A 72,089-nucleotide genomic window follows, 5' to 3' on the forward strand; every position below is an offset into this window, starting at 1 on the left:
AGTGGATATGTAATTTCCGTTAGTAAATTTTTTTCCAATTTTATTCATATCCTTTATTTGAGGAGGAAATAAGTCGAAAATACAATAATAGAATGTAAATACCACACACTGTACAGTAGACAAATAATTAAGTCAATATCATTGAAATAGTAATAGTCAAAGAAGTAGAAATAACAATAATAGTAGTAGTAGTATTGTTACTACTAACTATGATCGCACTAATAATGATTACTTATAAAAGTCACTATAATCTCGTTACTGGAGATAAATAAAAAAAAAGAAATGATATCTACATACGCACATGTATATAATAAAAACCATAATAAATAGCAAATTTATATTCCAGATAATAACATTAGAACTTATTTGTATGATCGTAAATTCCCAGTCCGTTTTATGTTATAAAAATGACAGGATATAAATAATTTATATTAGAAAGAAAATGATAGTAGTATAATACTACTGAATATTTATTTCTAAGCTAATTTATGTACAATTATTCAGTTAGAATAAAAGTACAATATAATCATTATTTCAAATAATTATGATTTTGTATTTCACACTTATACATGTATTATAAACTTCTAGAAATAAATTCACTTGGTATTGTTTACTTGAATCTTCCCATCAATGTTTAGGACTGCAATTGATCAGTCTTTTTTATTGGCATATATACATACTGTGCGTATTGACTGGATAATGCCTTGTCTCAGAGTGAACATCAACTATGAGATGCAGGTATATTTAGCTGATAAGTCCCATACAGAACGAAACGCGCGTCCTGGATTTCACTGTTACCCACTATCCGTCTTTTATATAAATAAAGTTTTATATCAGACATTCGCTTTTTATCTAAAATGAAAATCAGTAATAGGTGTAAATTCAGTCAAGAAATCTAGCGCTTTTTACGAAACTAAAAATTAATGAAGATTGATTACTTAAAATATGATTTTCAAAATTATTCAAACATGTAAAATGAATAAAGGTATTTCTAATAATTCTGAATTTTACCATTTCTGCGGTCGGTTACATTGAAAGGAAGAGTTACTTTTCAATTTGTCAATGTTTGTAGGATTGACAATTTTGCAATGTGTTCACTAAGCACACTTGTTTTAGAAAACTGACCTCCTTTTACAGATATAATTACTTATATAGAGTAAAACAATCTGTTTCAGATGGTATTAAATGTTTCAAAGTAAAAATGACTTGTTGGCTAACTTTAGATAACTGTTGACTATGTGAAATTGTGGGTAAACATAATGAGGGAAATACTCTAGATGATTGTTTCATTAATAGATCCTGGTTAATATTTGTTGTTGTGTCATTTTGTCTCCATTGTCTATGAATTTCCATTAAGTATCTGTTGTCAGTAAAATGATGATATCTGAGGAAGTTTCCTCATTTTTTGTATATTATCTACTGCAACTGCAATCAAAACAGAATCTCAGTTTGTTGATCACTATTGTTACTAGTGAGTTGAAGTAATAAAGTTGAAATAAATACTTTGCACTTAAATAAATCACTGCCACATATCCGCAATATACATTTAAATGGAAATTTATTTCACAGAAGTCACTTAAAGTGTTGATGTATTATTCTGTTACTTATTTGAATATTGGTATTAAAGTGAATTTAGTGCAATAACTAAAATATAAAAATGTTCTTTAAAATTTTTGTTTATTAGTAAAGGATCAACATTGGTAACCTACTAAACATATAGAGCAGGTAAGTTTAGCAATGACAATGAGAAACCGAAATTAAGGTTTATTTTGTCATAGTAATTTACCAAGATAAAAGTAATTATACAATCAACAGAATATAACTATTTAAATTCATTGAATGCGATTAAATATTATTATAAACAGTGTTATGGCTTAGTAATTTGAATAGGACTCTGACAAGGATTTCAAACAAAAATTTAGTGTCCATACACAAACAGGTTTGGTCAGTGTTCAAATATTCATTATTCTTTGGAACTGAAGTATACTGGTAAATACTAGAATAATCATTTCAAGATAGGTTGTTAATTGATGTATTCAAAAAGACTTTTAATACATATATATTGAGATTAGATGGTGGTCGGAGGCAGTCGACAGGAACCCTGGTTTCGTGCTACTTGGCACTCGTCAGCAAGGTGTACCTGTAATCTTGAGGGAACCGGTACTCCCTGGCTGATTCGATCCGTGTCACTCAGCTTCACAGTCAGAGACGTTACCACTGAGCTATCCGGGCCGCGACTGACCACATGTAGGACTGAGATGTAATCATAATTGATTGATCACTGGGTGGTTATCAATGTCATATGTGTCAAGTCCTTATTTAGTGCAGATCGAATGCTATTGACCATGTTACAATGTGGCCACCAGTCTAGGTGACTCGACACTGCGTGCACTATATAAATTACATAATTTCATTTCTTTATTTTGACTTATTAAATAACCTTAGCATCAGGTAGACCGAAGAGAATTGGAGATCATAGTCTTAATACTATTAAATTTATTCAGTTGTTTAAATCTCATATAAATATATGTGAAAACTTAAATACAATCACTAATTACCTACAAAAGTACATATTTATAAAGAGAAGATATAATTTTTGTTTGTTTGTTAGCTAATGTCTAAAATAGAGAAGTCATTTAAAGAATTATTTTAATATCACACATAGCTATATTACTTTTTAATGGTCAATGTACTCAATAGAATAGACTTATTTACAAGCATATACGTTCTGTTCTTTTATCTAATGAGAAAATTTTTTTAAAATTTGTAAACACGTTTTCTTTTTTTTTGGAAAAAAATAATGAAAAACAATAACAAACACCAAAGAAATAAAGGGATAGAGAAAAAAAATAATAATAAAGAGGTAAACTGTAACTAACCAATTCACTCAATAAAGTTATCATTCTATGCTTTTTTTCGAAAAAAATATTTTTTTAAATTAAATTTTCCTAATTACTTTTTTAATTTAAAGGATAAATTTGTTATTAAATCTTGAATGATACATTTTTGTTATTTGTTTATTTATTTATCATCGAGTACCTTGAAATAAGGTACAATTTGGCTTAGTAACTCACATCTATAAGCACCTAAATATAACATACATCCATTTTTTGTTTTATTTTCACCTTTTTTTGTTTGAAAAGGAATACTGATTATTAAACTCGTTAAGAATTTTTATAGTTTGATGTAATGAACAGTTTAATGATGATATTTTTTTATGTGACTGTTGTTTTGGTTGGATTATTGAGGTATACAATTGAGATTGATAAAAGAAACTTGATTTGCCTTCTATATTATTTGTTAGTGTGTGTTTACCTATGTTTACTTGTATACCTGTACACATAAACAGTCGAAAATTTTGATCTTTGAAAATGTATGTATATGAATATATATAGATGTATAATCATTTATTATAGGTTAGGTATAAAATAGTCACCTATACTTTTAACAAGGGTCTGTGTTAATTGGTTAATATGAATACCTTTTTAGTTATTTGTGTATACATGGGAGAATTTATTCACAACACAATATGTGGTTTATGTATATATGTGTGAAATCTTCCTTCTTTTTGAAGAGTTGATTATTAAAATCATCTACTTTCATTATTCCTGAGGGAAAGTGATGAGAAATTGACTACAGTCCGTATGGTTAAAAAGTAAGATAACTATATTTTAGTTGATAATCTGAAATTTTTTATTTTAATGTTGACGATATATATCATGACTATTTAAAAAAATGATTTTTGTAACATATCTACGTGGTACTTTCTATTTCTTAGTGTGGATTGTGTAAAACAAATTCAATCCTGCTTATCACCTATCAGAAAGTTATATCCGTTATTTTCGTATTAATATTTAAACATCTAAGATTTCCTTATTATAAAATTGTGTGATTAAAAATGTTATGCAACCTCTATTGATTTTTAAAACAATGAATAACGCTTTAAGAGGTCAACATCCTCACATGACTAATCTTAAAACAAATCGTTCTAAGGCTTCTACCACATTAAATTTGATAATCAGTATATTCTATCACAACTTGTAATTAACTAAAATGTACTCTGAAATTGTTACAGGATATTAACAAGACTTTAAAACTTATTTGGTTAAGAGAGATGGGTCATATCATTATGAAGTTTTCATTATTGCTCTGTATGCTTCAATAAAAGTAAGCATGTCATAATGGTTTATTTCTTTATTATTACTCGATTTAATAGTAATCATCCCCTATGGCTTTAATTTGTTCATGTGGTATTTATTACAGAAAGTAAGGAAGATGTTTGAAAATAATATCCATACAGTATTTAATATAAGAAAAACAGTTGATGATACTAATGTGCAAAAAAATGAATATTAAATGACCGACGGTTAAAAAGTTTAATTAATCTAGCTAGTTATAAATACTGACTTTAAAGAACTTTTAATTCACATCTTATTGGACTATCAGTACACACGTGAAAAAGGTGAATCATGATGCCGGTTTTCATAATTAATGTAAACACTGATCAGTGTTTACGTTAGGATGTCAAGATAAAGTCAAGAATAATCCAAGACGGGATAAAATGATGTCAAAATAGACATAATTTATACAAGGTTTATTCAGATTTTAATAAAAGGACTCATCAAAAGCTGATTTAGTAAACAAATATTTTATCTTTTTTATCTATCTAGCTTACATGTATATTAAAATGTAAACATTTACTATAAATATGTCAATATTTCTTAAGATTGAACAAACTGAAGTTATTCTTAACCAGTCAAATGATTTTAACTTAAACTTAAGAAATAACCATTTCTAATTTTAAATTAATATTATATTATCTGTTCAACATCTTGTGAATCCTATTCAACTACTTTAAGAAATCCTGGTCATTCTTATATAAAATTTGTATAGTTTTTAAGAGATCTTTTTTCTCTCCTAAATTATCGTCTATTATGATTACTATAGATAATAATCATATAAGTCAGAAAACAATTTATTTTACGGTATAAGAAATTTTGGCTACCAATGATAAAATCAACTATACAAGTGATACATTGTATCTACGGTAACATTTAGGAACACATTTCAATAACTTAAATTTAAATATTTAGATCAGAAATAGATTTATTTGTACGTTTCATTGCCTGAATATAAAGTATGTTGTAAATGTTTGTGAATGTATATACATCGACCATAAATTTCATTTATAATGTATTTGTCTTGAACTACCACATTGTAAAAGATGTACGTGAATTATTTTTATTTTTACATAATCAGTAAAAATTCTATAAGCCTGTTAAGATTTCACTAGAGCTAGAAATAGTACTTTCGGTTTTTAAAAATGAAAATTGAAAGGGTTGGTGAGAAAGAATTAAAAAAACAATTTTCACTGTACCTTTTTTCACAAGAGTTAAGTACAAATTTTAAACTGAAATCTTACAGGAAATAATAAATCACGAAAGTGAAAAATCGTCATATTTCTTATTAGTTCTATTATGTATTCATGGAAATAAATGTATACAGATATCTATGATTATAGTATTATTACTCAAGAACTGTTAGCTGTAAATCAACATTTCATAGTACCGATGAGAAATTTTTTCATTTCTATGAAACAAAATAATATGGTCAAAAAGTGTATCTTATTTTGAATGTCAATACATTATTTGAGTTTATAATTTTTGAATGTTTTACTGTGGTTCTTGTCAGAGTAAAATATTTAGACTCCGGTATCTTTATACCGTTCCATAATTATTTTAAAAAAATTAATACTTGACGGTACTTTCATCGCTAATTATATGTTTGATCATTTTGCACCACTGGATTGATCACTGAGTAGTGACTAGTAACATGCTTATCTAGTCTTTTAGTGACGACCAAGTTCTGTCAGTCATATTGCATTGTGACCAGTAGCCTAACTAACTTGACAATGCATGGTCCATGATGTGATGTTAGATGATTGAAGATAGTCGATAAGAAACAATAAGTCTAGGTTTGACGCTGGTTGACACTCTTCAGCATGGAGAACCCGAGATCTTGAGAGAGTCGATTCCCTCTGCAGAGTTTGAACTCATAATGTTATGAACGAGAACATAAGTGGGGACTTTCGAATGCATATAAACACAGAATTACAATCAATCTTCTCAGACTTCATTGTTCCTTCGTTTCCATATCAATCATTTTTGTTCTCGTTCTCTTTTCTTTGATCTTCTTAACGTTCTGCATCCAGGTATTTCACTTTCGGTTGATGATACACACTACTCATCAGTGGCACACACCACAATAACACTAAGATTCAAGATCTAAATTGTTGCCAGTGATTTACTAAAGCCATGACGGACCTCCTTCTAGCGCTAAATCCAGGGTTTTCTGTTGGTTACTTTCAATCACAACGTCTAGTCATTGTCTCCATAGAAACTACTTGAAAATTAGTAACGAACTAAACTTCGCTCAGTTGACTGATTTTCAAATAATACTGAAGTACTGGTTAATCTAAGTTGTCCAGTATATTTACTGTGCCATGTATTTATTTTAGAAGTTTACCTCTTTTAAACGTAACAACTTTATTCTTATAGATGGATGATAAATTTATTTTATTAATTTTAAAGATTTCATTTGTTTAATATATAATAACCAGTGATGACTTTCCTTTAGAAGTTTGATTTTATAATTCTTTTTAAGCATACCTGGGTAGGTAACTGAATTTTACCTCAGGTTTATAGTTCTGAATATACACAAATGAGTTATCAGAGGAGACTTCATTTTTATATTTTTTTATTGGCTAGTGTCAGAATGTTTACTTGATTTTTTGGGCTTAGATTCATTGAGTGATTTTGACGAAAGCGTGTGCACTGTATTATCAAAGTAGAGACATTAAAGAGCTGAGCCATACACTCTTTTCTCAAATAACTTAACAGTTGTCAAAATCAACGCAATCAATGTCAATTTTTCAATATATATTGATTTTCTGAAACTTTGAAATCCAAACCCTTTTTTAATGACTTGCTGGTCAAGTTTAGAACCTATTGCTATTCGATATTTTTGAGTGGTTTGCATGTTACCATAATGACTTATAAATAATGAATGGATGGTTGGGGTCAGAGAGAAGAGTTGTATGCGATGTAAATCATTGTTTCAATTTATACCAGATCTAATGATAACTACTAGACCTTATTTGATAGTTTGTCCAAGTAGTATTCTTAAATAAAACGTTATTACCTTCACCAATGTTCATACTTTTTTCTCTACCTCTGAACCTAGTAGTATTTCAACCATATCAAATCGTTCGATAAGACATTAATGGTTGGAAACGTTTGATTACGTTGGCTAAACAAGCTTGACTCTTAGTGAGAAAAGACAGACATCCAGTAAGTAAATATACCCATCTAAGTTATACAAAAGTACAAAGATTTGAGGAGTTCTAAACAGTGTATATGAAAATCTAGGCACATAAAACGATCCTAAAAGGATCAAACCTTGTTCTATATATTTTATAACACACTATTGTTTCTATAATTCCAAAGTGTTTAGAAAAGTGAATCTTCAATTATGAAAACAAAGTGAATATTTCTGATGTTAACGATAAACAGAGTATTTATCTATCCTAATTTATTTCCTTTCTACAATAAATATTATAATTACAAGTCATATAAATAGTTTAGAATATAATTGTGTAATATTTTCCTGTACTGACACGTGAAGTCCAAGTTTTAACTACATTGAATTGGGTCGAATTGACCTCATTATTGATGAAATACGTTTTTATTCACGTAAGATTAGCTGAGATGAAGACCAAAATGATTTCATGTATTACGCACAAAAATTTGAAGTTATCTATAAGTTCTGAATGTACGTGTAAACAAACTTCATATGAGGGTTGTTTTAAATTACGAATTTGAGTATACTCAATAAGTGTCAGAATTTAATATAAAAAAGTATAAGAAAGTTCTAAAGACGTTTGATGAATACGTTATTAAGCACTAAATAATAGTATAGTCTATCTTCGTAACCTAATCTGTCAAGTGAGGGATTGATAACAAGAAAATTCACAACATTTATTTGTTTGATGTAGATATCTTTTTAACGTAACGGAATTTTTTATATTAAATTATTGACTGCGAAACGGACACATAATACCATTGGTAGAACATAGTTACGAAACTTACTCCACTTTATTTAGTTCAGATAATAGTACTGTATCACTGCCCTAATAAAAAATAAAAAGTGGCTCAAAGCTGAATAAAAAAACTTGTATGTTTTAAGTTATGTTGTTCAAATACTAGGTACGTAACTTAACAATATAGTTCACCACTTGATTGCTTTTCAAACCTTTCTAAAGGTACTGTATTTAGTGAAATACTTTCTGGTTCAAATTTTTTTTAGAAACCTTTGGGCTTTAAAAAAGACGTGCAATGAAAACGGTTTGGGGAAGTTTTAGAATTCAATACTAAAAACTGTAAAGAATCATTGATAAGAAATTTTTACATGTACACATACATGTAACTTTAATACTTATAAAGAAAATTCTATATGACATATATAATGACTAACTAAAATGGCTATGTATATTCAATCATCAAACGAATTGATTCATAATAATTAAATGCATTAAAGTTTTTATAGTTTTGAAGGAAAAAATGAGTTTAGTTTAAATCTGATAAAAACAATTTCCAAACTCAACTAAATTATAATCGAAAACCTGGAAACACTGGACGGCCGTTTCGTCCTAGTATGGGACTCCTCGGCAGTGCGCATCCACGATCCCGCACCACGCGGGATTTCAATCTGTGAAATTTCTAAAATCTCCACAAAATCCATTCTGATAATAATCAACTGCTCACTAGTGACTGACTTCAGGAAAAACTCCCGAAGTTCTAGTGAGTAGCCGTTACCAGTGGAGTTCAACCAGGTCTGTTGTGAGATAGGAACTCACTGAAGACAATGGTGTACGGTGGCGCAACTTCGTGGATTGGTTGAAGTTAGACATTAACACCGTTGGATGCCGGCTCAGTGGTCTAGTGGTTAAGTGCTCGCGCGCGAAGCCAGTAGGTCCTGGGTTCGAGCCCCGCGTGGTGCGGGATCGTGGATGCGCACTGCTGAGGAGTCCCATACTAGGACGAAACGGCCGTCCAGTGCTTCCAGGTTTTCAATGGTGGTCTAGCTTCAACTGACTCATGATTTCAATCTGTGAAATTTCTAAAATCTCCACAAAACCCATTCTGATAAATTATAATCATCATGGTTATATATATATATATATATATATATATTTCTTGTCGACATTTCATTCAGCTATAAGAAATTTTTCATACAGTCGACAACAACAAAAAAAAGAATCATTTTGATCATATTTATTCAACCAGAAAATTAATTCATTCCAGGCTATTTGATACACAAACAAATAATTTCAATACTTATAGTATATTGAACAAACTAAGGAGATAATAATAATAATAACCAGATAAATTTAAACAATACGAATAGTAACACACTGAAATGCATTACATATTTACTTAACATGTTAGAATGAATAAAATCAAGTAACTTACTATAATTTATTTAACTTGAGGGCATTTTCATCTCAACTCATCATAATATATTATGTAATAGATAACATGTATCTATATTTATTATTAAATAATTCGATAAGGCAAGTGTTATTTCCATATAGTTTTAGGTTTAACAAAAATTAACTTGTAATATTTAGTTGTCTTCATAAATCATTAAGATAAGATCAAATATGACGCAAAATGTTTGTTTATTTGTTTTTTACTTTAAACTTAGGTGGGACTATAATTTATGGACGACCTTAGAGAGAGACGCTGAACTGACCCTGATAGTGTCTTTCTAATAAATAGGATTAAATGAGGGTTATAAAACTGTGTGAGGACTTCGAATTGTGATTTACAATTGATGGTTAAGTTTAGGAATTATAGTTAGGGTTTATATCACGAAGTGACAACAGTTATAATGCCAAAACTATATTTTGCCAAATGGATGAGTGAATTTCGCGCCAAAATCCGAGACCTGTTATTTTATACCTGATTAGTTCGTTCATAAATTATAGTCTCGCCTAAATTTGAATTTTAATATTCACAAGTTTCCAGGATACAGTAAGTTTGCTGAATAAAAATTGATTTGAATAAAATTAATATTCCATGAAGATTTATCAGATTACTTGAATAATTATTGTAGAGTTAGAAATATATAAAGAAATCTCCCTAAACAATTGTTTTAGTCAAATATTATGATTTTCACTTTTAGCTATCAATGATTTATCATTTGTCACATATTTTGAGTCAATGTTTACATTACTACTGAGTTTATTTATTGCGTTAAAGTATATATGTGTATATGTATATGTATATATATGCTCACTCCGGGACTCGAACCCAGTACCGTTCGCTTCAAACTCCATTGCATTCTTCACTTAGATACTGAGTCCTGATAGTCACTTGGTTGTGCAATGTGGTGAAATTAAATTCACTTTGTCTTGTTTCACTTGTATCTCTCCATTGTTATTTAGGACTGTAATCAACCAGTCTCATGCTGATATATATACACCCTGTGTGTATTGATTCGATATAGCGTTAAATCACAAGCTTTTTAAGCTGGCACATCCAGCTGACGAGACCCAAATAGGACGAAACGCGCGTCCTGGATCCTCTAGCTAGCCATTATCCATCTTTGCTTAAAAAGATTGTGACTTAAGGCTATATCGAGGCGATCCTCACAGAATGCACATATGCCAACAAGAGACTGATCAATTGCAGTCCTGAATAACAATAGGAAGATAAAAGTAAAACAACACCAAGTGAATCTTGAAAGAATTCTTTAATTGTGATATTTCATTCACCAGCATTTTTATATATCAATATAATAGGTTATATTTGATGAGTAATATATCAAACAAGGTAATCACCATATGACTATATTCAAAGAAAAACCGGTCTAAAACCCGAATTATTTGTTTTAATCCTTATTTATATTATTTTTTCCAGGATGTTTCTTTTTGAAATCAAGGTTGTTAAGTACATATTTTTGCTCTGAAAACATGAGTTTATTGTGCCCATAATTTGTTTGTTACCATTTTTCATTTGTTATAGAACAAAAATTAATTATATTTAGTAAGAAATAATATTCGTAGTAAAAGGTTTTCCATGGTAGTCTAGCTTCAACTGACTCATGATCTTAACCATTGAAATCAAGTGTATGTTAGAATTAATGAGAACAATTGGGCAACATTTCGTTTTCATATAAGGACATTAATCATTACAACGATTAACTGGTATACTATTGAAAAGAGCGAATAGTATACTTCGATTTTTTTGATACTACTACTACATAAATTTTAAATAAAGATGAATAGTGACTAGCAGTAAAATCCTATTTGAGAGTATTCAGATGTATGTATCCGCATTCTAGTGATGATGTTCACACAAGGACTCGAATTTAGTGCATTTTGCTTTAAACACCACTGAGCCATTGAGTTCAGTTAGCCATTAGGTTTAAACAATCACAAAATTGAAAAGATTACTGCGTAATGCATAATATCATAGCAGTTGATTATCAATTTAACAAAACAACTTCATAAATGATAAACGATTCACACGTATATTGTACTAACCAAGATCTGTAAGCAAGTTTTGAAGTCAAATATCCTATTTATTACTGGCTATTAAATCAAGAGTGTACCACATGTTTAGACGATATACTATATACTTGAAGTGTAACAAACGATACTTAAATTGCAAAAACTATTCTGGTTTTACATCTCAAACGTGCAGAATCAGCGAAAACCGAAAAGTATTACACAACAATTTTGTTTTGATTTTCACTGAATTAATTGTGTGCATCGACGACTTAGCATATGAAACGAGCCAGAACTCTCAGCTTTTGTGACGACCATGACAAATTGAGATTAATTTATCGTGCTTGGCGTTAGGTCTCGTTTTATATCATAAGTGTGGTAACTGATATACATAGTTGAAATATCTTAAACTGGAACGGATGTAATCTTCAAATAAAAGATATTTCAATCAATCTACTATACAAACACAACTTTATTAATTTGCTATAATTAACCTTTTTTTTAATTAATAACAAAAAGAATAGTTAGAATGGTTAACATTAATTGTGTATTGTTAGAGTACCGACAAACGGTGAACGTTTAACTATTTTCAAAGAAGGAGCGACTGAATGGCATATATATATATATATATATATATATATATATATACGTATTAGCTTCACCCACTTCTTTTGTGATATAACCTACTTTGTTTAGTTGTAACAAAGAAAGCGAAAAAGGAATAATAGTTCACTCCATACTTCATCCTCTTGCTTTTTTCTCGTATACAGTTGAGAAATATTACGTTCCGCTATTATGACCTTTATTATTCATTGTTTTTCACATATCTTCACTTATTATTATTGCTATTATTTAAGGAGTTAACTATTAATTTCGTCATTAGTCGAGTACCGCTTCAATTGTTTAAACTTCTGAATACAAAATACTTGAACTAAATATACAAGGTCAAAATTATTCATAATGATAAATGGTTAAAAATGTATTCTATAGAATTTTTAATAAATATGGATCGAAGAAACTAGAACCTGTCAAACATAGAGTATATTATTAATCTATAATTTGAATCATACACATGATGTGATATTACTTGTTAGTAAAACTGACGTATAAAATAGTTTACATCAAATATGGCATTTGATAATCTGTAAAAATTGACAAAACACGATAGTTATTTAAAAATGAGGGCCGGATACCATCAGCAACAGCCTATTGTGAGAGAGGAAAAACCAACTTCCAGCTGAGAAGGAAATTAGGAAAAGACGTTGGAAGTGGATAGGATATACATTACGGAAATCACCAACTTCATCACGAGGCAAGCCCTAACTTGGACTGCTGAAGGGAAACCGAAGGCCAAAGAACACACTACGCCGAGGATTGAATGCAGACATGAAGAGCATGATTAGGAACTGGAAAAGATTGCCCACAACAGAGTTGAATAAAAAATGTTGGTGGGTGGCCTATGCTCCACCATGAGAGGTAACAAGCGTAAGTAAGTAAGTTAGAAAGATCATCAAATCTCAGTAATAATCGATATCAATAAATCTAATCAAGTAATCAGACATAAAAATCCAGTGTTAACACGTTGTTTTGATTTTTAATATTCAATAAACTCTGCTTTAAATTCCATTATAATTGTTCAGGATTTTTATCTAAAGATTGGGTATAAAACAAAATGTTGTATTTTAACTCATTGATAAAAACTCAGTAAAATATATATTTATCCTTTCAACACTATAAACCAGTCACACAAATTGTAAACGTTTAGGGAACTTATTATATAGAAAACAATTTTGATGCAATTCAGTGAGCAAAAAAATTTTCAACACAGGTTTCATTTTACTTATGTGAACTGAATTCTAACAAAATTATTGTACATATAGTTTTTTCAAGCACATTGGGATCATGACTGTTCTAACTACTGAATTCTTGGTTCAATAAATGATTTCCTTCATTTTTTTAAAGAGTTAGTTAAAACAATTTCACAATGATCTCTAGAGTTTATTAAACAATGGTGAATGAAGAACTAACAATCATAATTCTTGTTTAATTAAATCTTTATTTTTCTTGATACATGGAACATACAACACTTGAAATTGCTCATAAGTTATTAATTAATCACAAACCATATAATCATTATTCTATTACAAATTTAATTGTTACCAATGTTAATAATTAATTTCACACCATTATACAGTGTTTCTGAGAAATGTGAACGTCGATCTAATCAATACAAAAAGGTTATTAAAGAGGGACCGTTTCTTTTCACCATTAATGTATTTAATTAACTGTTATAACTTGTGCGCTGTGTCCTATTAATGTATAACATAATGATACCGCCACTTAGAGAACAGTGATTTATCGACCGGACTAATGACGCATAAAACCCATACTTATCGGTCCTGCTTCCCACTTAGCCTTGCCTGTTAAGTCCAAAACACCAATCTCAGCCTATGCGGAATGAATCATTTATTTCAAACATACTGGGTTTATATACCAATCAAACAGTTCACATCATACCATAAAATAGAAAATAACATTTGTATAAGATTTAGCCAAAAGTGGCTGTGAATGTGAGCGATAATAATTGATAGACTGGGTATAACCCAAGAATGGTAAGTCGTATAATAATAGTTCATAGATCAAAATAAAACTTATGATGAAAGGAACACGAATATGAATAGTTTAGTTTTTTCACAATTATACGATAAAAACATACGTATAGTATTTGTCCAGAAATATATTCCGACAGTTACCATTCATCATTCTCATCGGGATATAACATTAATATGGTCAAATGATAATTTTTTTTCACTATGATTTGTAAATTTCAGATGTAATAAAAGTTTATATGTATGACTCTTTCACAATATCATAGAATTAAAACTGAACCCAATCACAATTAAATTAAGTGTACTAGTTTAATATTACTATTGCCAAATTCAGTACCTAGTAATTGAAGAGTTAGTAAATACATTCTAACTTTATTTATTATGTATTAGTAAGATTATTAATTCATTGATGTCTGTAAGCCAGAAACAACAATAAATGACCATTCTGACTCACTGAAACTGTACACAGTATTTGTTAACTGGATTTCCTAAAACAATTACAAATATTCCTTTAATGTGACTGGATTGATTTGAATTTACTGTTTTTTTGTTGGAATTCAGACAACAATCTTATATAATTAAATAGTCTGAAAATCCTGTTTACTATAAGCAATTTACTCAAAATTACTCATCTTTTATAAACAATTACTACCTACCATAAATGTAGAACATCTTAACATACACTTTAAATTTAAATACTTTTATTAGATCCTAATTCTGAATGATTATTCTCTTTCTCTGATCTCATATTCTTTGTTGTTAAATATTTTACTTTGGTTATGTTCTTTTTTTTTCTCCCTAAACAAAGTAAATATAAGAAAGTAGAAAACATTAATCAAATTACAGTTTATACTTATTATATTAAGTTTCTTCTCTTCCTTTTTTTTCATCTCAGTATCATTTATTATATAATAATTTGTACAAAGATATAAAGTGTGCAATTAATTTAAAAGTAATATGCTTTTATAAGTTAATTGTTTTTGGTTTATGTTTTATTGTATCTGATTATGTAAAATTATTATTCAATAGACTTTTTTTAAAATGACATGTACAATAAGACTACGATTGAATTACAGTTTGATAAAGAATATGATCTACTGTCATAAATCAACTTACTGGAAGATGTAGAATTTTTTTTTCAATTTCCATCATAATAACAATAATTGGAACTCAATTCACTAAACTGTTTCAATTCTTTAAAATAGACAAATACCTTTTAGAATAATAAAGTTATATTCAGTTAATTTGTATTAAGAAATGAAATCAGTTGTGGAACTACGAAAAGCTATGAAGAACTGAATATCTATTTTTGTTCAGGTTCGTCTATTTTTTAGATAATTAATTTAAAATTCACTTATTCACATTTCCTATTACAATCACTTAGGAATATAATGTAACAATTATTCTATATTATAAATTGTCTGTCTCATAACCAACATGGTCAATGTTAATTGATGAAGGCAATTAACTTAAAACTGAATAATCAGCACAAGGATCTAACTTTAAATTGATTAGTGTTTGATAATTTTTGGGAATAAGTATTCTAATTACTATCTGTTTTCACGGGTTCATGATTAAATAACTTTTTTTAGTTCTTTAATCTTACGAAAAGGAAAATTATTTCGAATCTAATACAACTAAATATGTGTATCACCTTATAGGACTTCATTTGGCTTTTATAGTCAATGTGATATAGAGGTATGATAATTTTGGAGGTTAAAACTAATGAATTTCTTTCTTACATAAACAGTTGAGAAAAAAAGTTTTATGTCAAATTATACCGGATTCTTTTATCATGTTTTTAGGTGTGTTATATACTTTGAGCGCTTATAACATGTTAATAAAGTTAAAATTTATCTGTTATAACGAAAATAATCTCCACTATGTATTTACATTCTGCTTACTTATAATAAGAAACCATGATATCATTATAAATGATGATGATTACAGCATTCATTTTATATTTGAAAAACAATCATAGTTGTAAGTATCAATTAAGTTCTATCTATAATGATTATTTCAATTTACAATGAAAGTATTAATCGTAAGTTACGATTAAATATTTCGATCCTAAAGACTGAAACATTAAGATAATTAATAGGATTACTTTGTTTTTGTTTTAATTGTTAAGAGATCAACAATTGTGTTTAGATTTATAAAAAAAGAATTTCGGTTAAACGATAACAGTGGATTGTACTCAATGTAATGTTTATTTTTAATAGTTGAAATCACCAGTCAACTGAAGCTAGATCACCATGGAAAACGTGGAAGCACTGGAGGGCCGTTTCGTCCTAGTATGGGAATGTATCATTGGTGCAGATGATTTGTAATGATTACTGAATTTGATAATTTGCATCATGAACTGATCTTAGGTAACCGTTGCAAACCAGAGAGTACTAGAGAACGTTTTCGTCCTAATATGAAATTAAATCATAGTTTCACTGCCTGTTATTCGAAATTCCACGATTTTTATTAAAATTATCTTACGAATATACAGATTATTCTTTTACAAACTTCAGATATCAGTAGTTCAGTAAAAACACAAACACTAAGACAAAGGATGACGAATCTACCCTACATTCTGATTTCTCTTTTTGTCCATATAAAACCCGCATACTTGTTACTAACTGCTCAATTTACCATACTAGAAGAACTACCAATAAAGACTATCATCGGTAATTTAGCATCGAAACTGCCAGCTACACTTCAATTGGATAAGCAACAACTTCGTTTCCGTATTATCACCAGTGAATATTCAAGATATTTTTCTGTTAATGTAACAACTGGTCTAATACAAATTAATCAACGATTAGATCATGAGAATATTTGCCCAAAAACATTATTTCATACCAATTCTAATATTCATGATGCTGTCACAAATTTCGATTCTCTATGTCAAATCACATTGAATGTCAATATTTTACGAGTTATGAATTCCGGTGTCGATATAGTTGAAGTAATACATTTGATTATTACAATTAAAGATATAGATGATAATGTTTGTGAATTTCTACCAGCGAATAAACAAGAAATTTATGTGATGGAGGGTTTATTAGACCAAAGAAACATGATAAAAGTACCTATTAATCAATTGGTAGATTTAGATTTAGGACCTGGAAATGGAATCCATCGATCTAGTATTAAATTGAAACTTGATGAGAAGTCTAATGTATCTTTAAATGAAATTTTTGATTTGATGATAACAAATACTAGTTCGAAGGTTTCTCCGTACGCCCTCTCTCTACTGATTAAACAATCGCTAGATTACGAAAGCATTCAAGAATTCAGTATGACTATTGTCGCCAGTAGTTCAACTGAGAAGCCAAAATCAACAATTACGAATGGTGACTTTATCGATTATCCTGAAGATTTAAACGCAGAAAAAAATAAATGTTTCTTAAATGTTATTGTACACGTTATCGATGTGAATGATCACCCACCGACATTTCTTCAAAAAAATGTACATCTGTCTATTTTGGAGAATACTGAAACAAATAAGCCAATATATACACCAGAAGCACGCGATTTAGATGCAGGTCCAATACACAGTCAACTAATATTTGAATTAAGCTTTAGAAATTCACCTTATATCACTTCACACTTTGATATAAATCCTCAAAACGGTTCGTTATTTTTAAAACAACCATTAGATTATAAAGAAAGGCCAAAATTGAATGTTTTAATCACGGTGAGAAATCCAAAAACTGAAGAGATTGATAATAAAACTGTGAATAATAATTTAACTCATGAAGTATTTGACAGACACTACTATTATAAGTCACTAGTAAGTAATATGGACACCAGTATGATAGACAATCTACTGTATGATACAATGGAATTGTTCATACAAGTTATTGATGTAAATAATCATAAACCTGTCATTTCTGCATATACGCCGAATGGTAGTCATGAATTGATAATACAAGAACATTTACCAGCTTCAATATTCCCAGTCGATTTTGCTTTGGTCAGTGTTACTGATGATGATAGTGGACGTAATGGCCAGGCTAAATGTGAACTAGACAGAAATTCATCCGATTTTTTTAAATTAACATTAATTGGCTATGAGTCCAGTGGTGATAAACTGGTGGCTGATAACTATGAAAGGGATCAGTTATCTGACTTACAAACTAACGATTTAATTATATATAAGATGTCAGCAGTTGTCTCATTTGATCGTGAAAAAAATGCTACAGTGTATGCAACGATCAGATGTACGGATCTAGGAAGCAATCCATTGACTACAGAATATGTAGCACAAATACATATAGCAGATATTAATGATAATGAACCGAGATTTCCACAAACTAATGAATACATAAAAGTAATGGAAGACAGTGATCCTTTAAGGGCTGAGATCAATTATTACGTCATGCAAGTGAGTGCAACTGATGCGGACAGTGGTAAAAATGCAGAAATCACTTATTATATTGCAGAAGAGTCTGTTCAAAATGTTATACAAATCAATGAAACTAATGGTATAATACAAACAACTGGTCAATTAGACAGAGAAATCAATGCTTCATTAAGTTTTACTGTTATTGCTAAAGATTTAGGTGAAATGAGTAAATCAAGTTCAGTATACATTCATATTACTGTACAAGATTATAATGATGAATATCCTGAATTTGACAAGAAAATATATGAATTTTCTATCAATGAAAATCCTGTACAAGGTTATTATATTGATACTATTATTGTGACAGATAAAGATATTGATATGAATAGTCAATTAACATTTTATCTTACTTATGAGAAAGATGACAATATAAATTATTTAAACAATGATTATTCCTATTATTCTAATTACAATGAATTACGATTTTCATCATTGAAAAAAATTATACCATTTAAAATTACATCAAAACGTTTAAATAATCAACATAAATATGAATTAAATTTATTTACTAATGGTAAAATAGATCGTGAAGAATTGATAAGATTAAATCAACGTAAATTAAAAACAATAGACAATGAATATATGAATATTGAAAATAATGATAGAAACTATAATAATAATAATAATAATAATAATAACACATATAATGAATTATCACGTTATAAACTGATGTTAACAGCAGAAGACTCTGGAATACCTAAACGAATCTCTACTGTACTTATTTATATTGATGTGATAGATGTAAATGACGAGGCACCGATTTTCATCAATCCAATTCAAGATGATATAATTTACACAATTTCAGTTACTGAAATGCCAGGTTATCAAATTCTAAAGGTAATTGTCTTTTTTTCTGGTAATTAAATTAATGATGGATATAAACGGAAGTTACTTACTGCTACTTTTACGTGTAGAACTTGTGACTGATAACTTTTCTGGATCAAAACTTATCTGACATATGTTTTAATCAATTTTTGAAAAAAAACATTCTGATTTTAAGTATATATAATAACATTGGAAAACTTAATTTATAGTTCTATTAACTTAGTTGAAACTTAATAAAAACATGTGTTCGTGAGACTTAGTATCTGGAGTGAGAGTCTCAAGAAAATTAAACATTAAGATTAAAATGTGTAAACTGAGACGGAATACAGTGATATATATATACGATATCACTCTTACATTCAAGGGTGGGATCCGTAAATACCTACATTAAGTTCATATACTTGTACAGGTTATTTGAACAATTTAAGTTTCTCATCAAAATCGATCCAGTTACACGTTAACGTGAATAACCCCTAATACTGTCTAGATCATTTCTATCAAACCACTAGACATTACCGAATTTTTCCAATTTATCTTCTGATGTAACTTGCAAAATTGTATATCTAAATAGATTGATAATTATTTCTCCTAAAAAATAATGTGCATAATGCTGAAGTGTATTACATTTACAGATAGTTCCTCTCTTAATTTGCACTGTTTACGATATCAAGTATTGTTACTGAAAAAAACGTTTTGGAACATTTTGAAATGTGTTAATTTCATAAATATGAAGTTTGAAATTTTAACCTTTCATCATTTCTGTTTAATCTGATAAAAAGAATTATGATGGATAAAACTTTAACTGATATAAGGAATTTTATAGAAAAAGAATTCAAAAACATAATGAAAAATTACCTTATTCAATCAAACAGGGATTGACATTATATTAAAAGAAACCTTGTTCACAATGATACAGTTTTCCGCTATATTTTTTCTACAAAATTCTTATTTTTATTTTAAACATCCCACTCTTTAATAGTTTGTGCTGTTCGTTAGTGTAACAATAGACATATAGATATCTTGTTTGTTTAAATGTACCTGAATGTACTTATTCGTATATTATCTGAACATAAACTGACTGCAACAAGAACACCAAAAGATGGATCGGAGTAGTGTGAAAACATAGGACAGATATATGTAAAAACAACAGAAATATGATCACAAAAAGTGTAAAACATCCACCCAGAACATGTTTAGGAATACTTTATAATTTTAATTTCCGATGTTTATTTTGAATAATTTGTTATCTTCGACTTTCGATCACTTATGAGAATACATCAAACTATTCAGTTTTGCAATCTCTGTAATTCTATCTAGTAAACAAGGTTTGAATTGCAGATAACAATCCTATACAACTTTTCCGACCTGTCCAAAAATGTTACGAACTGGCTAATTAATCCCTTGTTACAGTTATGATTCGAGTACAAATCTTTAGAATCAATGCATAAGTTCAAATCATTTATTGTAAAAACATCTTTAACTTACCTAAATATACAAAACCCAACATCTGGATTCCACGTATTGTCTTCATAGTCACAAAAGAGGTATAGTCGAACATCTACAATGGTTTGAGATTCCTAAATCCGAGAGCCCATGTTTCGCAAGTATCTAACAAACATTCGTATCAAAATGTTTCTCAATTAAACTAACATTCACATTAATTTAGAAGGAAAGTCATGATGATCTACATCTGTATTTGAACCTCTGATTTTTCTAAAGAAAGTTAAGTCAGATTCATGGTACCTGTACAAGGACAGATATGAACGCTATGATATAATATTTATACTATTCCTAGTAGATTAGCATCAGGAGTAGTGGCAAATTCGAACTGCAATACCTGATTGTAACCTGGTATTTTAAAACATCGGTCATACTCACAGACGCCCATTATCAATTAGTATCAGAAGGGGTTTTGTGGATATTATAGTAATTTTAATAGTTGAGATCATGAGCCAATTAAAGCTAGACCACCATTGAAAACCTGGAAGCACTGGACGACCGTTTCGACCTATTGTGGAACTCCCAAGAAGTGCGCATCCACGATCCCCCCAAAAGGAATAAGAACCCAGGACTTCTAGAACACTGAGCCGGCCAGCATCCAACGGTTTTATTATCTAACTCCAACTAATCCACGAAATTAGCGACACATCCACCATTGTCTTCAGTGAGATACTATCTTACGACAGACCTGGTTGAACTCCACTGGTCACTGTTACTTAATATTCACTGTCCTATCTGCGATTATAGACCAACTTTTTTTATAACTATTTTGTTATCTAGTATAACATAACTACGAAATTTTGATTGAACTCATGATAACGTTTGATTGATAGAATTAAAGGATTCTCAATATGGTTGTAAATGTTAGAGTTTAATATATCTGAAAAGTACTAAAACCAAAGAACACATTGCACCAGGAATCTGAAAAATAAATCAAAAGAATGAGTAGGACTTGCAAACAACTGGGAAGGCAGGCCTAAGACAGAGTTGATTGAAAAGAATCCTATTCGGTGGTTTATGTTCCGGGAGGGATAACAGGCAACATTAGTAAGCAATTTAGTAAGTAGGTAAGAACAAAACAACAAGGACCGAAAAACTTAAATTTTTAATCAGTCAATTAGTCATATATAGTGTATATAAAATCCAGGATATTTTGTAATTACAAAACTACATTGTAAATTGTTTCCTTCTTCTGTCTTTTTTAGTTTAAAGCCAATGATCCAGATGAAGGCTTAAATTCTGAAATCAAATATTCTTTAATTGAATCAATTCAAGAGAATCCAGACACTGGAAATGGAAGTTCGTCAACTTGTAAAAATTTAAATCGTAAATCAATGATGGACCAAAATCAATCATGTAATCTATTAGAATATCTTTATTTAAATCAAACTACTGGTAGTTTATTTCTATCAAAGCAATTACCAAATCATTTGTCAAATGTAACATGTCGTCTGTGTGTTGTAGCTTCAGATATGGGCATTTCGTCATTACATTCAACACGTTACTTTTGTTTACATTTAATGGATAACATTGAATCATCACAGTTGGAATGGATATCATCACAGACAAATAATAATAAATATTCACTGATTTACATATATACTATCACAGGAGCAATTGGTATAAGTTTAATCCTATCCATTGTATTTTTGTGTATAGCATGTACTGTATGGAAGTATCCCAAGTTGAAATTGAAATCGAATATTATAAAAGAAACAATGTCCTCTAATGATAATCAAATATCGAAAATTCACTGTGTAGCTGAAAAATTAACTAATAAAGGTAAGTTACTGAACTGATATCGAAATTATTTCATGCTCTATTGTGAATAATCTATTTTGAATAACAATATAAACTCCAGTCCAAAATATATGATATTAAGCTGGTGGTAAAGTAACTAATTTTTGATATAAGTAGTCTTCACGTTATTGCTTTTCTAAAAAAATAGTTTGTTAGAAAACAAATTTTAACAAATGAAATTATTCAGTCGTTATATGCTATAGCAAACCGGATTCTGACTAATCTTGAAAAACTTAGTGTTCAACTCAAGGAATTATAGTTCTGGTTTTATCTGAAACGGATTTCATAACTGCTATGGATGAAAATAAACCTGCTTGGTGCTCTCTAAGGTAAAGCAGGGAGTTGTGCATGAAGTCAACAACCGCATCCCGTAAAAAGTAAATTTGCTGAAGAAGGCATTAATCAGAAGTAATTACTTAAATAATTTATACTCTACCCTGGGAGTTGAAGGGTCTTCATATAGAAGAGATATGATGACTCATGGTGAAATCCAAGAGTCTTCAGAATTCATTAGGCCGATGCCTAATCTCACAACCAGAGCAAAAATTAATATAGGTACATGAAATGTTCTCACAATGTTAGAGACCAAGCGGATCACTCAAGTAGCTTTGTAAATTGAAAGATACAACCTATCGTTGCTCGAGATAAGTGAAACTAATTGGACATAAGCTGGACAGAAAGGACTAGATTCGGAAGAAGTGCCGTTGTAATTTGATCTTGAAGAGGAAATCGCCTTGCACACACAAGGAGTTCCGCAGATGCTGCGCAATGGAGCACGAAAACCACTTACAAAATGGAGATCTCATGGATTCAGAATGACCAAAGCATCCTTCAAAACGACGAAGGACGTGATTACAACGGACGTCACTCAGTGCTATGCGCTGTAGTGAACAGAACAAGGGTGGGGACAGCGGAACGTATGCAGCACAAAATTACAGCTACTTGGTAAAATAGAAAAACCATATAGTGAATCGTTAATTTGCAAAATATTAATCCATCATATTAAACCGTACTGTTCCCGATGCAATCACCAATCCATTGTCTCACATTTCATTGTTCATGCGTTTTCTTACAAATTGCATTGTGTTCCCACTCTTCCTTTCTTGATCTTCCCCCATCTTCTGCTGCCAGACATTACGTTTTTAACACGCGTCATATACTACTTATATCAATATAAGTAGCACACACCACAATAGCAGTGGGAACGATAAAGTTCTGTTTTATGTGAGTTCACAGTTCATCCTAAAGCAATACCTAAGGAAGGACCTTATCATCCTGATGAAGACCTGAACCCCAAAGTCGAGACGAACAATATAAAGTATGAACGCATTATGGAGAGATATGGACCGAGAAAAACGAGAATGGTGAGAGACCTGCAAATCTGTACTCTTGTAACAATACAATTAAAGACCTAATCATTTTCCCTTACAAATTTATACACAAGGGCTAAGTGGGCTTAAACGGACAACAATATAGAGAACCGGACCGGTCATATATACATCAATAAAAACTTTCGAAAGTTCATGGTAGACGTAAGTACAAAGAGAGGTGATATAGATTCACAACCCCACCTGGTAGTGACCACGCTGAGATTGAAGTTATACAAGCATTGAAAAATTAAACATGTAGTATTATAAAGGCTTAATATGGCCTCCCTTCGGGAGTTAAACAAGCTTAGTAAGTTCAAGATATGTCTCAGCAACAAGTTAGAAGCCCTACAACATTTACTAAAGGAATAGAAAAACAACTTGGAAAGCAAGTGGAAAGTGATAACTTCAGCATTCCAGGTGCTGGACATCAGGAAGCACCATCACAAGCGATGGGTCCCTGCAGACATTTTGAACAAGACTCAAGGAAGGAAAAATAACAAGAAAGCAGCGAACAACAGCAGAACAAAGTCGTAGTAAGCTAGGACACTGAAAAGATACATTCTAAGTGGGAATTCGTATCAGAAAAATCTGCCTACTTTTGCCTTTTGTCTCTCTGCCAACTGGATTGTGATCTTCATGTGTCAAAAAAAAGCACGGAATGCAGTGAAAACCCTGAACATAGCTGCTTGATCTGGACTTTGTGGATGAATTAGCCCTTGTTGTCAAACACACAGCAACAAATGCAGATGAAAACAACCAGGGTAGAGACGGCTGCTTTAAAAGTAGGCCTCAGCGACCAAATCCTACTTATTGGAGCAGACATGAAATAAGTGAAAGCCTTTTCGAACATGGGCAGCATCACTGATAAACAAGCAGGATCTGATACAGTTCTGAAGGCGTGAATCGGCAAAGCTAAGGCAGCATTCCTACAATTGAAGAATATCTGTAGTTCAAAACAACTGTCACTTATGAGTAAAGTCAGAATCCTCTGCACAAACGTGAAAACGGTGATATTGTAAGGAGTTGAAGTTTAAGAAACTGTTACCACCATTGCTAAAAGTGTTCACGTATTTGCGAACAGCTGTTTATTTATATTTATTTGAACACATAAGTATTGGTACAAAGGGGCACCGAATACATACGCGTCACACAACTCACTTGATTTGTGCTTGGGCCGTGATACTGTCCGGCTGCCCAGACCGAAGCAAATAGTTTCTTTAGGGGACCACACTCAGAGCCTTCGAACTAAAAGTCTGATTCACAAGGCAGTGGAGCAATGTCAGGAGGCGCAGTCCCATGGTAGCCGGTGACCGTCGATTGGCTCATACGCCTTTTTTACCTCAGGATCCTGGAGCCCATGAACACCACTGTTTGGAATCAGGGTTTTCCAACTCTCCTAGGTGGACCCTCCGTGTGCCGGACATCCGCTCTTCGTCCTCTTTATTTCGTAAACAGCACCCCTGCCACGAGAAAACAGAGAGTAGGACTTCTCAGACAGTGACTGTATACGTGTGGCCATGTGAGGGCATTTTGTGAGGGAGAACTGACTCTTCCCACCCTCAGCCGTACCAGAGCACAGCTGCCTGTGTAAGATACACCAGATCCATTAGCCATAGACCACTATTATCAACCTACTTGGAGATAGAACAAATCAGATGCCGGTTGAGGAGTTTAGAAAAGAACACAAACTGAATGGAACGCATACTGTGTAAACTATTAGACGAAAGGAAAAGACGAGGACCAAAGAACAAATAGTACCGCGAACTTGACTCACAGATCAAGATCATGAATAGCACTAGGCATAAAGTGCAAACGAGAGCTCTGAACACAGTTGGCTGGAAACACTAGGTCGGTGCCCTATACCCTCGAGACGGGTAATGGGTTTAAGTTAGTGTGGTTGAAAATTACCGAGTAAGAATGACACAACTTTTAATCGCTAACCAGGTTTTAACGAGTCTCCAACTTTCAATCATGAGAACTAAACTCCGGATGAAGCCGTCCGTATATCATATTGACGTTTCCCTGAATAATGAACAAAATTGAGAAAATGCCTGGTTATAAACTAAAAACTCACCCTCGTTCATTCAATAGTTTTGTTGCCCGTTTAATGTCGATAGCGTTTTGACTAAATCAGTGTTGTGAGGCAAATCAGAACTACTGTAACTGTCAGTATCCGATGACCATAAACAAATTAGGATTCAGTCAGCGTTGACATCAAGTCGTTTATTCAATAGATCTGTGAGTTAACAATAGGGTTATTACTAGATTCAAGTTTGAAACAAAAACCGTTCTCTCCTAAAAAGCGTGTCTTCTACATGGACGATAACACTAAGGATTTGAAAGACAATAATTATTGAAAGTATTTGGTTGACAAAAGCAAAAGTGACCTGATGGCTTAAACCTTCGATTTACAAAAATTTAGTCACAGGCTAAAAACTTCACTTTGCCAGAGTGTATTCAAAGAAAAGGAGCCTGGATATGGTTACTGTGTTGTAGAAACAATTAGTATTGACATAATTCCAACAGTAAAGTAGGTATAGACTTTTTCTCATGAAATTAAAAGGACCAGTACGGAGGCATAACTTTAGCACTTGTGATTGACTACTCGCTAATTAAGACACTCGATTGAATGGTTGTGAAAAATTACAACAAAATTTGATGGCGATCAATCAGTGTACTATTTTTTCGAAATTTGTAAATGGCTTATCTAACGGTAAAAATTCATAGCACTTTGAAACTAACCAACCACAAGGTTTTTAACGACATCGATAACAATAAGAAATAAACTTCTACTTATAAGAAGTTATTTGAGTTTCAGAAACAAGAACTTCAACCTAGACAAAGGATTTTCAGTAGCATAATTTTCCTGAACCAGAGAGTTCTTGTTGCAGGAAGCAATGATAAATAATCACAGATTGTTTAGTGGCTTTTAATTTTTTGACACGCCGACTCAGTACGCTAGTGTTTCATCATTTGAAAATGAATCCGTTGAGATTGATGAATGTTTCATAAAGTACTTATATGTTCAGTGGCCTTACTCATTTTATGTATCGTATGAGGGGATAGATGAGTAGATAAATCTCTGCTGATTACATCATTCAGTATTCACCATTTACTTGATTATCATACTTACTAAAGGTTATCGTACTCTCTGAGGGACCTAAAGGTTTTCAGCCAAACACCTTCAAATTTGGACAAACTAGCTTATGCCAGTTCGTGAAAATTCTAGTGAGATATGAAGATGGTACTAATTACGAAAAACTAATAAAAAAGTATGGAAAACAAATCTTTCGACCAGTTGTTTTAATAGTGTAGAATAACATTTGGCTTTGAAGCACAAACTAATGTTCCGACTTAACAAAGAGTAAAACATTGAGATCAAGAACCGATGTAAGTTAGACAATCTTTAAAAAGTTGTAGGGCACTAAATCATCGTTTTGTTCTAGTATGGGACACCTCAGAAGTGCTTCTCTGAGACTGCAGAACTGGGAATCGAATTCAATTAACCTACGAATAAATGGACTGAATTTCAGCGACTAAATTCTCCCCTTTCAATAAACTGCTGATTGAAAAAAGACATGTTAGCCACTTAACTCACTTATTTTCACTAAGCACTGAAATACCCATCCTCTCATTAGGTATCACTGTATTTTGATAATTAATTGTAGGTTAGTGGATTAGATATAGTTGCTCTATTGTTATTATTAATATATTAAACTCCTGCTATGTATTTTACCATTATTTATCCAGAGAAATACAATACCATCATATGTACAGAAAATGAATGGGCTAACATGGGCTTCAATCATATAACAACTAACCAATCATTGTATTTCGACAGAAATGACTATAATCAATATCCAGTTGAAAACCAATACCCGCGCAATTCCTTGCACGAAATAGTCTTTGAATCACTTCAAACTAATGATAATTATTATAATAACAATCCATCGAAAAAACTACCTAATGAACAGAATATTTATTTAAATCCTAATTACACCTTAACTTATTCATCATTACCTCAAGAATAAAAAGTTTATTACGTGATTCAGCATAGTTAAAGAAATAGCAATAAACATTGCATAACCATACAGGAGAAAAGACAATATTTCTCTTATCTTTGAATGTATTTGAAGCAATAAACACATGTATATTTATTTACACAATATCAGAAAAAGAATTACTCACTTGTTTTACATCATCATAAAATCCGTTTCACTAAATTGGTTAAACGGTAGACTAATTTAAAATTGAATTGTGAACTTAACTAAAGGACTATATATAATCAGTTATTTGACTCTAGTTCATTATATGATAAACAAAAGAATCATGTTTAAAATCTGTTATTTACAGCATAATACATATATGACATTATTGTACAGTTTTCAAAATGAACTTCATTGCTGAATTAACTACTCTTGAAAATAGCTACATATAAAAGAAATATTGAGAAAATTATATTTTTATTACAATTTTGAATAAAAAGTTGAACAAGAAAATGGAATATACTGTATGTAGTCTATCTTTTACGGCTTAAAATGAGAATATGATCAAGTCGAAGTCTACAACTTTATGATGCTAAGCAATCTTTCAAAATGCTGACGAATAGCCAAAGCAAACAAATACTTTAGATGTATGATACTACAATTGTTTGTACCGAACTAGTATTATTGAATGACGCTTCTCTGTAGATGTAAGATTTTCAGAGTAATAAAACTTTCGATGCTATGTTGGATGTTAACTGGTAGTGAACGGTCTGTTAATATAATCAGTTTCTACGACGATCAATGCAATGAAGTGGTGGCTTGTTAGTTAGTGCTCGCTTTACAGATACTAGATAGGTTGGAACTCCGTTCTACTCAGTACAGTTCGCGTGACCAGATAATATCATTTTTCTATTTAAACTTGACCAGTATCCGGATTGTAATCTTTAAAAGCGATAAACCAGTGGTTTAATAATAAACTAATTGTTTCCAGTTGACTTTTGCAACTAAGTAACGACAATTACGTGAAATAAGAAGTTTCAAATATAACTGATTTACACTACATCTAACTACTTTACTCACTGTTGTGCTCAGTGATGATTTAGATAATATCTAATGAGAAAATTTGAGAAACATACTAATTGTCACCTTCATAAAAGATATAGAAATGCCTCTGACTTGCACATAGGAAAGGTTTCCTTTGACATGATCCAAATAATCACTGAATATGGGTAATGGTAGATGGGATGGTCCAACACTAATACAGAAGGATTGGGACACTAATCAATACTTTCTTTAAGTCTAATATGTTTTATGAAACTGAAATTCATAACACAATGAAATACCAGACCGTGTGGTAGGTTTTGAAGACTACAAATACTACACGGTTACCTAAATCTCAAATGTAGATAAAAAGGAATTCAAATGTGCTAATAAACAGTAAAACATCGAGTACATAAATCATCTATCTACATATACATTGTCAAATCTGTGGATTCAGTAAACACTCAAGAGAAAAGCAATGTCTCAACAGCAATAAACGACAAGTTCGTTGCTGAAAGCTTTTACTGGCCATATATACAGTTGATAAATTTAATTCCTTTAAAGTATTCTTCATTAATAGTTCATAAACAAGAGACAACAATTCACATATTTACGTATCAAGTATGCATGATTGACTCATCATAAAAATATTCAATCACTTCAAAATATTGGAAGTATATTTATTTACAAGTTATATAAATGAATTGTTGATTAAAGAATCGATTACAATATGATAATAACAAAAGCGTATAGCCATTACTGACTGAATCCATATATTTCTTGACGAACACGATTGGCCGTAAGACCAGTTGGACTGTCTAACATTTCTCGTTGAATTTTCTTACGACTATACCACAATGGTAAATTAGTTCGGGCTTGATAATCAAAATCGAATACATCAGGTTCAATCTGACAAATACGATGATATACAGAGCATAAATCTCGAAATTCTGACATTGTCAACTGTAAATTAGTTGTTTGGAGGAAATAAAAATAGAATATTTATTTAGGATATGATTCATGTGTAACACCATATTGTATAAACTCAGTTAGGATTTTTGTGTCTTTATGATAAATTACTGTAGAGATGGAATATGTTTTCAAATCGAAACCTCAGAGTTGAAAGTCATTCCACCAAAACAATGACCCATAGCTCCAAGTTGCTAGAAACACTAAAAACCTTTAACCCATAGGTAATTTAGTGAATAATGTGCTATATGCATTGGAATCAAAACTTCTCCGTAACCCTCTAACTCTGACTAGTACGATAACGTGATATAGTTGTTAAATCCGTACTATCAAATCATAGATAAGAACATGATGGTACAATAATATTATTTTATATTCTGAAAACTAAATACACATTAGACCCTCAAGTAACTTACTCAAGGAATGCACAAGACTACATTTCTATAGACTATACATAATCGAAATTGTGGTGTATATTGAAATGACCGATTATTCATCACCAGAAAAATCATTATAGCTTGAGGAGTTATCACTAAGAGGACCAATTGTGAAAGTTCAGAGGAACTAGGCATAACATAAGAAATTAAGCTAAAACTGCTCATTACTGATGTTGATTTCAGGAAAACTCACTACAAGGCTCCATAACTTGACATACTATCATCAAAGTAACACAGAACTTTCATTAATCGTTTCTGTGGTAAGTGATATCGAATATATATAATTCGTGAAAGTTGAATGTCAGTAAAGTCCACAAAAAGAAATCGACTGGTCGCCTAGAGGTTTGAGCAAAAATAAGAGGATTGATTGCTGAATATATTATTATAATTATGACCATCGCTGGCAACTTCATGAACAAAAGGTATTGAAAATAAACCGGTAATAATTGGTAGATCATTCAGGAAGCAGAGGTTAGAGAGCATCCTTCTTGCCGTAATCGAGATAGGCTTTGATAGTGTGGGATGACAAATATAAGCCACTTAAGACCCAAGGACATGTATACACAAACTACATGAAATAAAAGAACTACCAAACTAACCTGTATACACTGTTTGGATGGTTGCACACCGGCTTCTTTGAATAACTGAATAACCAGTTTAGGTCTATTAGAAGGGAACAATGTTTCAAGACATCGAACTATTTGCTTTTGTCTACATGGAAAATAAGTGTTTTGAAATTGAAATTACTACCTAATCTATAATAATAATATTATATTATAAGCTTAACTAGTATTCATCCTCATGCTGACTATTAGAGTGAAGTTGGTTAGAAAATACATATTTCACTCTATTAAGTAGTGATATACATAATGTAATTGACAACAATTTTCGAAGTATTCATCCTATGAACCTTTCTCAACAACAAGAATTATACGTTAAACTTGATGTTCTAATTACTTTTATTTTTCTTAAAAAACTAAGCATGCATTTAATAAATATATATTACGAAGTAATTAAGATGGACAGTGTACGTATTACGATCAGACAAGAAAACGAGTAGTTATTTTATGGTGTAACTATAAACAGAACAACAGGAACAATAACTTTTGCTCACAGTACTCTATACGTCATTTCCACTATATTGTGCATTAGTGACGCTATGACTGGATGGAAAAGGTAGAGAAATGATCACTCTATGAAATGGTGCGCTGGAGTTAAAGATAAATGTAATCGAAAAAATTGTTAGTTTAGTGTTTATTTGAAGATGATGATTCGCAGCTGTGTATAGTTATACTTCGTAAATGGGTTACAATAGATCAATCAAATAAGAAACCGTGAGAAGTTCGGAAAAAACTACAATTTATTGCTTCTGATCAAAGAAATTATAGTGGCTGAAAGTAGTGAAAATCAATGCTGATAAATACCGGCACCGCAGGGAATAGACATAACGATCATTTATCTCTGAGTTTTAATTTCTTTCGGTAAACACTTTAACAACAGATTATATTACATTGTAGTTAGTAAACGTGTACAGAAAAGTTGGATTACTATACATGCACCATTACTCCGGAAGACCAAATTTCAATAAACTGTAACATAACAAGGAAATATGTGATCCTTACCTAAAGTGAAATGCTTGACGTACCAATTTTTCAACATACGGGTACGGTACAGGAATAAGCGGTTGTTTTAAAGGAATTAGACGAACAACACCAACATCTACTTTTGGTGGAGGAACAAAAGCAGTACCTGGAATATCCTTCATGTATTTAACCTATTACATTTCGAAGATTAAAAATGAACATATTATAATACATGAAAACAATGCAAATTTGAACCATCAAACAAAAAAGGCCAGTCTTACTCTGGGGATAATTAATAAAACTGTCCTGAAAATAAGAAACTACGAACGGTAAATCAAATAATTATAACTATAGAACTGCACAAAAACAATGAAGTATATGACTAAACAACGTTCTATATGTTTTTATTTCAGACTATTGAGTCCTACTGAGTTATAAGTAGTGACATCACTTGATTGTTCAAAATCTCAGTATGAAGGAATAAGGTTAAAACTTGTTACCAAACCAATTGAAAGTCAAGTGTCCAGATAAATCACTATATACACACTAGGCAGCACTTACGCAATCTAGTCGTTAACCGAACACAATTCCACAACACATCAAAAAAAATTACAGGCGAAAAATGAATTCATACTGACACTCAATAATCATCAAACACTTATCTGTCAGCTTTAGGATTATTACGCATTAGATATCTTTAATTTATTTGGATATAACTAATGACGGAACAAGATTAGGACAAAAACAGTAGATGAAAACCTTTATATAAATAAAATCCTTACGTCGCAGTATGCTTGTGACATGACAGATAAGCGGGAACGCTGTTCATCCCATACATCCGCAGCAAGTCGTTCAGCAACTTCTTTTTGAAAAGTCAATGTCAAAGGGACTCGTCCATATCGCCAAATTCCTCGTCGCTCAGCAATATCATGAAGCCATTGAGAAATCAAAGGAGTAGAAATATTGAATGGTAAGTTTCCAATCACACACAAGCGTGGTGAACTTATTTTTTCTAATGCAGTTTCATTTCGATTTATTGATGTAGATTCTAATAAATTTGAGTTTGCCACCTCAGGTGACTCCTCCCATGCTCCTGCACCAGTCATAGAACTGATGGGAAAAATACCTTCACAATTAAATTTTAGAATATCCTGCAAATCATATATACAAGGCAAAGTTCGAAAATAATTACATTATCAAACGGTAGAGATAAAATGTTGAACAAAAAATTATGATATTTTTTTGCTAAGCAGTCCAAAACAAGCATTATCCTAGCATTAACTGGTTCATCGAGAACTAAAAACACTAACCCTAGTTAGACAGTAATGTAAAACACATGTACCTCCATTGACCTTAATTATTTAGTTAACTGGCAGGAAGAAGTAAACATCGCCTATATATATATATATATATATATATATATATATATATATATATATATATATATATATATATATATATATATATATATATATATATATATATATATATCAATTTACGGCTAAGAAAGCTGTACACATCAGAAAAGGTAAAATTATCATATTCCAATCCTAGAGCTTTCGGTAGAATAATTTCGAAGACTAGATTTCCATACGAATTCTAAAAAAACTAGTTATTTTACGAGCGAATGCTAAATAGGGGTAAATAACAGACAAGTAACTGTAAAACGCCCACCTATGAATTGTAATATTTTCAGGAGATAGAATCCTCGAACATTACTGTTAATAAATATTTCAAGAAGAGTTCGGTATGGTAATAAAATATTCTAATACCGATAAACTAATTTTTCACACAAACTGAAAGGCTATTTATTTTGTGAAGTATAAAAATTAAGTTTGGAAATCAACTCAATTCGTTAAAAGAACCACAATCAATGGGGTGCGTGAATACTTCTAAGATGCTTCAAAATTTTGGTTATAAAGAAAATTGCAAAGAAATACGCGATTATACAGTGATAAATGAATTCAACTATACCGATAAAATTCACTTTATAAAAGTATTTTGTCGCATGAGTTCGGACAAGAAATATTGGTGTAAATGATTGGTTTCACGGCATAAATTTCATTAACTGGTAATTCTAGATAAAATAATAACAAGCATTTAATTCTACGATTTGAAAGAACATGAAGTTATGATCACAATAGACTTTCTACATTTGAAGATATAAACTATTATTTTACTTTATATATTCTAGAAAATAGAGAATCCCATAAAGGTGTGTAAATTTACGTAGTTGCACTTTATAAGGGAAAAAGAAAGTAAACGAAAATGGAAAGATATTGAAAACAAACATGAAGTAAGATCTAGAAGCAAATGAATTGATAAAACTTTTAAAACCAACAACAAGAAGACGAATGCATGTGTGGTATTGCGACTGATTATGAACTGTATCATCTAAGACTATTATGACAGTTTGCTCCTATAAGGGTAGGAGTAAAAAGGCACATATCAATAAGGGCGAGTTAAAAATACAGCAAATCAATGCCATTTATACAAAAACTGACTAAGTACAGAAGATCAAGAAAGATAATCAAAAGATTCATAAACACTATGTAGATGTTACATTTTCTTGTTTTTATAATGACACAGTTTAACGTCCAGATATACGAAAACAGATTATGTGCTATTTCGTGTTAATAGTCTAGGATTGATCTGTTTACATGATCTCTTAGGACCTGTTTAATACGCATTGATATGTCCCTGTACTTCCTTCATACATGTTATTACCGGGTCCCGACAACGAGTTGTTCGATTTTCTATTCACTAAACTTGTGTTCCTCATTTTACAGCATTAATGAATTCCCGTTTGTTTCGATGAGCAGTGTCAATGAGTTTATTAAATCCTCTATGCTAACCTTCGACAGTCCTGTTCGTTTCATGACCTATAACGGAACTGTAAACGATTCGCCGTATAATTCAAAACACTGGGTCGTTGCGGCATACGCATCTTGTTAATCTCCCGATCCAAATGTCTTCAAAATAATTTTTCAAAACTTCGACTTCTTCATTTTTTGCATAAAATAGTGACTCCGTTAGACTGTCAAGTGCCATTATGACATCTGCTAGCAGTACGAAAGCTAATGTGCCCACATAACGAGCCCGCAAATTAAAATTTCTATCTGCCGCATAACATTGTTGGTCGCTGTAGTCTTCCCCATGTACAGTGGACTTAGATGGAAAAAGCAACCTTGCTGTACTGTACTTGGATATCCCGATAGAAATGTTGGTAAAGCTGTGTTTGTAATCAGTAATGAATGTTGATGAATTTAACGACGAGTTCAAACTGTCCAATATGTTGAAGGTGCGCATATACGAATTCGTACTTGTCGTTCACTAGAATATTAACCAAAGGAACAATTATGTTGAACTTGATAGCATGAATCGTCTAGATCTGATTAAACACAGGGGGTAAGGTTTTGAATATTCCTTCGGCATACCAACTTAACGCAAACAATTTACCCCGCATACTTGAGATTCTACAGAAATATTTATATATTGAGCACATCTAAATGCAACATCATAATTTCAAGCAATGAATGCACTTTAAAGTGTGTTCCAATCGACACTCGCTTGTGTGGTATCCGACTGAATGGTATTGTGATAGCCCATGGTAAACGAGTGGGTTACTCACTTTACCTATAATGGACAATCAGGGTGTTGGATTCAGAGAAACAACTAAAAATAGTGGACCACTCGAAAAAATTTGTCAATCCGAGCATGAGGTGCGTGCGAAAATTGGGATCAGCCCGTCAATCACAGCGCAGAACGTGGTACGTACGTACGTCAATTCAAGTTACGATACCCCACTAGCACAGACAGATGAAATCGTCAGACCGAATCCCAGAATAGTAGTAGTAACAGAATCAGTTGTAGTAGAAAAGATTAGGTATCGAATATGCCAATCGATAGGAATATATATATTAGTGAAATAAAGACAAAAAAGAGTTACGAGAGACTTTAGAATTTCAGAACATGGAGGAAGACAAGGAACGGATATACCTGCGCCATTGCAAACGATCTCGAGCAATGTCATTCAAAGTCTCTAACCAATGGTTATGACAGACACGCAGACCCTAACCAGGTAGTTTATACCTAATAACAAGGCCAAGTCAGATTGTCAGCGACTTCATGAACTGACGCTATGTTTTGGTTTGGCCACCCGTAGCTTTCTTCCAGCTTACTCCTGCAACAGAAAACATAGCACGTTAAGATACGTAGCAGATGTCCAAATACCTCAGTTGATGAAGATTTACTACCTCATCAGTCGATTTCCTATCCTTACCTAGTACTCTGTTCCTAACCCAATCATTGCTGACTTCGTGATCCCAAAATACACGAGCAATGCTTCCAAGATACCTATGACCGAATACCAGTAACTTATGGATGTCCTCTGTTCTTAGTGGCCGTATTTCACATTCACAAAGTGAAACGGAGCGAACTGGTGTGCAGTAAACTCGTCCTTTGGTTGGGACGGAGATTTCGCCAGTGGTGTTCCAGCAGAGAGCCTATACAACGTTAACGTATTCCTTTGGTAGACCTTTCATTGACAAATACTGCCACAGAACCTCGCAGTAAACGGAGTTAGACACCGCCTTCAGGTTAAAGAATACAATTGTAGTCGGATGTCGTAAAGTATGTCTATGTTCCAGAACCCACAGGGGTGTGGTTTTTAGTCTATACATCCACATCCAGGTCTAAAACTAGCATGATCTTCTCGAACTTGGTCCTCATGAGCTGAAGTTGGACGTCTAAGTATTATTAAGGCTAATATTTCAAACACACTTGGTGAAACTAACTCCTTTGTGAATTTTTCTCCTTTCTTATAGACTGTGACGATCGGTGATTGAGACCAGTCAGATGGGATTACATCTCGTTTTGAAATTTTAGCCAAGATTTCAGCTAATCTAACTGACAAAGCTGAACCACCATACTTAAAATTTTCAGGGGTTAGTCCATCAGGCCCTGGTGCTCTGCCTCGTTCTAGATTGCTTATAGCCTTTCCAGCCCCACCAAGATTCGCAAGATTCACATCAGTTTGGCATTCAAGTTGCTTGGAAATAATGGGTAATTGAAGTGTGGTTGAAAGCTAGTTGAACTGCTCCCTGATGTGAACATTTATCAGTTTTATAGACGCCGTTGAAATCCACCTATTTCCCTTGACCTTTTGATTTAAGTTACTGGTAGATATCACTGCTGTTTCCACAGCTTCTTGGATACCATGACAAGCTACCTTAGGATGGATATCGCTTTCACCGCTGATTAACTCCAATAGTTGTTCCTGAAATATATTTTTAACTTTTTCATTATTAAGTTGAACTCTAAAGGGTTTACTTGGTGTGGATTTTTTACGTCCAGTAAGATTCAAACAAATACGTCCTTGAACTAGAGAATGATCCGAGTCTAAACATGTGCTCCACAATGAGTGATAGTCATCTATCGAACCCTTTCAACGATCACTAATGGCAATGTGATCTATTTGAGTCCATCGACGAGTCGATTTTGGGGGTCACCACAACAAACGATGTTTCTCCTTATGTCAAAAGTTAGTGTTTACCAGAAATAGATTATCTGAGCATGGTTGTGACAGACGATCGTCATTATCTGTTCTCTGAGCCGCAACACTGTAAGATCTGCCTAGGTCCATTTAAATTTGGTTTAGTTTGCCTACATGAGCATTAAAATTGCCTTTCATTATTACTACATCAGAGCGTTCGGCTTTTAGGAGGTTCGATAACTTCCTATGAAACTCATCTCTAACTTCGTCCGAGTTGCAATCAATGGGAGCGTAGACAGAGACAACGAAAAGGCAACAGCATGTGTCCCTATATTTTCGAGTTTCTACTGTTCTGTTGAATCGAACAGCGCAAAAGCGAGTCTATTGGAATCCAGTCTAACAAACCCTATTCTACTTCAAAACTTAGTGATATACATGTACCAAAGAGGCCACGGGAAGTATCAGTGGAGTCTCCATGTACTCCAAGAGTAAATCGTGCCGGCTCTTTATATTAACAAGGTCAGGTCAAGTGAATGACTACTTGGATCCTGTATGCGCGTTTAAGAGATGTAGTAAATATCGATAGCGCGAGATTCTAAAGTCCTGGCTAAATAAGCCTATTTTCCTATTTAAAACAATGTTCGAAGCATGGTCTCGGAGACCAGGGATAATATATCGTGGACTCAAATTATCAGCATTGGTGAAGCGTCGTGATAAAGATATGCGAGACAGGTTAGCCAAAGGAATGGAAGAACTATTAAGAGGTAAGGGAGGGATTTGATCGTCAGAAAGATGATGTCGGGTGCTGACAGTGTTGTATTGAATTGGTATATTTGGGTCTCTCATGATCTTATTAATGGTCACAGGGATTATGAATCTTAGTGCCTTAAGACATTATCAAACGTGATTCACAACCAAAACCTCAAAGGCAAACCCAATGGTTTTTTCCCTAATGTAGGCATTAGGATGTACTTTAAAATCTTCATTATCTTGATTTATACGTCAACCAATTAGTTTACTTCCTAATAATGCGTCTTCATTGGATTTTCGTTCCGTTTTGCCTAATGCATTATTTAGTGAAAACATCTATGTATTGAAGTGGTACATATACGTTGGTGTAGGAGGTATCAGTTGGATATCTATTGTTAAACATGTAGAACGAAGTAAGAATAAGTGAAGAAAGTTTGGAAGCATAATAACTAAAAACAAGAATAATGACAATCACCTGCATATATCGAGCAATAAAAATACCTGTCTGTATATATCCATTTGGATCCCCATTTCGAAAGCAGCAAGCCGTAATTCCTGAAGACCAGGAATAAATCTTCTATCTAGTTCCACGACGGCAACATAACGTGGAGCTTTCTGAAGAATCGCCCGAGTAATCCCGCCAGGACCTGGACCAACTTCAAGAACATATGCACCACGAAGGTTCCCTGCACATTTGACTAGTCCATTTATAGATGATGATTGTAAAAGAAAGTTTTGAGATAACTGTTTCTGAGCTCGAATACCATAAACATGGATGATTTCACGGAGAGATGGAAGAGGGGGGAGGTGAATGGACTGAAGCAAAAAATTGATCAAAGGATACAAAAACAAGTGGCAATTATTGTAACAAATATAAATGTAACAAAGATAGATTAATAGCTACATATGACATTGACTTTTAGTCGATGTGTAAGGAAAAATAACACTATCCAAACAGTGAAGCCTTACAAAGATAGATCATTTACGGAAATTGTCGGCTTTAATATTAAACCTAATCATGGAATGACAGCTTTATAGAAACTAAGTGATCTTGTACATGTTTTTGGTTCTAAACCCTGAGTCACATTAAATACATAGCACCCTCTCCTCCAGTACAACTTGGACGAAGAAACTGATTGTACGCTTTTATTTGATTCTCGTGATGCTTTTACTATCTCGTATGCACTACAGTTACTATGGAACGACGAGGTGGGAAAACATATATACAACTTTCCAATTACCTCAGTCCTATTCAATTAACCGGAACAGTTACCTTATTTATAACTATATGCCTAACATTAATAAACAATGTCCGATTAGGTTCGGCTTCCCTACTTACGAGTGATAAAAGTGATCGGGGACCTGCTGTGTTAAATCAAGCAACCGAAGTTGAAGTCCTGAGAATATATGTACACTACTTCCCTTCAATTAAGAAATACATCTGGATATAACTGAAACTTGAAATAATAAAGTTACACATTAAAATTTAAATACGACGAAGCCCCTTATAATCAGTTTTCTTAATAATACGCTGATTAGAGCTTAAAAAGATTGATATTAGTTCCCTCCTACTATCCACCGAGTCAAATCTTACAAAACATAATAGGTGTACATAAGTATTTCATAAAAACAATATTCTGAGTACGCATTACTAACTCCAGTTACTTCTAAGTCCTCCTACTTCAAGTTCTCAATTTCAGACACCACAATGTCGAGTTAGTAAAGATATTTAAATCGCATTTGAACCCCAACACAAACTCCGGATGCCTTTAATTTAATCATATGACAAAATCACAGTCCCAACAACCCACTGCTATTTAAATAAGTCAATAAGTTCCTTGAACCGTAAGAATTCATTATGAAACCAACGAACGACTTCTCAGTAAAATTATTGACTTCATTATTTCACTTAGACGGCTTGTCTTACAAAATCTAATAAAGCAAGAGCGACATAAGTTACAGAATATGATAGATTCACTGGATCTTGCTGTTTTCCCTTTACCCCATACGAGTTAATAAATTTGGATACTTCGAACTATGAGCATTATTTGAGATTCAGATAAATTAATTGTCCAACAGTAGAGAATAAGCTGTACAAGATGGAGATGTAAATGTAGTTAAGAATCACATTTTAAAAGGCTATTATAAGTTCATGTACAGATAATTTTAGGACATTTCGAGGTATTCTTCACCATGTAATGACAATAACTTCTCTTAGTTCAATACCATGAAAACAAATTAGAACAGATATTAGGTGAGTGCAGTGAATCCACTCCAAAAAAATCAACAAACAGCCCTCATCTACGGTATTGAGGTTCAGTGAAGCCAAACCAACTGCGAAGCTTAAAATTGAACATTAGAAGTCAGTGGTTCGCTTTCACCTGTCTTGACAACCAATGTTTTTCTACCAATCTACTTAATTTTACGATTAATCGTAATCATGATCTAATGAGTTCAGCCAACACATCTTCTCTTCCTGAATATAATAGAATTTCGTTAGACAACATGGTGGAGATTACGTCGAAATATTCTAGAATTATCTGTACATGAACTTATAAAAGCCTTTTAAAATGTAATTCTAAACTACATTTACATCTCCATCTTGTACAGCTTATTCTCTACTGTTGGACAATTAATTTATCTGAATCTCAAATAATGCTCATAGTTCCAAGTAACCAAACTTATTAACTCGCATGATGTAAAGGAGAAAACAGCCAGACCCAAGTTCTGCTCGCTATTTTGATATGTGCGCCACGACCTTGTACTAGTTACTTCTCAGACTTAAAGATGCTGGTGTTAAACCATATGCACGAAAAACCGTTATATATCTCACGAATTTTTATCGTCTCTTTATGGAGTAGAACCCGTACTCTTGTTGATGTTCTTATATTTTTTGATAGCTCCGAAATTCGTCTAATACCTGATATCTCCAGTTACGGTTTTGAAAGGACAGAAGGTTTGTTGGCCTGTGTTAGTCTTGAAAATGATGGTCTCCCAGTTGATTCAACTTTCTTTTGAAAGAGTCGACAGATGGAGCTTCAACCAAGTAATTTGTTCTACTATATCGGTAAATAAATCCCCAAAGTAAATAGCTCTCTATGTTTTCGACATTGGATGCTGGACACATTAGTCTTAATGGACTCACCTAGCTGAAGGCGCTCCGTCATCTATCCGCACCAGATCAAAAGTGGGAACGCCATGCTAAACAATCCCTGCAATCGTTACTCAGATTAGATCAGACGATCCTCGATGTATTGATAGCCTATCAAATATACTGTAGGGCCAGTGAAATGTCACTGAGCCCCAGCCAAATCATCCGGCGGTTGGATCACTGAATGTCGAACAGATCGTCGCTCCCTGCCAAGGTCATGTACAACCGACGCGCATTAGTTAATTGTATGTCATGGACTGGCCCATGCGGCAGTGGTCTTACTTTGGCTTGTATCTACTTTAACTAATATATTTCTGTAGTAACGTCCTTTGTGTTGTACAGTCTTCAAAGCATCTATAGTACCTTGTTACGTCAATGGGGGTAGTCCACGTAAGGTGCTGACCACGAGGTGTGACTTCGACGTTAGTTGGTTCGTCACACTATTCACGTCTAACTCGAGTAGGCCTCCAATCATTTCGACATAGATCATCTACGTTGGTGATCAACACTGGTGAGCAAGACTTCGAGTAACGCAACCTATCACTATAATCTTTATCATTGTATTCTATACTTATTCTTTTTCATTTTTATCATCGCCTATGTTAATCTATCACTGTGAACTTTCGTTGCTTCATGTCAATGTTGATTAGTATTTAAACTTAAATACTTAGTTCAATCGACAGAACTAACCAATCAACTACGATTATAATCGGCTATCGTGGTTCTTCAACAAGCATTAGCAGCATGTAAATGCTCCTGTGTAATATGTCTGTTAAAATATCAACCACTCGTGAGTATAGCCACAAGGCAACACGAACGCATATCTCTTTGTACCTTATCCACCGGTACAAATAAGACAAGATTAACTATCGACTATAAATTCATCTTTCTGCTTAACCACTATCCACTAGAATGTTTTGCTTTTTTTTACCACTGCCTGCCTAATTTCCAATTGCTGAGTTCCATGGCCAAACAGAGGATACGAATGCTAGAAATTCACGTCTACAACGCTGTGTTAATCGAAAAATTTAATCAACAGTACCTCGTACATAATCCAGATTCAAACTACTGCCTACTTCATTACTTAAAGGCAAGAGTAACCCAGGCGAGTTTCATAATTTCATTAGATTATTTCGTACTATATTTATGATGCGTGATAACATTTCGTAGTTGCTTTCACGTAAACTAGTCATATATTCTGTCACTGCCGTCAAGTTTTAGTCGAAATCATGTACATTTATGACTCGTTAGTCGACATACTGTGGTAAAACATATTGCATGTACACGAGCACGCTTAGTCCATGTCCCAAGTGCACACGTTGTCGTACTTAATATGTCACTTAACGCTAGGTAATAAGCTCTTTGTATCAGCCTTTTACGAAATGGCCACGTTACCTGGACCCTCTAAACCTTAGTTACATTGGTGGTTACCATTTTAATTAATGTTTATTATACCCCTTGTATTTGCTAATAATTCACACGGTAAATCATGGCTCGATTTCCTTATTACACGGCAGTCATTTTAATTCTATTTTCGGTTTATTTACATGCGATACGGGTTTGGAAAATATCTAAACGTCCTCGAAAATTCTCCACGAACCCAACCATAGTTTTCGTATATGTTTTTATTCACACATCCAACTGTTACGCTAATCATACCTAAGCGAACGTTCAGTGCAACTGTCAATATACGTAAGAACGATGTTATTTAGACTTGACATTGTAACACATCTGAACTATTGTAGTTGTTCTACTTCGATGTCGTACTTCATTTTATGAAGTATTGTTTCCTCGTGGCTGTTATTTAACAGATGATTCCGGTACATCAATCGGCTGTTCAACTACTCGACGATTTACAACCTGTCCAGTTCAATTGGTGGTCTGACGACAATATCATTCGCGCGAATCATCAGTTTATGCAGTCGAGCGAATCTCCTGCAAACTGAAAACGATATTGTCGCCTCTATCCCAACACTGACAGCGTTTTTCACGGGTATCATTGACATGAGTCCAGAGTGACACTCTTGGTTTCTTATGTTCTTTTCGATATTTTTCTGTTCACTAACCGAACAAACACGCAGCATTCACCGTTTATCATCTTTTAGAGACTTCATCGTGCCACCTTTGCTGTGGATTTGTAGCCTTCAACCCTTACTGACTGTAACAGCAGTCATCGACTTTTCAAACTGTGACTACAAGTTGGTCAATAGCTTCGCACAACGAAATCACGACCACTCTTCACTGTTATACTTCTGTACTTACGGTTAGTCTGTTAGATATAGATATAACTAGAATTCGACACTAATTAATAGCTGTCAACGACACTGCCCGACTTACAACTTTAAACTAATGACAGTACAAATATGGATATCGATTGATAATACACTTATCCTACTATCGCTATAGCATCATTACTCTTGCGGCAGACTTAACGTTTGTCATCGGAGGAACTGAATTGCTTGTCAAAGCTATATATTTCAGCGCGGCTTGATAGAACAATTAAACGCTTTGTTCTTTTCATTATTTCTATGGTTAATCGCTTTACGTTTAACCAACGTCCTACTAACATATTATGACTCGCTGTTTCCCGACCAGTTTCTGCCGCCTCCTTTCCATTTCTTTTACAGATAAGCAATACCTGGAGGATTTATAATATTCGTTTGGCACTCTCCGGCGCGCGACTGCTCCCAACATGTTTGGTACCGATTCAAACGGCCGCTGAATCTGGTGGGGGAGTATTGTAGGGCCAGTGAAATGTCACTGAGCCCCAGCCAAATCATCCGGCAGTTGGATCACTGAATGTCGAACAGATCGTCGCTCCCTGCCAAGGTCATGTACAACCGACGCGCATTAGTTAATTGTATGTCATGGACTGGCCCATGCGGCAGTGGTCTTACTTTGGCTTGTATCTACTTTAACTAATATATTTCTGTAGTAACGTCCTTTGTGTTGTACAGTCTTCAAAGCAATATCTTCGAACCCCCTCGCTTCTGTCTTTTGATTTCACTTGACGGGTACGATTCCTATTGGATGTTACTGCTTAAAGCGTTGTCAAACTTTGATTACCTGTGGCATCTTCACTACGATTGTGAACTTTTTAGGAGTGTCTTCGAAGTTTTTCTGTTTTGGAAGACAATAAATAGGGGCGTACCGGGTGCAAATTCATCACTAGGTTGTTTTTAAACTGTAACCAAGTCACCTCTATTTATTCTCTGTGACAACGTGAATAAGTTTAGTTTGGCCAATCGAGCTTCGCTATTTTGGGAATTAGTTTAGTTGCTGTTCTCTGAACGTTTTCCAAAAAGTCAGTCTTTTTTGGCAGAGACTAGCCACTTGTATTCAGTACTGAAGTTCAAGATGAACGAAAGCTGTGCACAATGTCAAAAAGGTTTTAGCATCGACATGGCCATAGGCTCTACGTATTGACCATAGGGTTCTAAAACCTTTGATGGCTGTTGCACGACAATGTGCAGTAGTTTTTAAGTATTGGCTAACGACAGTTATTGCGTCACTGTGTATCTGGACAACAGATAGCTCAATGTTATCACCGTGTATGTATCTATACTTTCGTAACTAATATATGCCACGATACACTTGAAAGTATTAATCGGCAACCGCTAAGTTTGAGAACATTCGGATAACTTCTCCGGGTCATTTTGAAGTTCTAAGCTACCATCTTCACATTCTATCGCTCTCAATATCTTGGTATCGTCAGCATATGGCGAGACCAATGGTGATAGGAGAAGCGGAAGGTCATTTACATATAACAGGGATAACACTGGCCCCAAAGCTTTACCCTGAGGCAGCCCGCTAAGCACAGTTTCCAAGCTAGACAACCTGAAGTTCACCCGTACTTTTTGTTGGAGCCCGACTATGAATTCTTGTATCCACATTAATAGATTGCCGCCACCTCTGACATTTCTTATTTTATATAACAGCTGGTTGTTATGAACTTCGTAAAAAGCTTTGCTGGAGTCAACATGGTCTTCGTCTATTGGTAACTCTAAGTCCTTAAGAGCGCACCAGCTTCCACGAGCCACTAACAAGTTACTGAGACAGGAACAACATACTCTTAAATCTTTCTACTTTTCCGAAAGGATCTGGTTCTCATCGAGATACCTAAAAAGCTCCTTCTGAATAAAAGTTTCTATAATTTTGACAACCACCCTAGATAGACTAACGAGTCGGTAGCCCTTAGGTTTGTGTTTCGTATCTGTTTTGAAGACAGAACTTGCCATGGCGTTCTTCCAGTCTTTTGATAAACGACCCTGAGTTACGGAAAGATTAAAGCAACGAAGTAAGCTAATTCCTTTAGTAGCCTAAGATGCAGTTCACCAGGCCCCGTGGATTCGCCTATCACAATAGAGAATATGAGTAGAAATTCCCAGTTGTGTAAAAATAAACAAATCTAAAAACTTAACTACAACACAAACAACCTCAAGGGGTTGGCACCAAAGTTAAGCAACTCCACTGTCATTGTGATTAGGAATTTTCGTCAACTGAATCCTGAATTACAGTAACGTTCAAAGGTTTTTGCAGGATCTGTTTAACACGTTTGTTATGTTATAGGAGGTAAGACTTGCGTTCAATTAGCCAATAAAAAGGAAATAAAAGCGAACAAAGGAAAAATAACGGGGAAACGCGACAAAATGTATTCTTTTTCGCCTGTCCGGGGGAAATAATGCGGATTTTCGCCTTTTAAATCGTTCTTTTTCAGACATTGCTGAATTATATACTTTTCGCCTAAACACATCGATTTATCTTATTTTGCTTTCACTTTTAAAACACATTTGATATAAGCCAGAACGTCTCCTGTGTTCTCCTTCATTTACGTAACACAACTCACGAAAGCTGCAATCGACGTAATATTGTACGGCGTTATGACTTGTTGGCAGATACAAGAGCATCAATCGTTACGTATTTTACTTGTAATTGTTAAATATATGGCAAGACTAATGTATGGACGATGCAATCAGAAGTGTCTGTGAGATTTCAAGGTCGCGGCGCCAATGTCAGTACATGACGCTGTAACGGTACCGTCGGTTCACAAGGTATTTTGTACGTAACGTGATAATTGAGCGGCTATAAAAAATAAAATAGCGAGAATATAATTTGTGGACGAATCAATCAGGTATAAGCTAACAGATCTCGGATTTTGGCGCGAAAGCTCTTCGTTCATTCGGCTAAATAGGTTTTTGGCATCATAGCAGATGTCAGTTCATGATGAAAACCTCATATATAATCCCTAGGGCAAATCATGACAATTATTGCGAACTGTATAGTAAAAGCACCAGTAACACTAGCTGCAACCAGGTACTACAATTTATACGAATGTCTGGAGAGCGTACAGATCCCTACATAGGCTTGGTTATGTGCATCGTGTCGTTATCCACAAGTGGCATTTTCTGTACTCAACAACCGGAGTGCACACAAACAATATTGGAGCTATGTGGTCGAGGCTGAAGGAGTTTTTGAGACTTTGTCATGGCTCCAGAGGCCGACTATTCTGTAGCTGTATAGATATCCATACGTAGAGAAAGTCCTATGATTTCCTCGACTACATGCATTACGACTTTATAACCTCTGAACCCCTTCCTAACCTTGACAAGTTTTTGAACCATGTATAAGGAGTGTGTCTACTTTATTTCTTTGTTTTTGTATAATATATTTTTATTCTGTACCTACTGTTAGCTGACCTGCTAATATTTATCAAGGCCACATAAGATTCGTTCATCGTCGTCCATAAATTCGAGTCTCACCTGCAAGTGCATTTAAAATCAAACAGGCTTTCTCAACACTTAGTCAAAGAGTTTCCCATGCAAGTTAGGAAGTAAGCGCATGTTTAAAAATGTTTATTGAAAAGAAGTTGAACATTATAAATATTCCACTGGTTATTTCTTATCGTAACGCCTGTTCGACTGTTGAGAATCGAAGTAATATTGTGAAATGTAAGGAACAAAAAACGTTACGACGATATTTAGATGACATTTTTTTACACAACTAGCTACGTGAAGCTTCACTCACGCTTATGTTCGTTAACTATATCTATAGAATGGTAGAGAATAGTTATCATTTTAAATGAGTACATAAATGTTCTTGTTATCTCCGATGACGCTTTTGTAATTTGTCTCTCATGTCATGAAAATAACCTTGCGTCGCGATGTCGTACAGTTTCGCAAGGTCTTTTTCGTTGACAGTTGATGACAGGAAACGATCAGCTAACGCACGTGGAGTTGAAAAAATATCTTACTTCGTATGCAGCCTAAAACCTGCACTTCTGAAGTGCTCTTTTCGATGAAGAGCCAAGTAGCGTGAAAAGACTGGCAATTTCAGATGTCATGATGTACGACAAAATATATCGCATTGACGTTTTAGGATTATCACCCGTTAATCGCGTCATTATGCACATCTATAATACACACAAATGATCAAATTTATTTTGTCGACTTATAAATCTGTCCTTTATGTCTTCCTGCTGAAGAAAAGCGTCCAACATCCCCAGTTTCTCTTCAAATGATAAAAGGAACTGTTGACCTGACAGTCCGCACTCGAATTTTCGTGGATGTTCACGCTCACCAGACTTCGCCAGTAGCTGCTTCATGTTGGTACTGAAGTCAGAAACACCGGACGATATGTTCTGCATTGCAGTATACAACCTATCAAATCTCAAAAAAGTTACTGCAACAACCTACCGACGTTGTTCGACGTATTATTTATTCGAACACAAATATTGGTACAAAGGGGCACCGAATACATACACGTCACACAACTCACTTGATTTGTGTGTGGGCTCGTATACTGTCCGGCTGCCCAGACCGAAGCAGATGGTTTTTTTGGGGGCCACACCCGAAGCCTTCGACCTTAAGGTATGATCCACAAGGCAGTGAAGCAACGTCAGGATATGCAGTCCCACGGAATTGAAGAGGGGAGGTTGATTATGAATACAGTGGTCTTGAGTACTGTTAGAGGTATGAGGGCGGTTATCACTTCTCGGTTGCCCACATCGTGGAAAGGTTCTTCTAGAGGTACCTGAAAAGCAAACTGAATTAGAGGTGGTCTTAGTGACCTGAGAGCGTGACCGTAGTGCTCGAGGGACAACTACTTGAGGTCGGTCACACACGACCTTTTTATGGGTAATTTTTGTGTTAGCTCCGTACTTGTTGAGACCTTACCGCCGGAGACGAGTATCCGTGGGATAAGGCGAGGTGTGCATCTTTAGGGTCGACCATTTCTGGCCCCACCCCTCCTTGTGGGAAGGCAGCATCGCTGTCATGTTGGTTGTCTGAAGGAAACACCTTACTGTTGTCACACCTCTGTACAGTCAGCAGTACGACTTCGCCCTCAGACCTTGGGTTTGCTGCTTTCAGTCTTACCGCTCATTAACCGACGTGTCTAGCATAGTGGGATCTTGAGGAACGATTGTTCAAGCCAGTATAACTTGACTAGTTCATCACGATAGGTAAGCCTGACCACCACATCAAGGTAGCAACAACGGTCGGTTAAGGGCGGCCAAACCAAAACGTGGCATCAGTGCTTAAAGTCACTAACTTTTAGTCTGAGTCATGTTGGGAGATGCAGACTACTTGGTTGGGGTCCGCGTGACTATCGTAACCAATGGTTGGAGACTCTTGGTGACGTGGTTCAGAATCGATCGCAGTGGCGTCGGTGTATACACTCTCTGTCTTTCCTTAAACTAAAAGATTAAGATTGATTCATATCTTTCTTTCTACGAACTAATTCTTTCTTGCTGTACTATGTTTTTATGTGCAATCTTTCTTTTATATATTACCACCTCTGAATTAACTACTTTTATGAATCCGGCGTCAATTTTGTTGTGTTAATGAGGTATGGCAACTTGGACCGATGTATATATGTGCCTGGTCCTACGTTGTATCTAACTGACTGACTGACAGTTCCATGGTAGCCGGTGACCAACGATTGGTTCATACGCCGTTTTCCCCTCAGGATCCTGGAGCCCATGTACACCATTGGTCTGGAATCAGAGTTTCCCAACTTCCCTAGGTGGGCATTCCATGTCCACCAACCTGGTTAAAGCGCCAGACATCCGCTTTTTGTCCTCTTTATTTCGTAAACAACACCCCCGCCCCGAGAAGGCAGTGAGGAGAACTTCCCTGGCAGTGACTATACGCGTGGCCATGTGAGAGCATTTCAAGAGGGAGGATTGACTCTCCCCACCCTCGGCCGTATCAAGGCATTTGGGGGTGTATTATTATTTGGCGCACTTTTTATATTTGATATCTTAAAATTAGCAAACAAACTAGAGACAACTACGACAAAACTTGGCAAATTTGGACGTATTTTCGTTAATCTGTAAGCATGGCGACAATTTCACACAACCTACTCTCTTGTTTCTTCGCGACTAGACTAGTGTGCGGAAATTGATGCGATGTCATTCTTCGTTGAAGTAATTGATAGAAAGTCTTACAAATATTAGGCTTGGATGCTGATGAAATAGGTTCTTCCAGCAGCTTGCATTTTTGTTACATATAAATAAGCAGAATCATACAAGTATTCAAACTTTCGTTAAACACCTCTCGGCCAATGATTACAGCATTTACGTCTTGGGCCTTCTGGTCTGCAGTGTCAGTCCATTCATCTTGCAAGTTGTACATTCGTGAATGTTTAATGGATGCTTAAGCCTTTTGTAAAGTAGACCATTCCACTGGTAAATAAAATCTGGAAATTCCTACATTAACGTGCGTTGTGCTTGACCAACTACATATTTTATTACTAGCTACGTGGTCTACCTCTGTGGATGTCTGTAAAAAACGTCTACCGATTTCAAAACTTTGTCTTAATATCTTCTGACCTAGTTGTAAGGTGTGCCATCAGGATGTATGACAGTCCCTAAAGGAAAGACATTAGCTGTTATAGTCTGTGATGCACCTGCTCGCTCTAATGTTAGCTACACAGGCATAATATATTTGGAGAGTACGGAAAGTGTTCAGTTACAGGATGCTCTGACAAAAAAAGAATAGCACCTTACCATTGGGATGTATAAATCGAGATGTGTTGTTACACTTCACAACTGATCCCGGCCCGTACATCAATACCCAAATGTTCTGTTTGAATCCGTTAGTCAGTAACAACGTAGAACTTCGTACGTACGTACATCAGCTCGGCCTGAATATCAATTACTAACTTCGAAATTTCCCTTGGGGATAGTATATTTATAATTACGTGTAGTAAAAGATTAGTAACTTAGTGGTAGGATTTCTCAAGTCTTTGTATTGGTCATATAAATAATATAATTTTATCTGGCATTAAGAACGAGTTATTACACGGTACTGAGTTCACCCATAATCCTCAAAGTAAGTCTCGTTCTCAAGGTATGTCTCTGTGTGAAAACTCACCGAATTCGGACTGTTTTTGCTGTATTTATAAACTGCCGTTTCAAAAGTCATGACTCTTGCCTTATCCAAAGTATTAATCAGATTTTGCAGGAGGCGCAAGAAAAGGATTAGATCTCTATAACGCTTAAATTCACTTCTCTTTAGCACCATACATATTCCTGCTGTATACTTTTGGTTCCAATTGACATTTACTTGTGTTAAACTTTTATAAGTTAATTTTTTCATTGATAATATTTGCTTTTGTATATATATATATATATAACCTTGCTAGATATTTGTAATAATGTGATGACTGGAAATCAGAAGAAATACGTCTATCTTCCAGATGTGTATTCTAAACACCGTTTATCATTATGTGTGCAAGAATTAAGCAAATTATGTTCAGCGATTCCAGCTGCACTTGTTTTGCTGATTATAAGTTGGTCATATTATGTGGTTACTTTTGTTGTAATCCAAGGTAACGTTGAAATTCAACTGTTTTGTAATCTCATGAACTATTATATAGATTTAATCACTAGTACATTTTTATTGTGTAAGTTGTCCGTTGAATAATATCCCATTATTTTAGAGCATTTTTCTTCGCTCCATATCACGTTTTGTTCATTCTATTTCTTTGGTCATTTTGGAAGTCAACATATACCCAGATAACTACAATACCGAAAAATGTATGTTTACTGTAAACTTTATATCAGTATTCTTCTTAGTTTTATCTTACTGCTAATGAAACAAAATATTTTATAGAGCTGGAAAATGATCACGATCGGTCGGAGTTTATAAATAATTTATCCGTTACAAAACAGTTACCTGTACTTACTATTGGGAAAAGATTCAATGCCCAATTCTGTGATATATGTTTTCTTTTAAAGCCAGATCGTACACATCATTGTTCAAGTTGTATGAGGTATATTTACATTTTAACATTTCACCTGATACGTTTTTTGTTATAAAGCTCTATAGTATTTGGGGGTCAATTGGATTATGCACGGGCATATCGATGTGTCTTTTTAGTTTTAGTGTTCAGTCTTTAGTTAGTGGATCATTTATTTGAGTCGATTGTGTTTGCTTCCAATCTGAGAAATGAAGTCAATTCTTTAGTTAGTGGACAGTTACATTGTTCCCTAAACTGTATAGAAGTGGTCACTTGTTAAAACGGTTTAAAATGACCAACTTTTCTTAACATCGACTTTTCTATCTGGACGATATTACCGACCGTCATATACACTGTGACGTGAATGGTATACACGAAGGTGTACTTAGTTGTTGGCTGACATCAACTTTTGTAATTTCATTCACAAAAAGTTTTATCCTTCTCATACTTAACTAAACCGGGTTCGTTTAATTTAAGAAAACTGGTTCATTGGTTTAATTAATATAGCATTCACTCATTTAAATCCGACTTCACTTGGCTAAGAACTAGGGGAACTAGAAAACTGTTAATTTTATTTGGTATGTTCTCTTGTTTAAACGACGGAAATGTACACTATTCTGAAGTTTTATCATTACTGCAAAACCACCAAATATTATACCTATTCAGTTTACTTTATATAATTGATTTGTCGTGATCAAATCTTTCATTCATATTCTTTTTTATACCGTAAGATTGGGAAGATGTTTTGTACTTTACCACATAAATTGCTTATATTCTATTGAGGAGCCGTTAAGCAAAACTTTTTTCTATCTGAGGTTTAATCAAGGTTATCTATGGTCAGGTTGGTACTACCCTTTCCGAAATTTGAGTGCTGTATTCATCGCCTTCAAACGTTGAGTGGATTATGTACTAGACAATAAGATAATAACAATATTACTTTTGTCATGAATATTTACTAGGTGTCATTACCAAGGTTTGATTTGATAATTTCGAATAAATTGAGCATTGGGTTGATTGTTATAAATAAAAATAATATATTTGTAATATCCCAATGAGTAGAAAATTGGATTTTCTGACGTTTCGTGACTTAGTGTAAGTCACTTCTTCAGAGAATAAATGACCAAATTAAAATTAATCGAAGTTTAATTTGGTTATTTATTCTCTGAAGAAGTGACTTACACTAAGTCACGAAACGTCAGAAAATCCAATTTTCTACTCATTGGGATATTACAAATATATTATTTTTATTTATGAATATTAACTGTTACTAGAAAGTATTGTTTTAATACGTGCCTGTATGTATTATCCTTTATTTTGAAGAGAGCCAGAAAAAAAGATTTAAGACATATATTTACAATATTTCATTCATTCTATTAAATTTATTTACACCCTTGCTATACTATACTGAGGTATTTCGAAAATAACTTCCAACTAAACTCTTTCATGTAAGCAAGTTAAACCTATTTTGTAATCATGATTTTTAAATGACATATGTTATAAGTGACTAACGAGAACCAAATGAAATATAATGAATTCACGTTATTCTGTTTAAATCTTTTTTCTGGCTCTCTTCAAAATAGTAATGGGATCTATGTGTGTGAAAGATTCTTTATTTGTTTTCTTCCGTAGATGTGTTCCAAAAATGGATCATCATTGCCCTTGGATAAATAACTGTGTTGGTTACCATAATTATAAATATTTCATGTTACTTATATTCTACGGTTTTCTGTATTGTGTATTATGTTTTCTATTTGCCTTATCCTATTTACTAAAATACATAAAGGTGAGTCATGTGAAATCGTATTATTTATTGTCCTAATAATTTTATTACTTAGATTCGACCGACTAGTGTTGCTAATAATCGACCATGGGGTTTGTTTTGTGCATTTACTCTGTCGCTTTTATCGGCTGTGTTTGCACTGGCACTGTTAATCCTGCTTTTATTTCATACGTATTTAATATTTAAAAATAAGTCTACTCTAGAATATTTTCGGCCACCGAATTTTCGTGGTAACAGTCATCGTATATACGGTTTTAATCTTGGGTGGAAGAATAACTTTCTTCAAATATTTGGTAGTGACGTCAAACATTGGCTGTTGCCTGTATTTTCTAGGTAAGATTAAAAAATATTTAATCTGTACTATTCCACTTGATGTTTCTCATTTATAAGTTTAGATGAATCTAAGACAACGATTGTAATAATATAATATGAATTCATTTATGCTGTGGATGCACTACAGCTGCTTACAACTTGAAAATAGTAGTAATAATCATATGTGAAATTTATATTTGAAATAATATCAACGATCGAAATTTAAATAATTCCAACGTTTCGTCCAGCTAACTTGTCTGGATCTCTTCAGGGTAATAATCAAAGAAGCGTTTTAACAATCAAATCAGATCAAATCTATACTATATATATATATATATATACGGTACAACTATCAACTAACGATATTTGTATGCATCTGTTTACCAGTCATCAAGTGCTCACCAAGCAAACAATCGATTCGACCCTGTATAACTCAAGTAGTTAATCATAACCTCTGGAGTTAACTAAATTATGAACATTAAGATGAAATAGCTGCCCAATGCTCAGTCAGCCAACTACAACGTAGGACCAGGCACATATATACATCGGTCCAAGTTGCCATACCCCATTAGTACAACAAGATGAACACCAAATTCATAGAAGTAGTTAATTCAGTGGTGGTAATATATAAAAGAAAGATTGCACATAAAAACATAGTACAGCAAGAAAGAATTAGTTCGTAGAAAGAAAGATATGAAGCGATTTTTATCACGGTTTAAGGGAAGATAGAGAATGTATATACACCTACGCCATTGTGATCGGTTCTGAGCCATGTCACCCAGACTCTAACCACTGGTTATGATAGTCACGCGGACCCCAACCAAGTAGTCTCCATCTACCAACATGGCTAGAAGACTGATGCCACGCCTTGGTCTGGCCACCCCTAACTTTCTCCCAACCGTCTCCAACGCTAGTCAGCATTGCGCGTCGTAGTAATCGGTAATCAGGCATACGTAACACGGTCTAGCTATGTCAGTCGATGAAGATTCACAACCTCATCAACTAATTTACCATCATTCCCTAATAACCTACGTCTAACCTCACTATTACTTACCCAGTGATCCCAGCAGATGCGTGCACCATTTCTGAGGCATCTGTTGTCAAATACTACAAGCTTACAAATATCTTCTACTCTTAGGGGCCACGCTTCGCAGACGTCAAACAAAACAAAGCGAACTGCTGTGCAGTATATTCGTTCTTTTATTGATAGACGGATATCTCGCCTTCGCCATAGGTGACGTAATTTGGCAAAAGCCAAAAGAGCTTTTCGAATCTGTACAGAGATTCCGTCAGACACCAACCCATTTGGGCTGACCAGACTTCCAAGACAAGTGAAGTTGTCAACGCGTTCGACTACTTCACTCCCTGTCCTTAGTTCAGGTGTTGACGCAGGCCAGTCCTGAAGCAACAACTTGCATTTAGAGGGGGGAGAAATGCATCCCAAACATTCTGGCATTGTTGCTCAGCGCTACCAAAAGGCTGCATTTTATCAGCGTCTTCACCAAACAGGACTATATCATCTGTGTACTCTAAGTCGATAAGTGGACCTCCTGGTAAGAGATCAATACCCGAGAATTCAGTCGACGAGAAAGTTATTTCCATCAGTAGATCTATGATGAAGTTAAACAAAAATGGGGAAAGTGGACAGCCTTGACGGACACCACTTGAAGTTGCAAAAGCAGTTGACAGTTCACCATAAGCTCTGACTCGACTAGTAGTGTTCAAGTAAAGAGCATTCACAAGGTTTATGTACTTCTGAGGTAAATCTTTCATTAACAAACACTGCCACAGAGCCTCTCGGTCAACAGAGTCAAATGCTGCTTTTAAGTCAAGAAAGACCACCATTGTCGGACGCTGATAAGTATGCCTGTGTTCTGGAACCTGACGGATGGTGAATATGTGGTCGATGCAGCCACGACCAGGTCTGAAGCCAGCTTGATTTTCTCGTGCTTGCAGTTCACGAGTTTTAGTTAGGCGTCCAATAATTATTGACGCTAGTATTTTAGATGCTATGTTAGTTAAACTAATCCCTCTATGGTTATCTCAGGATGATTTTGACTCTTTCTTATATATTGGGACAATCAGTGATTTTGACTAGTCAGATGGGATTACGTCCAACTCTCAGATTTCAGCTAGACTATTAGTCAACCTAATCGCTAAAATTGCACCACCACTATCTTCAAAGACCTCTGGAGCCAATCCATCTGGACCAGCTGCTTTACCTCGTTTCAGATTAGCTATAGCCTTTTGAACTTCAGCTAGAGTAAGGGGACCTACTTCAATGTTCCATTTACGCTGTCTGGGAATGGTGGATAGTTGTAGAGTAGCTGAAGGTCAGTTGAACTGCTCCTTAAAATGTCCCGCCCATCGTTCTAAACGTCGTCTTTTTCCGAGATTGTCTCACACTTGACTTCTTAATTCCAGTTTCTTTTATTAGTCTGTAGAGCTGTCTTGTGTTACCTACAGCTACCTCATTTTCCATTACTGCTCACGGTTGTTCCTTAGACTTTTGCTTAACGTAGATGTGATTTGTTTTCGCTCTTCCATCGTGTTCAGAGCCTGATGGTATCAGTTTACGAAAATCCATCAGTGCAATCTAAATCCATTGGTTTTTTGTAACCCTTTGGTTTAAAGCAACTCCGCCTGGAGTCCCTCCGGGGGCTACTGCCGGTCCCAAGCCCGGATAATGGAGGAGGGTTGGGCATGGAGTTAGCGTCCCCATCCCGTAGAAAACTAACTCGCTAAAAAACGATACTTACTTACTTACGCCTGTTACTCCTCGTGAAGGAGCATAGGCCGCTCACCAGCATTCTCCATCCAACCCTGTCGTGGGCAATCCTTCCTAGCTCCGTCCAGTTGTAATTCATCGCTTTCATATCTGCTTCTATTATCCGACGCAATGTGTTCTTTGGCCTTCCTCTTTTTCGCTTCCCTTCAGGATTCTGGTAAGCGTTTTTTGAAAAAAACGCTTACCAGAAAAAAAAAACGATGACCAGAAAAAGTTATTCAAACCTTTTAAACTCTGCCCTGGGAGTCAGAAGGTCTTCATTTAGGAGAACTATGACGCCTCATGATGGAAGCCGAATTCCTTCGGAACTTACGAGGCCGATGCCCCTTCTGACAACCAGAGCGACCATTTATTTAGGTACAGGGAATGCTCGTACAATGTGGGACACCGGGAGAGCCTTCGAAATTGCTGCGGAAATGAGATTATACAACCTAGAGGTGCTTGGGATCAGTGAAACACATTGGACGCAAGTTGGACAACAACGACTAACTTCAGGGGAGCTTCTGTTATACTCCGGCCATGAAGAAGAAAATGCACCACATACACAAGGAGTTGCATTGATGCTGTCCAAACAAGCGCAAAATGCGCTTATAGAATGGGAATCTTATGGACCTAGGATCATCAAAGCCTCATTCAAAACAAAGAAAGAGGGCATTACAATGAACGTCATCCAATGCTGTGCGCCTACCAACGACTACAATGAAGACGCTAAAGATCAATTCTACAATAGGCTGCAGTCAATCGTCGAGAAGTGCCCAACAAAGGACCTGACCATTCTGATGGGAGATTTCAACGCCAAGGTTGGAACGGACAACACTGGATATGAAGACATCATGGGACGACACGGACTGGGAGAAAGAAACGAAAATGGTGAGAGATTTGCAAACTTATGTGCCTTCACTAAACTGGTCATAGGCGACACTATATTCCCGCATAAGCGCACTCACAAAATCACATGGACTTCACCGGATCACACTACGCAAAACCAAATCGACCATATTTGCATCAACAAAACGTTCAGGAGGACTATAGAGGACGTGAGAACCAAGAGAGGAGCTGATATAGCATCAGATCATCACTTGCTAGTCGCCAAGATGAAATTAAAACTCAAGAAGCACTGGACAATGGGGCAGACAATATCACAAAAGTTCAATACGGCCTTTCCTCAGGATACTAACAAACTCAACAAATTCAAGATAGTCTTCAGCAACAAGTTCCAGGCCTTTCATGATCTACTCAATGGAGAAGGAACTACTGTGGAGAGCAACTGGAAGCGGATCAAAGAGGCAATCACTTTAACATGTCATGAGGTCCTGGGTCATAAGAAGCACCATCACAAGGAATAGATCACTGTTGATACACTGGATAAGATTCAAGAAAGGAGGAACAAGAAGGCAGCAATCAATACCAGTCGAACAGGAGCAGAAAAAGTCAAGGCACAAGCTGAATACAAAGAAATAAACAAACAAGTGAAGAGGAGCATCAGAACCGACAAACGTAAATATGTGGAAGATTTAGCAACGACGACGGAAAAGGCTGCAAGAGAAGGAAACATGAGACAATTGTATGACACGACAAAGAAACTCTCTGGAAATCGCCGCAAACCAGAACGACCAGTGAAAAGCAGGGAAGGCGAGGTAATCACCAACATTGAAGAGCAACAAAACAGGTGGGTGGAACACTTCAAAGAACTTTTGGATCGACCAGCCCCACTGAACCCACCCAACATCGAAGCAGCACCCACGGACCTCCCAATCAATGTTGGCCCACCAACAATTGAAGAGGTCAGCATGGCCATCAGACAAATCAAGAGTGGCAAAGCACCAGGACCGGACAACATTCCAGCAGAGGCATTAAATGCAGACGTATCGGTAACTGAAAGAATACTCCACATTCTCTTCAATAAGATTTGGGATGAGGAACAAGTACCAACAGACTAGAAAGAAGGACTTCTGATCAAAATACCGAAGAAAGGCGATCTCAGCAATTGTGATAACTACTGGGGCATCACTCTTCTCTCAATACCGGGAAAAGTCTTCAACAGGATATTGTTAAACATGATGAAGGACTGCGAAGACGCCGAACTTCGTGACCAACAGGCAGGATTCCGTAAGGATAGATCGTGTACAGACCAAATCACAACTCTACGGATTATTGTTGAACAATCAATTGAATGGAATTCATCACTCTACATCAACTTCATTGACTACGAAAAAGCATTTGATAGCGTTGACAGAACAACACTATGGAAACTTCTTCGATACTACGGCGTGCCTCAGAAGATAGTCAATATCATACAGAATTCATATGATGGATTACACTGCAAAATCGTGCATGGAGGACAGTCGACAAAGTCGTTCGAAGTGAAGACCGGTGTTATGCAAGGTTGCTTACTCTCGCCCTTTCTCTTTCTCCTGGTGATCGACTGGATCATAAAGACGTCAACGTCTGAAGGGAAGCACGGGATACAATGGACATCTAGGATGCAGTTGGACGATCTAGACTTCGCAGATGATCTGGCCCTTCTATCGCACACGCAACAACAAATGCAGGAGAAGACGAACAGTGTGGCAGCAGCAGCAGGTCTCAATATACACAAAGGGAAAAGCAGGATTCTCCGATACAACACAGAATGCACCAATCCAATCAAAATTGACGGAGAAGATTTGGAAGATGTGCAAACCTTTACATATTTGGGCAGCATCATTGATGAACAGGGTGGATCTGGTGCAGATGTGCAGGCGCGGATCGGCAAAGCAAGAGCAGCATAGTTACAACTGGAGAACATTTTGAACTAAAAACAGCTGTCCACAAGTCAACACCATAGTCAGGATTTTCAATACAAATGTCAAAATAGTTTTACTGTATGGGTCAGAAACCTGGAGAACTACGAAAGCCATCATCCAGAAAATACAGGTGTTTATTAACAATTGTCTACGCAAAATACTTCAGATCCGTTGGCCGGATACTATTAGCAACAACCTACTGTGGGAGAGAACAAACCAGATCCCAGAGGAGGAAGAAATCAGGAAGAAGCGCTGGAAGTGGATAGGACACACATAGAGGAAAGCATCCAACTGCGTCACAAGACAAGCCCTCACATAGAATCCTCAAGGCCAAAGAAAAAGAGAAAGACCGAAGAACATATTACGCCGGGAAATGGAAATAGACATGAGAAAAATGAACAAGAACTGGATGGAACTAGAAAAGAAGGCCCAGGACAGAGTGAGTTGGAGAATGCTGGTTGGCGGCCTATGCTCCATTAGGAATAACAGGCGTAAGTAAGTAAGTAAGTTGGTTTAAAGCACTAGCAAATATCACTGCTTTTCCCACAGATATTTGTATATCTTTCCAAGCAAAATCTGGGCCAGCCTCGTTTTCAGAACTACCTAAGTGTGACCTCAGTTTTCCCTGGAACCTACTTTTGGTTTTCTCGTTACTCAATTTCTGCGTCCAGTAAGGCGCAAGCAGATGCGTGCCCGTATTAGGACATGGTCGGAGTCCAAGCAGGTACTCTAGAATGAGCGACAATCTTCTACCGACCCTCTCAAAGGATTACTGATGGCAATATGGCCTATTTGAGTCCTTCATTGGTTTGGTGTAGGGATCACCATGTTAGACGATGTCTCTCCTTATGCTTGAAATTTGTGTTTGCTAAAAATAAACGATTGTCTGAGCACAGTTGCAGCAGACGATCACCATTATCTGTTCGTTGTGCCGGAATACTAAAATACCCACCTAAATGCCTTTCTGTTTGGTTTAAACTACCTATCTGGGCATTAAAGTCACCCGCTACGAGTACCATGTCTGAACGTTTAACCTTCTGAAGAAGTTCAGATAGCTTTCTGTAAAATTCATCTTTCACTTCATCTGAGCTGCAGTCGATGGGAGCGTAGGCAGAAACCACGAAAATGCAACGACGTGTGTCCCTATCCTTCCGAGTTCTTACGGAGCCGTTTAGCCGAACAGCACATAAACGACTGTTAACAGGGATCCACTCTAACAGTGCTTGTTCCGCCCTCATGCTTAGTGCTATCCCTACTCCCGCCAGTCCACGAGAGCTGGCCGTCGGGTCACCAGATACACGGAGGGTGTATCTCGTCAGCTCTCCGTTTTGCCGAAGTGAGGTCAAGTGAATGACCACGCTGGGATCCTGTATGCGTGTTTCAGAGACACAGCATACATTAATGGTACGAGATTCTAGGGTTCTAGCCAAAGAAGCCTGTTGACCGATTTGACATAGGGTGTGTACGTTGAAGGCTCCAATGTGTAGATTGGAGCGAGGTTTCAATAGACCTGGGACAGTGTTTTGGGCACTAGAATCGTTGGCTATAGCTACACTTCAGGAGGAAGCCAAAAGAGGAAGTTGAAAGTCGATGTAGGAGGAATAATAGGAATTGAAGAGGGGAGGTTGATTATGAATACAGTGGTATTGAGTGCTGTTAGAGGTATGAGGGCGGTTATCACTTCTCGGTTGCCCACATCGTGGAAAGGTTCTTCTAGAGGTACCTGAAAAGCAAACTGAATTAGAGGTGGTCTTAGTGACCTGAGAGCGTGACCGTAGTGCTCGAGGGACAACTACTTGAGGTCGGTCACACACGACCTTTTTATGGGTAATTTTTGTGTTAGCTCCGTACTTGTTGAGACCTTACCGCCGGAGACGAGTATCCGTGGGATAAGGCGAGGTGTGCATCTTTAGGGTCGACCATTTCTGGCCCCACCCCTCCTTGTGGGAAGGCAGCATCGCTGTCATGTTGGTTGTCTGAAGGAAACACCTTACTGTTGTCACACCTCTGTACAGTCAGCAGTACGACTTCGCCCTCAGACCTTGGGTTTGCTGCTTTCAGTCTTACCGCTCATTAACCGACGTGTCTAGCATAGTGGGATCTTGAGGAACGATTGTTCAAGCCAGTATAACTTGACTAGTTCATCACGATAGGTAAGCCCGACCACCACCTCAAGGCAGCAACAACTTTTCTACACGACCATCAGCGATACTACTCGATTACAGAAGTATATGTAAGTAATGTTTGAAACCACAACCTACAGATCGAAAGTTTGGTGCTCAAACTTTTAAGTCCATTACTGTACATCCTCCAGTAGATGTAACCCAATGATAACAAATACTATTAAATCAACTAAATACTTATTAATCATTTTAACGATTACTTTATTTTTTTCGGTTTTAGCCAAGGAGATGGTGTCTCTTTCCGAATCCGAGAAATTCCAGCTCATGAAGACTACTCCCTGTTGTTGTCGACTATTTAGTATTGACGAATGAAACCTATGTTTGTCACTTACATATGTTCATACAATTCTAGCTGAATTCGTGATAATTATTTTAAGACAAACTTTCGTTTATGTCATGTCAACCAGTTTTTCAAATAAATTTAATAGCTTATCTATACCCTGTTTTTCATTCGTAAACTTATTTCTCGGAACCCGTGAGTCTTTTTCATTTTTTAGGGAAAGTATGTTTAATTTTTTTCCCTTATATCTCGTCATTATTATATTTACACGAACATGTGGCGCAATAGCCTATTACAATACGTCATACCTACTAACGTCTATACATAAACTAATTTCGAATATCTTGTCACTGCAAATAAAATGTAAATGGCGTCATACAGCACCCTTCCCCCTCCTGATTGGCAGCGACACCAAATGTAATAAACGAAAACACAAGTGGAGACTATTGAATGTATTTGGACGCAAAATTACAGAACGTCGTAGTAAAATCTGAGAACCATACAGTGAATACTTCGATTGCAAAATGTCAATCAGTTGTCTCAGACTTCATTGTTCCTTCGTTTCTGTACCAATCATTTTTGTCCTCGCTGTCTTCGATCTTCTTAACTTTCTGCCGCCCGGCACTTCACTTTTGAATGGTGATACATACTACTTATACCTGTCGATATCAGTAGCATGCCACACAACTACCTAATATTCTTGAGCACTGCACTCAACTGGTTCCCGAATCGAAGGTACCTGGAGAACACGCAAATATATCCCAAATCAGACGGCAAATTGAATTAATGCACTGAGGAAATGTCAGTGTGTAGATAAATTTCACACCGGAAAATAAAAGTTTTTTTTCGGTACCTCCACTAGTGACGACTGATCTGAAATCGACTAATCAGCCAGCATTAACATGGTTTTTTCTTAACTTATCTTCATCAGGTCGGTTTTTCTAATTGAAATATAGTGAGACGTAACTTGAATTACAGTTGGTTTTTAACGGACTTTTTCTATTGATTTGGTAAATGTTTCCCACCTAGTCTTATAATATATATTAGGAATTTAATATGTTACATTGAGACGTTTACATTCTGTGGGTGGTTTTTTTTAACGCTGAATGCATTAAGATCAACCATCTAACCTCTTTATTTATTGAGCTATGGATTTTAGTAAGTCGAATTTTCGTTCATTATTTTTAGGCAATTAGCACGGAATCCATGGGTACTGTAGATGAAGATCCATCAGAAATCCAATTACCGGAAATTGTTGATGAATTGGATTATCAATACAGAACTGCAAACTGGCTTATCAAGACCAGAGAGCCATTTTGCCTTGGAGATGATGTGAGAGGACAACTTATGTCTCTCTTACGCAAACAAAGTGAACTTTCACGGACGTTGTTTAAAGATAAAGGTGTTTTTAAAGTTCCGTTTAATGAATCTATGCTATTTAAAGAAGACGGATACGGAGAGTATGCTTTAGATTGGTTTCCTCCAAGTGATCAATCAATAATCCCAACCAATATTGTTGTCTATGTTCATGGAGGGTATTGGCAGTTGGTTGGTTGGGAAGAATCCAGTAGTTGGGCAGTTCCTGTTACAAATGCTGACAGTATATTCGTCTCTTTGTCTTACAGGTTAGCTCCAAAAGAAAAGTTGGAGGCGATGCCACAAAGCCTATGTCTCGGAATGCAAAAAGTTATAACTCTTACGCATAAAATGTTTGGTAACTTAGATTATACGAAGCTCCGCATAACCCTAGTTGGACATTCTGCCGGTGCACACTTAGTTCTGGAAATGTTATATTGGGCTCATATGGAACTCAAATCAAACAATAATTGGCTATGCTGTTTGCAAAACCTTGTTTTAATGTCAGGAGTTTATGACCTACGTCCAATTATCCACACTTACGTAAATAAAGCAATAAAGTTCAAAACGGTTGGGGAGGCTTTGTCTGTCAGTCCGATCCGACACTTCATGCAAGACGGTCCAAATCTACTGCTCAGTAAATCACTTCATTGGATTGTTGCTTGGGCAGAGTACGAATCACCAGCTATGAAGGAACAATCTAAATCCCTAGCGGAGTTGTTGAGTAATGCATCAAGAAGTGGACAGGGTTCACATTTGCAATTTACCTATGAAACGTTTTACATGTCAAATGAAGATCATTTTACTTCACTCCTCGGTCTGCATGATGGTCCAACTCACAGTGCCATCCTCAAAAAAATCATAGACCTGATTAAAGCCAAGCCTATTTAGTTGGATCTCACAATGTAAAATCATAGAATGAGACATTGATTTTAAAGCAAATATTTTCGATGAAATTATATTTTTATATATGCGATCGTTTTAATTTTCTAAATAAATTATTTGAAAATACAATAATAGCAGTAAGAGTCGAGAATACTTACTAGATGATAAGTTTATATTGATTAACCGAAAGCTATAACAAGCCCAGCAAGAAACTACTGTTACTTCTACACATTGACCACAAGATATATTCAACATCTTTGTACTGGCACCAAGTTTGATATTTAGTTACAAATGTGACGTAACTAATTTTCAAATTTAATGTGATAGAACCTAGTAAACTACTGTGTCATGGTAATAAATTTCCAAAGGCAGTGTGATGTTTGATGGTAGCTAGATCAATTCAACTAACCTTTAACCATTTAGTTTGCGCAAATAGACTGTAGCTGTTGATATGTAAATGAACTGTTAGTGACAGTTATCTAATTTTACCAAAGATTTATTCTAGGTAAAAACGTTTCTTAATCACGAGTTATTAAGTTATTATAAGAAATTAGCCTTATCTTCCAAGTTAATGTTTTTCCTCACAGATAATTCACTTTTTTGCGAACCAAGTTAGTCTATATAGATAAAACGTGTGGTATATGAGTTGGTAAGATGTTTTTATTCTTAAAATCAGGATCTAGATTAATCCAAAGAATCCTATTAAGAACTATGAAAACGCTAGTGTATGAAATTCATCATTATATATAATCATTCGGATTTTAGGATAACTTTAGGGTCTGTATAGAAGTTTCCGGTCGTTCAGAAAAGAAGTTTCATAAACGAGATAGCAGTTACAACAACAAGAGCAAGATACTTGCGTTTATCTGTGTGCTGACTTAGAAGTGGGGGAAGACATATAGAGTAAGTGCATGTTTGGTTGTAAAATGTAAGGCTTTCAAAGGTCAGTCAAATATACAGTACTTGTTTTTCGTAATGGAAATACAGAAAGGAGGAGGTGAAGTCAATTGCGCATATGTGTTGATAAACCTTCAGATCTTAGACTAGCATTTCCATACTTCATACAATAAGGAATTTTGAGTATGAAGTAACTTCTGTGCTATTTCGCCTGTAGTTTTAAGATGATTGGTCAAAAGGGGGTAGAAACGGCACCAGAGGACAAAGGTAAAGCATATAACCTAGGGAAAGGCATTGAAAGTATAGATCCAAATTACAGGTATTAATGGTGGGTACGCCGGTCATGGCCCGCATAATCCCATGAAGGGAAACGATATACAACGACTTAATGAACCGAGCCAATATCTTGAACTATCAACTTGTAACCGTTTTACAACTTTTTCTTACGTCAGTCAAAGCGATAACTAGGCATCCCTACCTCATGTTTCGATCACTTATCCAACAATTCCGCCACATCTAAGCAATACTTCTGAGGCACATACGATATATACTAACTGCATATACACGTATTACTTCCAACGACGTTTAACACGACGTAAACTACTGATGGGAATATCATACTACTACACTGGATGAAAAGATTATGTAATACTCCCCAGGGGGCTTCTGTTATTAGATGCAGAAATCCTATTGCACCTAGTACCTCAACAAGCGAAAAATATGAAGGTATAGTTCCTGTTTTAACGAAGTGTACTATTTACAGGTGCATATCCGAAATAACAGGACACAAGCGAGTAATATACTAAATCGTATTCTGACACCTTTCAAAAAAGCATCCTGCACTATTTTGTAAATTACATTTAATTAGTAAAATACATTCAGAAACGCATAACCCCGTTATCATTTTAGCCCATTGTCAATGAATATGAAACGTGAAAGCAAATAGAATCTTATCTTGTGTGCAATGAAATACAACTAAATATGCCTCTATGACGCCGATCCAGTTTGTTGAAGGTGTTTTATAACACTAATCCAGTTCCAACCTCTAGGTAACTCTCCACTTTGTCCTAGTCTATTTAGGTGCTTCCTTTTTTGATTTTTAGATAATTGAGGTAGTTTATTCTGTTTGCGAGAAACCTATATAAACAATGTATAAAAATGTCAAACAATTTAGACATACCGATGGGGTTTCACTCGGGAACGAATTGTTTTGTGATGTATCTACTTTATCAACTGCAAAAGATTTAGTAAATCGCTCATGGTTTTCCTTTAGGTACTCAATTAAAGTAAATGTTAGAGCTGAGCCAAGTTGGTCTTTAGCAACAGACACTAATTCTTCAGTTATTTTCTCTTTAACATTTAAAGGGATATGATGATTATAAAAAGAATCCATAGAGATACAAGGTAAAACGTCAGGATATCCTTCAGGCCAGTAAACTTGCACAATGAATGAAGAAGTCGTTCCCGCCTCACCTACCTATATAATAATTATTTTTCAAAAAAGTAAAACTAACCTTGTATTCCAAATTATAATCGTCTGATATCGACAATTCTTCTTCATCGAAAATTGATCTTAGCACTTGAGCTTCCTCCTAAAGTATTAGACTACCGGCACCAAAGCAAACCTCTCTTGGGTCACATATTGCCATTCCTCATTAAATAAATCCTATAAGGCGAAACAATTAATTATTAACTAAAATAAAAAACAATTAAGACCATCGAGAGTGTCTTGCTACGAAGATCAGCCCCAAAAACCAGGTCTCATTACTGGTCGTCTGCTTTTGTTAATCAGGCTGACTTCAGAGTATTTCTAGCTGATTAGCACTCACGAAAATTGGTTAAGTACAGTTCTCGTCGTATTGTCAACGAATTGCCAGCATAAACTACACTTTATTTGTTGAAATCCAAAGGACTTTTTTAAAGTGACGAATCTTTCGTTGATGAAATAGAGAGTAATAAGGAAGTGAATTACAGGAGAGGAAAAATAATGATTTTGATATTCAGAATGATTACTTGTGGATGATTTGAAACATTTTGATACGGTATCGTCTGGTTACACAAAGTATCGTTCAAGAATCGGTGGAACATTTTCCAAGTCTCGACTACCGATCATAGTCACATGGATATGAAGAGACGAGGGTTACAATTATGTAAAACAGAAGTCAAAATAAATTTGGGAAAATAGTGAGTACATTTACTGTAACCTGCCCCAGAATAATATATAGTGACAACGGTAGAAGGGTCATACATGTCTTTTTTGTGCAGTGGTCTTACTTGTTATTACGACTCCAAGTGAGTTTAGGTGGATGCAAAAAGCGTACATGTAAGCTATGTGATAAGTTTAGTAGGTAACTCGAGAAGCTCTCGAATTCGTCTATTATCTTGCGTTAATAAAATGAGCGAGTATAGTTTTCCTAATCAACCTTAACTCAACTGCAGAAGGTAATGTACGAAAACTGGATGACAGACTTGTTTAATTGCGGGACCTATGAGACTGCCCACAACAGTAGTTGAACTGCATTATGATGAAGCGTACAAGAGTGCCTCATCAAATAGCCTGGTTGTATTGATCTAACGGTTATTAAACAGAGAATTGGCTTGATGTATATATATATATATATATATATATATATATACTGCCAGTGGATCCTAACAGTTGATACGTCATTCTAACCTCAAAACCTTGAGTGTGAATTTCCCGCCTTCAAGGTCTGCTCAAACAATTGTTTTGAATAAATTTATGTTTCGCAGCTTGTTACGTCACCTTTGCTTTAAGTTTTTATCATTCGAAATGTTCTTATATATAAACGAATACGAGCGCTTTGCGATCAAGGAGATTGGTAAAAATTGATTTGCATTTACTAAACATCTGCTGCATCATTATACAACAAGAACAACGTTTTGAGTCCGAAAAATCTATCCCGACCTTAACGTTCGGTAGTTTGCATTTCTTTTTGAGTTTTACATGAGTTATTAGCTAACTGTGGTATCGCCTTAACTTACTATTTGGTCTTCATAGTTTTACACGTCGATGATAGTATATCTCAAACTTTTGAATCAAATATTTTATTCGTTTTGAGTGTTTTGTGTTTTGTTTCGCAGTCGTAAACGTTTGCTAGGATCAATCTAGCAACTCGCGTTTCACCATGGACATGAAAATCTCATATAAGCGACCTGGATGTTGTTTTACTATCACCTGTGGTATGCAGTGTGACAGATACAAAGTTTGTCTTCCACAAGCACTCACAGATGTTACAGTAACTGCCTACAAGCAACTTAACAAGTCAGGTGGTATTTGAGTGTGGGGCACATTTAACATTATTGCCTAGGACTTGCTGAGCCTAATCTTTCTATTGACAAATGTACGAAAAAATCAGCAACCCTGATAAAGGCAGTCCTTAAACGGACAAACAAACAAACATGCTCAGTATAGTAAGTAAGAGGGTCTTCGACAACATTGGTATCGATGGAACATGCATCAACACTGCTGATGATCTACTACAAATCGGCAACGCCATGTCATCGACGTTGTTATACTCTCTCAGCAAACTTGGGTTTCCCATCACGAGCTCCCCAAATGCAACTGTGTTCCCCAAAAATTCTTTAGACGGCTGGAGCTGCATTCACAGAGTTAAAAAGGATCGAGTGTCACCGTCGTAAATGCTGAGCTGCTCAGGTCCTGCAGAAAGATCAACTAATGAGTTTAAAGGCATAAATTTTTCCACTAAATAATGCATTGGGCAAAACGGAACGAAAATCCAATGAAGACGCAGTATTAGGAAGTAAACTAATTGGTTGGCGTATAAATCAAGCTATTGAAGATTTTAAAGTACATCCTAATGTCTACATTAGGGAAAAAACCATTGGGTTTGCCTTTGAGGTTTTGGTTGTGAATCACGTTTGATAATGTCTTAAGGCACTAAGATGCATAATCCCTGTAACCATTAATAAGATCATGAGAGACCCAAATATGCCAATTAAACACAACTTCCCTACCCTGAATAACATAAACCAAAAATGGTTACCGCGATGCAGCCACACCCTTGTCTTCCTACCAACCTACTTATACTCTAGTTATTCTTGAACGTAACTGTTATCTTGTCGTGGTGATCGGGTTTCCCCAAAATTTTTCCCCTGACCGTTACACGATTAACTCGCGGAGAGGGATTCCAAGCACTTAAATCACCCAGGACTCTTTCGAGTAGCGTTAACTAACACTGGACATGTAGAGGCTGTTCTACTTGCCCGTTATTTGCTGAAGTTAGATGAGGATGTAAGAACAGTGCCTGAAATTGAGCTACACCTTCAGTTCAGCAGAACTATTGGAAGTGAACCTGAACGCTGTTTGGTGTATCAGAAACTGCAGCACCTAATCAAGGATACTTCTCCTGATCCAGGTGTGGTTCATTCCGCTATATTGAGGGAAGCGATTCCAATCTTAGTGAAATTAATTAGCCTGTTCTCGTGTACGCTAGACCGAAGCACGTCACCAGAACATTGGACGTCGGCTCATATTACACCAGTTTTTGAAGGAGGTCAATACAGGTAACCTTCAAGAACGGAACGTGGGCACACAATCTACTCCTTAAAAGTGGTCTTATGTAATGTGATTCGCCGCCAGCTGAGCTAGTACAAGCGACTTCTCAGAAGTTCTTATGAGAAAACTTGATATATTCTTAAGGACAGAGTAAGGGTCTCTCGTTATTATTTGCCGAAACTTTTTTCTCTTTTATCGTTAGATATACTTAGTTTCATACTTTGCGGCATCATTGATTCTCTGCTGCCAGATACAGAAGCCCGTCAAGCGAAAGCTTCCCTTTTACACCCAGAACTATTTGGAACCATTCGAAAGATGATATTAGTGAACTTCTTATTTGTCAAGTTTGGATTCAGGAAAGACGCAAACTGCTTCAGGAAAATCCTATTAGTCATAATATATTTGATGACAATGGAATAACGGGTTAGTGATCAGACGAGGGAATACATGGACCATGAGAATGTCCTCCGCAAAGCGCAACACGGACTCAGGAATGACGTTCATGAGCAATCAAATCTTCACGTTATACGGGACAGTTGAACAAATTGATAGGACTAACATATACCGGTCCATGTTTTATTTCTCGAATTCGCCAAGTTGTCCGACTAATTACTACACATCCCACTGGTTTTACTGACCAGCTTCTGTTCTTGCTTTTAACTTACCAAGATGACAGTATGTTTCAAAACAAGGTAATTAAAGTGCACGGGATCATGAGAGTCTCGACACCTTGAGTTTCACAGAAAACCATCTTGCGCCCATTCCTTTTCCTGATCCTTAGTGATGACTTTCTAGACAATATTGACTCAGCAGCGCCAAACTCTGTGGACGACTCGAAGATCTGTAGGTCCATACAAAGCAAGATAAACCCCCGTAAGCTTCAGAAGAACATTAAAACAATTGGGGAATTAGAGGTAGATAGTAAGTTGAAACCTAAGTATCTTATCAGGAACAGTATGTCTCCGTGAGCCATGAATACTTAAGTCTCTGAAGTAAGTTTGCTCCCCATTGTTTTGTCAGGACTTGTCTTCGAGCTAGTAACCACTGAGAACATGAACCGCAGCTCCAACCACATGAAAGATGAAGCCATATCTAAAGTAACTCCTTAACTTTTGAGAAGACGACTTAACACAATCCCATAAGACTCCAGGCAAACCTTTGTGATGAGTCCCAGTTAACACGAAACCTAGGTTCATGGTTTACTCTCAGCGAGATAAAGTCACCAACTTTTCCACAACTGGGTCTCATTTAATAGAAGAAGAAACCAAATTCACTCTTTATCACTGAAAACTATGTTTTCGTGACACAAGAGATGATGAACTACTTCAGCTTCGACAGATACTCGTCAGATATATCTATCTACCTACATTCGGTGATGGGGACTTAACACCAAGACAATATCCTGAGAAAACACTGACAGTTCAAAAGAGTACTCGTTGCTTTAAAGACGTCTTCATTCAAGATAATCAACACAAGCAAATGGACTGAACCAAAGAAAGTTCGAATCAAAATTTATCCACTGCTGAGGCTTTGGCAACCAACATATTCAAATGCGAACTCTGCATGCAAATATGATACGTCAAACCTCTTATCCTGCCTTGACTCTAATTAGTTTCTGAAATATGTTTTAGTCTTGTTTTGTTCTTGTTGTTATTTTGTAACTTAAAATCGTATTATTACACCTTTAAAATTTTTTCATGATTATTGTTCAATAACATGCCATTCATATTTAATATCACCAAAGAAGAAATATGTTATTCATATCTATTAAGGAAATATTCACAAAATCGAAATTATCATATTTCTACTATTCATTATTGAAAAACTGTAATCCAAGAGCTTTAAATGAAAGTGTTATGTCCTGACGAAGAATAAGTGAACGGTAACTGCTAGGATATATATATATATATATATATATATATATATATATATATATATATATATACTCTTATTGTATAACTATTAGGTCACTATGTTATATGTATATTCACATTCCTCTTATTATAAGCTTCCACTTGACCTATTGACTACTACTATGCGATTTATCATCCTTAAGTTATTGACAATTTATTAGTTACAGTCACTCACAATCAGAGCCACTTTTTGGGTTGATCTTGTATAATTTTTATTTTCTACTTTATAGTATGATGTGGTCTCATTTACTTGTATATAAACTGCGGATGTTTGAAATACATGATTCATATAGCGAAGAATGATATTGGTGTTCTATAATGAACCGTCTGGGTTAGGCAAGAAGTTACTATCTCGTAGAATCAATTAGAATTCAGGGTTGACTCTAGGCTGCTCGTGCTGGATTATGCGTCGCTGGTCTGATCAATAAGTCGATATTCTAATTGTCAGTATTATCATGTAATATATTAACAGGGCATAAGAACATAACAGGACAGCATCAATATTACCTTAATTCATAAGTTTTCAAGGTATTTGGATTGTGGCTAGCAGGATGTATTTAGATCCTAGTGCTTATACTTATACTGAAACTTAAACTCAAAATCTGTTTAAATATGCTAAAAGTGTTGAAGATAAAAATGGTAAG

The 72,089-nt window shown here is 35.0% G+C and overlaps 4 protein-coding genes across 11 annotated transcripts; 2 read left to right on the top strand and 2 right to left on the bottom strand.

Moving 5' to 3' along the window:
• Positions 1–3,208: 3,208 nt before the first annotated feature.
• Positions 3,209–28,533, top strand: CDH2_2 (Chromodomain-helicase DNA-binding protein; the record flags this gene model as incomplete). Of its 2 annotated transcripts, none has more annotated exons than XM_051213180.1 (4): positions 3,209–3,655; positions 16,404–19,417; positions 22,111–22,687; positions 27,826–28,533. In XM_051213180.1, the coding sequence occupies 3 exons, from the start codon at positions 16,742–16,744 to the stop codon at positions 28,104–28,106; spliced, it is 3,534 nt and encodes a 1,177-aa protein (XP_051069133.1). In that variant the 3' UTR covers positions 28,107–28,533. The 2 variants fall into 2 exon arrangements, with proteins under 2 accessions (XP_051069133.1, XP_012792112.2); XM_012936658.2 differs by lacking the exon at positions 3,209–3,655 and adding an exon at positions 13,735–13,809 and having other exon boundaries at positions 16,679–19,417.
• Positions 28,184–41,101, bottom strand: TFB1M_1 (Dimethyladenosine transferase 1, mitochondrial; the record flags this gene model as incomplete). Of its 4 annotated transcripts, none has more annotated exons than XM_012936679.2 (7): positions 28,184–28,503; positions 29,867–30,065; positions 31,108–31,219; positions 32,131–32,282; positions 32,874–33,242; positions 38,837–39,151; positions 41,056–41,101. In XM_012936679.2, coding segments are annotated over 7 exons (1,212 nt in total), but the record flags the coding sequence as incomplete, so codon positions are not given. The 4 variants fall into 4 exon arrangements, with proteins under 4 accessions (XP_012792133.2, XP_051069134.1, XP_051069135.1 ...); XM_051219621.1 differs by having other exon boundaries at positions 29,863–30,065; XM_051219622.1 differs by having other exon boundaries at positions 41,029–41,101.
• Positions 41,102–46,483: 5,382 nt separating this feature from the next.
• On the top strand, positions 46,484–64,104 carry ZDHHC2_1 (Palmitoyltransferase zdhhc2; the record flags this gene model as incomplete). Of its 2 annotated transcripts, XM_051213182.1 has the most annotated exons (9): positions 46,484–46,544; positions 51,132–51,317; positions 51,366–51,392; positions 51,431–51,525; positions 51,565–51,761; positions 53,358–53,511; positions 53,564–53,841; positions 61,798–62,052; positions 63,046–64,104. In XM_051213182.1, exons 2-8 carry the CDS (start codon positions 51,149–51,151, stop codon positions 61,874–61,876), a joined length of 999 nt encoding a protein of 332 aa, XP_051069138.1. In that variant the 5' UTR covers positions 46,484–46,544; positions 51,132–51,148. The 2 variants fall into 2 exon arrangements, with proteins under 2 accessions (XP_051069138.1, XP_051069137.1); XM_051213181.1 differs by having other exon boundaries at positions 46,484–46,537; positions 51,429–51,525; positions 61,798–64,104.
• Positions 64,105–65,724: 1,620 nt separating this feature from the next.
• On the bottom strand, positions 65,725–67,710 carry RWDD4_1 (RWD domain-containing protein 4; the record flags this gene model as incomplete). Of its 3 annotated transcripts, XM_051213183.1 has the most annotated exons (5): positions 67,670–67,710; positions 66,621–66,661; positions 66,510–66,587; positions 66,176–66,472; positions 65,725–66,132 (listed from the first exon to the last, which is right to left on the bottom strand). In XM_051213183.1, the coding sequence occupies exons 2-5, from the start codon at positions 66,642–66,644 to the stop codon at positions 65,983–65,985; spliced, it is 549 nt and encodes a 182-aa protein (XP_051069139.1). In that variant the 5' UTR covers positions 66,645–66,661; positions 67,670–67,710. The 3 variants fall into 3 exon arrangements, with proteins under 3 accessions (XP_051069139.1, XP_051069140.1, XP_012799696.1); XM_051213184.1 differs by having other exon boundaries at positions 65,841–66,132; positions 66,510–66,661; XM_012944242.2 differs by lacking the exons at positions 66,621–66,661; positions 67,670–67,710 and adding an exon at positions 67,009–67,669 and having other exon boundaries at positions 65,983–66,132.
• Positions 67,711–72,089: the final 4,379 nt, after the last annotated feature.

This window comes from Schistosoma haematobium, chromosome 3 (assembly GCF_000699445.3).
Source record: "Schistosoma haematobium chromosome 3, whole genome shotgun sequence".
NCBI lineage: Eukaryota > Metazoa > Platyhelminthes > Trematoda > Strigeidida > Schistosomatidae > Schistosoma > Schistosoma haematobium.